This window comes from Oncorhynchus masou, chromosome 17 (assembly GCF_036934945.1).
Source record: "Oncorhynchus masou masou isolate Uvic2021 chromosome 17, UVic_Omas_1.1, whole genome shotgun sequence".
NCBI classification, from domain to species: Eukaryota; Metazoa; Chordata; class Actinopteri; order Salmoniformes; family Salmonidae; genus Oncorhynchus; species Oncorhynchus masou.
The window spans coordinates 15,172,740-15,244,828 of record NC_088228.1 but is presented as its reverse complement, the minus strand read 5'-3'; the positions used below and the strand labels follow the sequence as shown (position 1 = coordinate 15,244,828).

At 44.1% G+C, this 72,089-nt stretch overlaps 1 pseudogene; it reads right to left on the bottom strand.

Moving 5' to 3' along the window:
• Nucleotides 1–19,958: 19,958 nt before the first annotated feature.
• LOC135558233 (dihydropyrimidine dehydrogenase [NADP(+)]-like) lies at nt 19,959–59,214 on the bottom strand (annotated as a pseudogene).
• Between the last annotated feature and the right edge of the window lie 12,875 nt (nt 59,215–72,089).

Sequence of the window (72,089 nt, the reverse complement as noted above, 5' to 3'; positions counted from 1 at the left end):
GAGAAATCGACCGGAAAATGCAGTCACTACAACGCTGAACTTTTTTCCAAATTAGCTCCATAATATCGACAGAAACATGGCAAATGTTGTTTAGAATCAATCCTCAAGGTGTTTTTCACATATCTATTCAATAAAATATCCACCGGGACAATTGGTTTCTCATAAGAAGCGATTGGAAAAATGGCTACTTGTGTACTTTACGCAAGATTTTCTGCGGGAGCCATCATGTGACCACTTGCTCAATGTGGTCCCTTACGGCTATTCTTCAACATAAATGTGTAAAAAGACATCACAATGCTGTAGACACCTTGGGGACTACGTAGAAAGTGTGAGCTCATTCGTAGCCCATTCACAACCATATAAGGAGTCATTGGCATGCAATGGGGCACTTCCTGGATTTTTATCTGAGTTTCGCCTGTAACATCAGTTCTGTTGCACTCACAGACAATATCTTTGCAGTTTTGGAAACGTCAGAGTGTTTTCTATCCAAAGCTGTCAATTATATTGTCTGTGAGTGCAACAGAACTGATGTTATCCAAAAATGAAAATACTGCCCCCTAGTTACAAAAGGTTCATTTCTTCTTCATTTTTTTCTCTTGGTGTATTTGTGTATTTCACTGCACCTTCTTATCTATGTACGCAACAAATAACCTTTGATTTGATTTTCTACTATGTTTTACAGCATAGTTTTACATCAAACACAATATTTGTTTAAAAAAATGCAGCCCTTTCCAAACCTGATTGAAACCCGTTCAGTGGAACTTTTTTACACCAAAGGCTCTTTTTCTTCATTTGATGTCCTAAATGCACCTCTTTCATACAATTCCAGCCACAGCACATCAGTGTACTTCCTTTCAACCTCACTATTGGGAAAAGCTGCCATCAAAAGCTTGTTGAATATGACGCTCGTTCCCACAAAGTAATATTGTGTGAATTGCAGAATTTGTAGTCTGTACAATCTACCCGACTTCATGCCTTTGATGGAAAGAAGCCATTCTTGAAAAGTCACCATCAGAAAAATAAGCTTGGGCTTTGAACAATTGGAACAAGAGAGTGACACAAAGATCCCACTGCTATAACCACAATCAGTAAGGACAGTCAGCAACACAACGACAGCGATAGGTACAAACCCTGCATGTGTTAGCTAGTGCACTTAACTGCCGGAGAAATAACCCTGCTTATCTATGCTCTTCAACCTGCTCTGAACAGTGGGAAACGAATGCATGTCAATCTCAGCAGAGGGTTTGACATTTAGAAAAAAAAATACAGAACTGGTTAAAAAAAACGAGACTCTTAATTTTCTTTCTGAAATCCAATTCCTTTGTGTTCTGCTGTGAGACAGAAAAAAAATGAAAATAAATCCCTGAATAGTTTGAAAGGAGCTCCATGCTCTAATTACCAAACCAGGCACCAACAGGTTCCAAACATAATAAATGCTACCCAGCTTCTTTTCATTACAATAAAGTAAAGTCACATATACACCACGCAGCTAGGCCTCCCACCAGGGGTATTTGAATTTCCTTAAATCAAATCAGTATAGGCATGGCAGGGTTTATTCACTTACATATCTAAATATAGACTTTCATTTGAAACCAAATTGCTTCAGTGCACCATCTCCCTTTACTTGTGTGAGTAAGAACAAGGTATTACATGAGCTAACGAGCGATACTGTTAACTATGGTCACCATAGGAAGAGAAGGAATGTGACAGCTGCGATAGGAGACCATAGTATATATAGACGTGAAAAATAAACCCCTTGTTATACTCTACCGTAATGAGAATGAGAGAGAGAAAATGAGACGAAGGAAAAAGAAAGAAGAGCAGAGGACTGGTGAGGCAGATAAATATATGAAGTAGACAAAGGAAGAAAGACTGATAGTACAACAGTGGGTTTCACTACAGCCTCCGTTACTACAGTAAGCACTGTGCGGTAGGTAGCTCTGTCTCACTTTGGTCCCATGAAAACCAAATGGAGCAGGCAGAAGAAGTCTGAAATGAGAGAGGTAGTGGTTGGAGGACACCTCCCATTCTCCCAGACAGACCGCCTCATCATGATTGCAGGGTGGGACTGTGGCACTGGTGCCCTCAGTGTAAGGACTGTAGTCTTATAGTCATGCATCCTATTGTACATACAAGAGGTCTTGTTCCGAAATTGATACGAGGCTTTTCTCCCAAGAGCCCAATATATATTTTGTATATGGAAACCTGTACAAATGGACCTGAGGACAACTAGACCCGTCCCCGTATAGACCCGGTCCATTCAGAGTATTAAGTAGCAGCCTACCATTTGACTATTGGTCACTGTAACCTATCGTTCTCATTTAACTTTTAATGGCATCATTTTAATTCCATCTTCCAATGATCTCCTAACTTGCTTGCTGTGGCACACACAGAGCCAGAGGCTAGTGCCTCTTTGATGACTTGTGATTGGCCGACAACAACAAGCTACACACGCCACTCTCGTGAAAATCCTGTGCAGCAGTATAAAAGAGAAAAGTTTCTCTCTCTCTATTGCAGAAGTCGCGTACGTGTCTGTACGGGTTGTTACCGGCAAATCAGTTATAATTACACATACCCGAGACCCATGACAATCAAATCAGATCCGATCCGGATCCGAGGGTCAACTACAGCATTTCATACCTGTCTGGCACCTGTTATTGGGTTCGGGTGGACCAATAAGACCAATAATATATACATCTGAGGGATAGGCATTTGACATTTTTTGGCTCTTTGAGAACTCACATGATTTTTATTTGAATAATCGAGTACTGTAATGGATTTTTTTCCTTCTATTTTTAGAACATATGTGCTCATTTATCTATATGCCAACAGATTGCAACAATGCCTAATTTATCATAACCATTATAGATAACAAATCATAGTTGCTAAATTGCCCCATATAAACTGAGTGTACAAAACATTAGGAACGCCTCCTCTTTCCATGACATAGACTGACCAGCAGGGACGTCACTAAACATTCAGAACATCCAGGGCAGGGCCACCCGAGTGGCGCAGTGGTCTAAGGCTATGCCACTAGAGATCCTGGTTCGAGTCCGGGCTCTGTCGCAGTCGGCCAAGACCGGGAGACCCCGGGTTTAAAACATTTATTTTTTTATTTCACCTTTATTTAACCAGGTAGGCTAGTTGAGAACAAGTTCTCATTTACAACTGCGACCTGGCCAAGATAAAGCATAGCAGTGTGAACAGACAACAACACAGAGTTACACATGGAGTAAACAATAAACAAGTCAATAACACAGTAGAAAAATGGAAAAAAGAGTCTATATACATTGTGTGCAAAAGGCATGAGGAGGTAGGCGAATAATTACAATTTGTGATAAATGATCAGATGGTCATGTGCAGGTATATATACTGGTGTGCAAAAGAGCAGAAAAGTAAATAAACAAAATCAGTATGGGGATGAGGTAGGTAAAATTGGGTGGGCTATTTACCGATGGACTATGTACAGCTGCAGCGATCGGTTCGCTGCTCAGATAGCAGATGTTTAAAGTTGGTGAGGAAGTTAAAAGTCTCCAACTTCAGCGATTTTTGCAATTCGTTCCAGTCACAGGCAGCAGAGAACTGGAAGGAAAGGCGGCCAAATGAGGTGTTGGCTTTAGGGATGATCAGTGAGATACACCTGCTGGAGCGCGTGCTATGGGTGGGTGTTGCCATCGTGACCAGTGAACTGAGATAAGGCAGAGCTTTACCTAGAATGGACTTGTAGATGATCTGGAGCCAGTGGGTCTGGCGACGAATATGTAGTGAGGGCCAGCCGTCTAGGGCATACAGGTTGCAGTGGTGGGTGGTATAAGGTGCTTTAGTAACAAAACGGATGGCACTGTGATAAACTGCATCCAGTTTGCTGAGTAGTGTGTTGGAAGCTATTTTGTAGATGACATCGCCAAAGTCGAGGATCGGTAGGATAGTCAGTTTTACTAGGGTAAGTTTGGCGGCATGAGTGAAGGAGGCTTTGTTGCGGAATAGAAAGCCGACTCTAGATTTGATTTTCGATTGGAGATGTTTGATATGAGTCTGGAAGGAGAGTTTACAGTCTAGCCAGACACCTAGGTACTTATAGATGTTCACATATTCTAGGTCGGAACGATCCAGGGTGGTGATGCTAGTCGGGCGTGCGGGTGCAGGCAGTGAATGATTGAAAAGCATGCATTTGGTTTTTACTAGCGTTTAAGAGCAGTTTGAGGCCACGGAAGGAGTGTTGTATGGTATTGAAGCTCGTTTGGAGGTTAGATAGCACAGTGTCCAAGGAAGGGCCAGAAGTATACAGAATGGTGTCGTCTACGTAGAGGTGGATCAGGGAATCGCCCGCAGCAAGAGTAACATCATTGATATATACAGAGAAAAGAGTCGACCCGAGAATTGAACCCTGTGGCACCCCCATAGAGACTGCCAGAGGACCGGACAACATGCCCTCCGATTTGACACACTGAACTCTGTCTGCAAAGTAGGTGGTGAACCATGCAAGGCAGTCATTAGAAAAATCGAGGCTACTGAGTCTGCCGATAAGAATATGGTGATTGACAGAGACGAAAGCCTTGGCCAGGTCGATGAAGACGGCTGCACAGTACTGTCTTTTATCGATGGCGGTTATGACATCGTTTAGTATCTTGAGCGTGGCTAAGGTGCACCCGTGACCGGCTCGGAAACCAGATTGCACAGCGGAGAAGGTACGGTGGGATTCGAGATGGTCAATGATCTGTTTGTTGACTTGGCTTTCGAAGACCTTAGATAGGCAGGGCAGGATGGATATAGGTCTGTAACAGTTTGGGTCCAGGGTGTCTCCCCCTTTGAAGAGGGGGATGACTGCGGCAGCTTTCCAATCCTTGGGGATCTCAGACGATATGAAAGAGAGGTTGAACAGGCTGGTAATAGGGGTTGCGACAATGGCGGCGAATAGTTTCAGAAATAGAGGGTCCAGATTGTCAAGCCCTGCTGATTTGTACGGGTCTAGGTTTTGCAGCTCTTTCAGAACATCTGCTATCTGGGCGGGTAGCTGCAGGGGGGGCGGAGCTGTTGGCCGAGGTTGGAGTAGCCAGGAGGAAGGCATGGCCAGCCGTTGAGAAATGCTTGTTGAAGTTTTCGATTAACAAGCCTCAGTGCAGTGGGCAGCTGGGAGGAGGTGCTCTTGTTCTCCATGGACTTTACAGCGTCCCAGAACTTTTTGGAGTTAGAGCTACAGGATGCAAATTTCTGCTTGAAAAAGCTGGCCTTTGCTTTCCTGACTGACTGCGTGTATTGGTTCCTGACTTCCCTGAACAGTTGCATATCGCGGAGACTATTCGATGCTATTGCAGTCCGCCACAGGATGTTTTTGTGCTGGTCGAGGGCAGTCAGGTCTGGAGTGAACCAAGGCCTATATCTGTTCTTAGTTCTGCATTTTTTGAACGGAGCATGCTTATCTAAGATGGTGAGGAAGTTACTTTTAAAGAAGGACTAGGCATCCTCAACTGACGGGATGAGGTCAATATCCTTCCAGGATACCCGGGCCAGGTCGATTAGAAAGGCCTGCTCACAGAAGTGTTTTAGGGAGCGTTTGACAGTGATGAGGGGTGGTTGTTTGACTGTGGAACCGTAGCGGATACAGGCAATGAGGCAGTGATCACTGAGATCCTGGTTGAAGACAGCGGAGGTGTATTTGGAGGGCCAGTTGGTCAGGATAACGTCTATGAGGGTGCCCTTGTTTACAGATTGAGGTTTGTACCTGGTGGGTTCCTTGATGATTTGTGTGAGATTGAGGGAATCTAGCTAGATGGGGGGCAATCAATTCACAAATGGTGTCCAGGGAACAGCTGGGAGCTGAGGGGGGTCGGTAGCAGGCGGCAACAGTGAAAGACTTATTTCTGGAGAGAGTAATTTTTTAAAAGTATGGACCTGGAAAGTATGACATTACTTTGCAGGCTATCTCTGCAGTAGACTGCAACTCCTATGTTATAGTTGGGTATGGAAATCTCAGAATTTTTGGTGGCCTTCCTAAGCCAGGATTCAGACACGGCAAGGACATCAGGGTTGGCAGAGTGTGCTAAAGCAGTGAGTAAAACAAACTTAGGGAGGAGGCTTCTGATGTTGACATGCATGAAACCAAGGCTTTTTCGATCACAGAAGTCAACAAATGAGGGTGCCTGGGGCCATGCAGGGCCTGGATTTACCTCCACATCACCCGCGGAACAGAGGAGCAGTAGTATGAGGGTGCGGCTAAAGGCTATCAAAACTGGTCGCCTAGAGCATTGGGGACAAAGAATAAAAGGAGCAGAATTTTGGGCATGGTAGAATATATTCAGGGCATAATGCGCAGACAGGGGTATGGTGGGGTGCGGGTACAGCGGAGTAAAGCCCAGGCACTGGGTGATGATAAAAGAGGTTGAATCTCTGGACATGCTGGTTGTAATGGGTGAGGTCACCGCATGTGTGGGAGGTGGGACAAAGGAGGTATCAGAGGTATGAAGAGTGGAACTAGGGGCTCCATTGTAAACTAAAACAATGATAACTAACCTGAACAACAGTATACAAGGCATATTGACATTTGAGAGAGACATACAGCGAGGCATAAAGTAATTGCAGGTGTTGATTGGGAGAGCTAGCTAAAACAACAGGTGAGACAACAACAGCTAATCAGCTAACACAACAACAGCAGGTAAAATGGCGATGACTAGGCAGAGAGGGTCGGATTAACTACACACAGAGCCTGAGTTTGCGGCTGGGGCCGACAGATTTAAAAAAAATAAACAGAATGGAGTACTCGATGGAGTATTCGTCGGCAGACCATTCGTGGTGGTGCGGCGGGGCGCCGTGTCGACAGAGAATCCAAGCCATATGGCGAAAGAGGTATTGTAGAATTTAGTTTACTGGCCTGGAGATGCGCCTGGCTCACGGCTAACTGGTGCTAGCTTCGTGGCAGTGGCGTTAGCCACTATAGCCAATCGGTAGCAGCGGTGATCCGGTGACAAGGTCCAGATTTTACAGCAAGGAAGGATCCAGTGGAGTATCGGGCTCTAGCCGTGTATGAGTGGGGTTCGGGTGAACAACTGAGTAGGCCAGGAGGTGGGCCTCAGGGATAGCTTCGGTACTGGGTGCCACGGTGAGCTAGCTCGCTGCAAGTTAGCAGTGAAGATCAGAAGTAGTGGTCCAGGGATTACGGCAGGAATCCGGCGTTGTTGTGGAGAGACAGTCCGATACTAGTAGACTGGCGAGTATTATCCGGGCTAAGAACAGGGCTGGTATCTGTGCAGAAGGTAAAAGCCGCTAGCAGTGGCTAACAATGACTGAATAGCTAATTAGCTGGTTAGCTTCTGGAGGTTCTTGAATGTGTTCTAAAATTAAAAATAATAGTGATACCGTATCTCATTGGGTGAGGCAGGTTACCGGAAGGTATAATCAAATTAAAAATCGAAAAGAGATTGAAAATAAAATTGAAATATATATACAAAAAATACAGAAATACACGAGAAACTAACAAAACACGTCTTCACTGCTACGCCATCTTGGTTCCAAGAGGGAGGGTTAGGCCGGCAGGGATATCTTTGTTCCATTGCATTGTGTCAAGAAGCAGTGCGGCTTGGACACAGCTCTCAACCTTTGCCTCTTGCAGCGATGAGACAAGACTGTAACTACCAATTGGATACCACGAAATTGGGGGTAAAATAAAATACACAAAAGAACATCCGGGGCAGAGCCCTGAAGACCTGGGGCTGACTCCGAATGTTCCTAATGTTTTGTACACTCAATGTCTATTCAGTCAATAAAAAAGCAGATGCCATTTAAGATACATTTATTGAAACCATAATTTCAGCTGATTATATTATGTTGTGGAACACAATCAGTAACCTCAGCAGTGACTTTTGCTTGTAGAAGCTTATGGATGTGCAATGGCATAGCCTTGTTTTGTTTATTTAGCAGACAATATGCTCTTATTTCCAGAGCCCTTATCAGAGTCAAGACACATCTATTTTATAGTTTGAAAATATGACGTAGTATAACAAAACAAAATATAACACAATATTTTCCCAAATGAAAAAAGTTACCAGTGCGAAGTGATCCCTATCTCATGCCTGGAACAGTTATTCTCAAAGAGTGATCATTTCAGTGGTGTGTATTCATGGATGCTAAGGGAAGACAGCCTTCCCCCAAAAATGTACCCCAAAAAATGAAATATATATATATATATATATACAGTATATTAAAAAAATGTGTGTTTCATACATTTCCTTCAATTCGCAAGAGGATGAATGCATTTGGACAAACGAAACAGTGTCCCCTCCTCAAGAAGCCAACACTCGACTCATTTGACGTCAAAAACTATAGACCTGTATCCCTTTTTCATTTTCATTCCAGAACACTTGATCATGCTGTCTCTGATCATATTTCTCGTTATCTCTCTCAGAACGATCTTGATCCTAACCAGTCAGGCTTCAAGACCGGTCACTCAACCGAGCCTGCTCTTCTCTGTGTCACGGAGGCTTTCCGCACTTCCAAACCCGACTCTCTCTCTGTTTTCATCCTCTATCCGTTGCCTTCGACACTGTGAATCCTCCTCTCCACTCTGTCAGGGCTGGGGGTCTCAGGCTATGCACACATTTGGATTGTAAGTGACGTGGAGAGGATCTGTGTATGCACCACATACTCTCACTACTGGTGTCCCCCTGGGCTCGGTTCTAGGCCCTATCCTCTTCTAAACTATGCACTCGGCTCCGTCATATCCTCACATGGTCTCTCCTATCATTGCTATGCAGATGACACTCAACTACTTTTCTCCTTCCCCCCTTCTGACACCCAGGTGGTGACATGCATCTCTGTGTGCCTGGCAGATATCTCAATTTGGATGTAGGCCCATCACCTCAAACTCAATCTCGACAAGACGAAAAAGCTCTTCCTCCTGGGGAAGGTCTGCCCGCTCAAAGACACCTCCATCACAGTTGACCCCTCCACAGTTTCGCCCTCAGAGTGCGCCAAGAACTTTGGCGTGACCCTGGACAACACCCTGTCGTTCTCTGCAAGCATCAAAGCGGTGACCCGCTCCTGCAGGTTCATGCTCTACAACATCCGTAGAGTACAACCTTACCTCACATAGGAAGCGGCGAGGGTCCTAATCCAGGCACTTGTCCTCTCCCGTCTGGACTACTACAACTGTTGGGTGTGCTGTTGGGTGGGTTCTCAGTGTGTTCCAACAAACCCCTGCAAGTTATCCAGAATGCAGCAGCCCACCTTTTACTCAACCTTCCCAAGTTCTTTCATGCCACCCCCACCACCGGCTTCCAGTCAAAGCTTGCATTCACTAAAAGACCATGGTGCTTACCTACGGAACAGCAAGAGGAACTTTCCTTCCCTACCTTCAGGTTATGCTCAAATCCTACAACCCAACCCGATCCCTCCATTCTGCCACCCCAGGTCTCTAGGCCCTCCTACAGATCCTGCTCAGGCCAGTCCAAGCTCTTCTCTGTCCTGGCACCCCAATGGTGGAAGCACCTTCCCCCTGAAGCTAGGACAGCAGAGTCTCTGGCCATCTTTTGAAAAACATGTTAAACCCTACCTCTTCAAAAAGTATCTTAAATAATCCCCCTCCTCAACTCTACCAAAATAAAAACAACACTTAACCAGCACTTGCACTTGACCCCCCACTAGCTCTGACTCTACTGATAGCTATGTTATTGACGAACAAGTTACATTCTATGCGTGTGATGTGGTTGTCCCACCCAGCTATCTTAAGATGACTGTACTAACTGTAAGTTGCTCTCGATAAGTGTCTGCTAAATGACTAAAATGTGAACAAAAATGTAGCCCATCTATCTGATGCTGTCTGATCAAAAATAGTATGACATTGTTGATGCCCATAGCATTGAATACAAGGGAAGCCAGCAAGCATTTGGCCTCCCTTGATTAGAAAAAATATGTTATAATAGCCAATCAGCATTAAGCTAAACTGAGTGAGCTCAGCTGTAAATGGTCCTGGTACACTAAAAAAAAGTGTTTAGGGAAGCCAGTTTTGATTTGTCTTCACACACTGACCACGTCACATCAGAAACCAAAAGTCATTGACAGAAACAACTTGAACTGTTGTATCTCATTGTGTTGTTGTCCTCCGGCGACTAGCTAAAATCGCCCCTTTCCTAAATTAGCCATGGATGTGGATAGGGATTTGGACTTGTGGTTTTACTTAATTCTCCATACTGGCCAACGATTATAACAGTGATTCTGATCCAACCATAAATTGTGCCCCTGGCCTGAGAGGACGGAAGTTAAATATGTAGCTAGATGTAGTAGGCTAATGTTAACTAGCTGGCCTGGAAAATCATTGCCCATAAAAGGAAGTTCGGTTAACGAGCGAGCATTTTAGCCAGGTAGCATAGGACAACTAAAACTAAAAGTGTGTACTGTATGACAGAGTCATAGACCATTTAGGCAATATAAAGAAGAGGATGGCATTGGCTTTTCCCTACAAGTAGTGTGAGTCAACATGTTATTTTTTCTTCTACTTGCAAGCCCCCCCACACACACATACTGTTGGTGTATTTTAGTTGGTGTATTTTAGTTGAAATTGTATTAGACTAATAATGTTGAAATGTTGAAGTTGAAATGGTGCCTGATTAATGGAGCCAGCTCCTGTTTTCTTAGCAAGTTGCGGTAGCTCTCTAATTCTAAATAAATTCTTGTTTAGTAGTCGGAAAAAACATGTGTTTTGTGAACTTCACCGGACAGATGTTGCTCTTTGGTTTTGTGATGAAACAAAGGTGTGGTTGAATTGATTCTGCCACTGTCTTCTTATTGTCTCAGCCTTAGGCCTATATATCACAGTGTCAAGGCACATGAAGTAAGAAGTTATAGACCAAACAACGCAATTAACACAACACAACACTGGCTTCCCCAGTGATTTTACCCACGCATCACTACTGGATTATCTGAAACGGAGCTCAATTTGGCGAGTCTGGGTTACAAACCAAATTCTGCCTTCTTTTCAATATTCAGATGTTCCATTTAGTGTACTCTGCTTGTTATTTGGATTTTTTTTAAATGGATGAACAATTCCACATGGTGATAAATTACAGCCACGGCATCTATTTGGTGAGCGTATGCGTAACGATTCTGATGAAAATATGGTCTTTGTCTTTATCAAACTAATGTTTATGCATATTTTAAGTTTGGAACCTGTCTATGTTTAGGGCCGTTATAGCCTAGGCTAACCAATTCTAAATGGCCCTAGCAGTTCGCAAGTACACTACATAGCCAAAAGTATGTGGATACACCTTCAAATTAGTGGATCAGCTATTTCAGCCACACCAGTTGCTGACAGGTGTATAAAATCAAGCACACAGCCATGCAATCTCCATAGACCAACATTGGCAGTAGAATGGCCTTACTGAAGAGCTCAGTGACTTTCAATGTGGCACCGTCATAGGATGCCACCTTTCCAACAAGTCAGTTCATCAAATTTCTGCCTTTCAAGAGCAGCCCCGGGTAACTGTCAGTGCTGTTATTGTGAAGTGGAAAGGTCTAGGAGCAACAATGACTCAGCCGTGACATGGTAGGCCACACAAGCTCACAGAACAGGACTGCCGAGTGCTGAAGCATGTAGAGCGCACAAATGGTCTGTCCTTGGTTGCAACACTCACTACTGAGTTCCAAACTGCCTCTGGAAGTAACGTGAGCACAATAGCTATTCGTCGGGAGCAACATGAAATGGGTTTCTATCGCTGAGCAGCAGCACACAAGCCTAGGATTTCCATGCCCAATGCCAAGTGTTGGCATTCTCAGGAGTAATGAATCACGCTTCTGTCACACGGAATGACGCTGTTGAGACGAAGCAGGTACGGGGAGTAAAACATTATAACAGACATAGACGAAACAGGAACAGCATCAGAAACAAATTCATAAGACAAAAACAATACAATGCAGCAGCGGGGAACAGAGCTGGGGAACTGACAAATATAGGGGAGGAAAATAACATGTGATAAGTGAGTCCAGGTGAGTCCAATAACGCTGATTCGAGTGACGAGGGCTGGTGTGAGTGATGGATTGCAGGAGCATGTGATGCAGGGTAATCTGGTGCCCTCAAGCGCCAGGTGAAGGAAACAGCGGGAGCAGAAGTGACAGCTTCACCATCTGGCAGTCCGACGGACAAATCTGGGTTTGATAGAGGCCAGGAAAACGCTACCTGCTCCAATGCATATTGCCAACTGTAAAGTTTGGTGGATAAGGAATAATGGTCTGGGGCTGTTTTTCATGGTTTGCGCTAGGCCACTTAGTTCTAAAAAAGGGAAATCTTAATGCCACAGCATACAATGACATTCAAGAGGATTCTGTGCTTCCAACTTTGTGGCAACAGTTTGGAGAAGGCCCTTTCCTGTTTCAGCATGACAATGCCCCTGTGCACAAAGCGAGGTCCATACATAAATGATTTGTCGAGAATGGTGTTGAAGAACTTGACTGGCCTGCACAGTGCCCTGACCTCAACCCCATCGAACACCTTTGGGATGAATTGGAACGCTGACTGCGAGCCAGGCCTAATCGGCCAACATCAGTGCTCGACCTCACTAATGCTCTTGTGGCTAAATGGAAGCAAGTCCCCGCACTCCAACATCTAGTGGAAAGCCTTCCCAGATGCGTGATGGTTGTGATAGCAGCAAAGGGCAGGCCAACTTCATATTATTGCCCATAATTTTGTACTGAGATGTTTGACGAGCATTATTATTCCTGAACTGCAGCTCGTTGTTGGAACACATATTATCCTGCTTCAATTAACCAGTCCATTTTGAATATGTGATGAAGTGGTCGTCATTTGGCAGTTAATGTAGCTTAGATATGTTTTTATAGGCATTTCTTTCTGTAGGCCTAACGGGAGCTCGTGTGCTCACTCAGCACGCCGTTTGGTGTGTGGAGGGAGTGGTCGGAACGCAATTTGTCACACCCTGATCTGTTTCACCTGTCTTTGTGATTGTCTCCACCCACCTCCAGGTGTCTCCTGTTTTCCCCATTAGTCCCCGGTGTATTTAACCCTGTGTTTCCTGATTCTCTGTGCCAGTTTGTCTTGTTTTGCCAAGTCAACCAGCATTTCTCCTAGCTCCTATTTTTTCCAGTCTCTGTTTTTCCTTAGCCCTCCTGGTTTTGACCCTTGCCTGTCCTGACACCATATCTGCCTGCCTGACCACTGCCTGTCCTGACCTCGAGCCTGCCTATCACCTGGTACTGTTTGGACTTGGACCTGTTCTCTGAACCCCTGCCTGTCCTGACCTCGAGCCTGCCTATCACCTGGTACTGTTTGGACTCGGACATGGTTTATGAACTCTCACCTGTCCCCAACCGGCCTTTCGCCTAACCCTTTTGATGTAAAAAATATCGGCATTCAACCATCTGCCTCTTGTGTCTGCATTTGGGTCTCGCCTTGTGTCCTAAAGGGAATTTAGGCAGAATAATGGTGTGATGCTTAGCTTGGTTTATTTTTTTGTACAAACGGAACACCAGAGTCAAAACAAATTAACGTTGTCTTCAGGACATTTTACTTGCCCGGGCAGCAACACAGCACGTTCCACCAAATAGTTTTACACTATAAAGATTAAAAACATATCTGGTTAAGGATCAAGTTTTGCACAACAAGCTACACCATATATTTTATTTACCCCATTTTCTCCCCAATTTCATGGTATCCAATTATTTAGGAGCTACTATCTTTTTTCATTGCTAAAACTCCCATACAGGCTCGGGAGAGACAATGGTTGAAAGTCATGCATCCGCCAATACACAACCCAACCAAGTCACACAGCTTCTTACCACAGCACGCTTCCAACCCAGAACCACCAATGTGTCAGAGGAAACACCATGCACCTGGCAACCTTGGTTAGTGCGCACTGCACCCGGCCCGCCACAGGAGTCGATATCCCTACCGGCCTACCCCTCCCTAACCCAGACGATGCTAGGCCAATTGCGCATCGCCCCACAGACCTCCCGGTCGCGGTCGTTTACAACAGAGCCTGGGTGCGAACCCAGAGTCTCTGGTGGCACAACTGGCGCTGCAGTACAGCGCCCTTAACCACTGTGCCACCCGGGAGTCTATATCTTATATTTTATGTAAGGTAAGACATGAAAGATGCAAGTGACTGACCAATTCCAATGAAGCCTGGAATTCCTTGTCTTTCAGAGAGTTCAGGCTCATCACATTCATTACCCAGTCCCTTCTCTCTGACAACCTGAAAGTGGGCAAGTTATGGATATTTAGGGTTGAGTTAAATGTGTGTCTGATGTAAGTGAATAATCAGTGACATTCATCACATAAAATACACACAGTGAGGTTCAGAGACAGAGACAATAGGACCATGGTCGGGTTACATTCCTCTGGGGTTCGATAACTACATGGAAAAGACAAATGACACGGCCATGACAGCGGCCTATTTGTTTGTGTTTGTCACTGGTGCAATAGAGTGAAGTTGGGACAACGTCTTCCTTCTCATTTCCCTCACACTCTTTCTCTTAATTAAATTAATTGAGAGGCCATCTTAACGGAATTAATTTCTGGAGATGAATAAAGCCTTGAAGAAAAGGTCAGACGGCAAGAAGCAATAGCTACCTCCCCTCCCTTCATCCCCTCACTCCTGTCGAGCCAACCTCAAGGAATGTTGTCTCTCTCTCTCTCTCTCTTATCTCTTTCTTTTCCCCATGCTTCCCTTTATTCTCTCTCTCCATCTTTCTTTCTCACCCCTCTCCCTCTCCACCTCCATCTATTTCTCTCTCTTACTTTTTCTCTCTCTCTTCCCTTCTTTTCTCTCTCTCTCTCCATCAAATAAATAAATAATTAGGAATAAATCAAATTAATCACGGTTAGGTGAGCTGGATGACTAGTATTGATTGGCCTTTTTCCTGGCTATGGCATTCAGACAATGACCAGATGGATGCCCCACGCCGGAGGAAGTGTCTTTGTCACTTAGCTTTCCCCACTGTAGCTTCTAATTGTTTTCTCTGCCCTGTACCTGTTTGTTTAGGGCTTTAGGTTGCTTTTGTCGTTATTAATGTCACTGACATTTTCCTGGTGATGGGTGCATAGCTCTTGACAGTGAGAGTGTTGTGTGTGAGCATAGTGTGTCTATGGTTTGGTGAGTGTGTGTGTGTGTGTGTGTGTGTAAGTGGTGAGTGGTGAACCTAAAGAGGACTAGGCTCTGAGGGGTGGCCAGTCCACTTCTGGCTGTGGCGGGTGGAGATTATAAGAGTACATGGACATTAAGGCCAGATCGTTCTTCAAGATGTTCAAACATTGATAGATGACCAGCAGGGTCAAATTATAATAACTGTGGTTATAGAGGGTGCCACAGGTCAGCACCTCAGGAGTAAATGTCAGTTGGCTTTTCATAGCCAAGCACTCAGAGGTCGAGACAGCAGGGGCGGGAGAGAGGGAGCGAGAGAGAGAGAGGGTCGAGAACAACAGGTCTGGGACAAGGTAGCGTGTCCAGTGAACAGGTCAGAGTTCCATAGCCACATACAAAACAGCAGAAACATGATCAGCAGCACAACCAGGTGGAGTGGGGATGGGGGCAACCAGGACTCCTCAGGCCAGGTAGATCTGAGGCATGGTCCTAGGGCTCAGGTCCTCTAGGAGTGGTGAGAGAGAGAGAGAGAGAGAGATATGGGAGAATTAGATAGAGCATACTTGCACACAGGACACCAGATAACACAGGAGAATTGTACGTGATCCTAACCCCCCGGCACATAGACTATTGCAGCATAGATACTGGAAGCTGAGTTGGGGGGGAACTATGTCCCTGTCCGACGATACCCCGAGACAGGGCCAACCAGGCAGGATATAACCTCACCCACTTTGCTAAAGCACAGCCCCCACACCACGAGAGGGATATCAACAGACCACCAATTTACTACTCTGAGTCAAGGCTGAGTATAGCCCATGAAAGATCTTCTCCACCGCACGAGCGTGACAGGAAGATCACATCAGTGACTCAACCCACTCAAGTCGGTGTATAGCAAAATAATCCTGGAACGAAGTGACGCACCCCTCCTAGCGACGGCATTGAAGAACACTACTAAGCCAGTGACTCAGCCCCCATAGTACGGTCAGGGGCACAGAATCCCAGTGGAGAGAGGGGAGCTGGCCATGCAGAGACAACAAGGGCGGTTCACCACTACCTGGACCAGACTACACTCAATCATAGAAACTACTGAAGAGATTCATCTTCAGTAAAGATTTATAGATTGAGACCGAATCTGCGTCTCTCAAATGGATAGGCAGACCAGTCCACAAAAATTGAGCTCTATAGGAGAAAGCCCTGCCTACAGCTGTTTGTTTAAAAATTCTCAGGACAATAAGGAGGCCTGGGTCTTGTGACCATAGTGTACGTGAAGGTATGTACGGCAGGACCAAATCGGAGAGAAAGGTAGGAGCAAGTCCATGTAGTGCTTTGTAGGTTAGCAGTAAAACCATGAAATCACCGAGCATTAACAGGAAACCAGTGTAGAGAGGCTAGCACTGGAGTAAAATGATCGAATTTTGGGGTTCTAGTCAAGATTCTAGCAGCCGTATTTAGCACTAACTGAAATTAATTTAATGCTTTATCTGGGTAGCCGGAGAGTAGGGCATTGCAGTAGTCTAATCTAGAAGTGACAAAAGCATGGATTAGTTTTTCTGCATTTGTGGACAAAAATGTTATGAAGATGAATCAATGCTGCCCTTGAAATATTATTGATATGTTCATTGAGAGTGATTTGGGTCCAGTGTAAAGCCGAAGTCTTTCACAGTTTTATTTGAGACGACTGTACAACCATCAAAATAAATTGTCAGCTCAAATAGCAGAGCTCTTTGATTCTTAGGACCTAGAACTTGCATCTCTGTTAAAAACTAGTTTAAAAGTAAAACGTTTCCCGCCATCCACTTCATTATGTCTGAAACATTAGCTTCCAGGGTAAGCAATTTTGGTACTTAATCATTATGTTTCATCAAAATGTACAGCTATGTGACGTCCGCAAGTGGAAGTTGACATTCTGTTTCCAAATGACATCACCAGAGATAGAATATATAGTAAAAGTAATAGTGGTCCTAAAACAGAACCTTGAAGAACACCGAAACGTACGATTGTTTCAGGATCTGAGTTGAAGTCAAGTAGGTCAAGTCCGGACTGGAAGGTTTAGAGGCCATGACTATTTTTGTGAATGTGTCGAGAGATACAGGATTAAAACACTTGATTGTCTCAATTGATCCTAGGTCCTGGCAGTTCTGGCCAGACTCAGTCTTGGAGAAATACCCAGATTCAAATAGGAGTCCGTAATTTGTATTCTAATGATCATGATGTTTTCTTCAAATAAGTTAATTAATTAATCACGCTGAAGTGAAGGCCATCCTCACTTGGGAAATGCTGCCTTTTAGTTAGCTTTGCGACAGTATCAAAAATATATACATATATTTTTTTATCTCCTCAATTAGGTTGGAAAAGTAGGGTAATCAAGCCGATGATGGCTCCGAAAGCCTTTCAACAAAAATGTGAATATTATCTGCCATGACTATGAGGTCAGATAGGAATTCAGGGAACTCAGTGAGGAACACTGTATACAGCCCAGGAGGCCTGAAACAGTATCTTTAAAAAGTGATTTAGAAGGCTGCGTAGATTTCATGGATGGAGTCTGTCTTGGATGGAGTCCATCACCCATCAGCAGGCCAGGCTTGTCCCAGAAAGAGGACCAGTTATACACACGTTTTATCTTTTAGGAGGGGCAGAAAACTATTTTCAACCAGCGATTGATGTGCGAGTCTGCTGTAGAGCTCATCACTCAGAGATAATTACTCGATGCCAACACATCCTTCTAGCTAAGTTACACGCTGAAGTTATGTTGCTCTTGGTGACCTCTGACTGTTTCATCCTAACATTGTTGGTGCTGATGTGGATAACAATATCCCGTGACAATATGTCGTGACTTTACTTTCATTTATCTGATTACTGTTATTTATTTCACTTCTTATGGCTGGGGGGCAGTATTGAGTAGCTTGGATGAATAAGTTGCCCAAACTAAACGGCCTGCTCCTCAGTCTCAGTTGCTAGTATATGCATATTATTATTAGTATTGGATAGAAAACACAAGTTTCCAAAACTGTAAAAATATTGTCTGTGAGTATAACAGAACTGACATTGCAGGCAAAACCCTGAGGAAAATCAAACCAGGAAGTGGCTTCTATTTTGAAAACTCCATGTTCCATAGCCTGCCTTTGCTCCATTTAAAGGGATATCAACCAGATTCCTTTTCCTATCGCTTCCTCAAGTGTCAACAGTCTTTAGACATAGTTTCAGGCTTTTATTTAGAAAAATGAGCGAGAAAGATAACATTGCGTCGTTGTATGGCCGGGTGCCAGCAGTGTTTTGTATGTGTAAAAGAGTTTGGGCAGCCATTGCCTTTCCCTCTCCTACTGAAAAAGATAGTTGCGGTTGATATATTATTGATTATATATTTTAAAAACAACCTGAGGATTGATTATAAAAAACGTTTGACATGTTTCTGTGGACATTACGGATACTATTTGGAATTTGTCTGCGTTGTCGTGACCGCTCTTTCCTGTGGATTTCTGAACATAATGCGCCAAACAAACAGAGGTATTTTGGATATAAAAATAATCTTTATGGAACAAAAGGAACATTTATTGTGTAACTGGGAGTCTCGTGAGTGAAAACATCCGAAGATCATCAAAGGTAAACAATTAATGTAATTGCTTTTCTGATTTTCGTGACCAAGCTACTTGATGCTAGGTGTACAAACATAAAAATAGTGCCCCCTAGCTTCAAGAGGTTAACGGGATGGTAGACATAAGAAGTTAATCCATGTCTGTAGCCATGAACTGCTTCGAACGGCTGATTATGGCTCACACCATTATCCCAGAAACCCTAGACCCACTCAAATTTGTATACCGCCCAAAAGATCCACAGATGATGCAATCTCTATTGCACTCCACACTGTTCTTTCCCACCTGGACAAAAGGAACACCTATGTGAGAATGCTGTTCATTGACTACAACTCAGCGTTCAACACCATAGTGCCCTCAAAGCTCATCAATAAGCTAAGGATCTTGGGAGTAAACACCTCCCTGGATCCTGGACTTCCCGGCGGGCTGGCCCCAGGTGGTAAGGGAAGGTAACAACACATCTGCCATGCTGATCCTCAACACAGGGGCCCCTCAGGTGTGCGTGCTCAGTCCCCTCCTGTACTCCCTGTTCACTCATGACTGCACGGCCAGGCATGATTCCAACACCATCATTACATTTGTCGATGACACAATAGTGGTAGGCCTGATCACCGCCCACGACGAGACAGCCTATAGGGAGGAGGTCAGAGACCTGGCCATGTGGTGCCAGGACAACAACCTCTGTACTGGTACCCCCTAGTATATAGTCTCACTATTGTTATTTTACTGCTGCACTTTAAACTTTAATTTCTTGTTACTTTTATTTCACAGCATACAATGACAACTTTGTGGCAACAGTTTGGAGAAGGCCCTTCCTGTTTCAGCATGACAATGCCCTCGTGCACAAAGCGAGGTCCATACAGAAATGGTTTTTCAAGATCAGTGTGGAAGAACTTGACTTGTCTGCACAGAACCCTGACCTCAATCCAATCGAACACCATTGGGATGAATTGGAACGCTGACTGTGAGCCAGGCCTAAACGCCCAACATCAGTGCCTGACATCACTAATGCTATTGTGGCATTGGAAGCATGTTCGAATATGTAGTGGAAAGCCTTCCCCAGAAGTGCGGAGGCGGTTATAGCAGCAAATGGTGGACCAACTCCATATTAATGCCAATGAATTTGGAATGAGATGTTCGACAAGCAGGTGTCCACATACTTTTAGTCATGTAATGTATCTACTTCAATTACGTCCTTACCCCTGCACATCGACTTGGTACTGGTATCCTGTGTATACAGCCAAATGATCGTTACTCACTGGAAATTAGTAATACTAATTGAGCCCATCTACCTCAAACCTCCAATATATGCCTGTTAATTGAACACAGTGATGTCATACCCCAGTCTGGCCAGGTAGGAGGCACGGTTGACGGTCACCGGGCCACAGCCAATCATAGTGATCTTGACATGAAAGCTGTCCGACATCTGATCAGGAGGCAGCAGGTCAGGATTACGAACCTCAGGAATTACCATCTTGCTGTAAACCTGGAATGAAAAACAACAGAATGTCTAAATGTTAAAGCAAAAAGCAAAAACAAAATTGTACAGTATCCTTTTCAGGGCAGGGAGAAGTTAATATGGACTTGACATTTATGGTTGTCTCATTGGACAAAGGTCAAAGCCCTGTGTGGGCTGGGGTTTTAATGTGAGGGGCATTCCAAAAGAGGAATAGCACATTATTATGTGACATTTGACAAGAGAGGAATTGACCAGCTGAAATTTAACAAAATTATTACAGTCAATCTTTAAACCCACGGGTACTTATTGAGATGGAGGACTGATGCTTTTGGTGGTGGGTCTGTGTTGAGCCATGCTACCACACCTGCAGTTATTGCAGTTATGATAGTTTACAGTATCATAATTGTATTTACAAGGGAACCTCTGACACAATATGGTAATTGTTTTTATGTGGATGCTATGATAATGGAACCTTAATTAATTGTGCACAGCTACAGAATGTGAGCTGAATAGCCTGGATATCGGACAAGTAAGGTCGGCTAAATGAAATACACTACATGACTAAAAGTATGTGGACACCTGCTCGTCGAACATCTAATTCGAAAATCATGGATATTAATATGGAGTTGGTCTGCCCTTTGCTGCTATAACAGCATCCACTCTTCTGTGAAGAGTCACGAGCATTAGTGAGGTCGGGCACTGGTGTTGGGCGAAATAGTCCCGGCTTGCAGTTGGCGTTCTAATTCAACCCAAAAGGTGTTCGATGTGGTTGAGGTCAGGGCTCTGTTGTTGCTCCTAGACGTTTCCACTTCACAATAACAGCACTTACAATTGACCGGGGTAGCTCTAGCAGGGCAGAAATTTGACGAACTAACTTGTTGGAAAGGTGGTATCCTATGACAGTTCGACGTTGAAAGTCACTGAGCTCTTCAGTAAGGCCATTCTACCGCCAATGTTTGTTTACGGAGATTGTTTGTCTATGGCTTTGTGCTTGATTTTATACACCTGTCAGCAACGGATGTGGATGAAATGTCTGAGTTCACTAATTTGAAGGGGTGTCCAAATACTTTTGTATATATAGTGTATTTTCAGAATGTTGGGTATTAAATTGACTCTTTCTCATGTACCTACTGTATCCCTGTGTACTGTAGGCATCCCACTCTCTCCCTCACTGTTTACACTGTTTACTGTTTATGTGTGCGTGCCTGTATTATGTGTGTCTGTTTATGATTGTGTGTGTTAGAGAAAGAGAGAGAGTGAGAGTGTGTTTGTGTGTAGGTCTGTGTGTACGTGCGTGCACGTGCTCGCGCGTGTGTGTGATTATATGGGTGCATGTGCGTGTGTTTGTGGAGGCAGGATTGTGATGGCCCTCTCAGAAGGGGTTATCTAATCATGAGTTTGATAAACATCTGTGACCTTTAGCATTTAGGAAGAGAGGAGCTGTCACTCTGATGGAGACACCCGCTTTACAACCCAGAGAAGGAAGGAGTGGGACTGGGGAGAGGAGGAAGGAGGACTGGGGAGAGGAGGAAGGGAGACTGGGGAGAGGAGGAAGGGGGACAGGGAAGAGAGGGAGGACATGGAAGAGGAGGAAGGGGGACTGGGGAGAGGAGGAAGGGGGACAGGGAAGAGAGGGAGGACATGGAAGAGGAGGAAGGGGGACTGGGGAGAGGAGGAAGGGGGACTGGGGAGAGGAGGAAGGGGGACAGGGAAGAGAGGGAGGACATGGAAGAGGAGGAAGGGGGACTGGGGAGAGGAGGAAGGGGGACTGGGGAGAGGAGGAAGGGGGACTGGGGAGAGGAGGAAGGGGGACTGGGGAGAGGAGGAAGGGGGACTGGGGAGAGGAGGAAGGGGGACTGGGGAGAGGAGGAAGGGGGACTGGGGGAGAGAGGGAGGACAGGGAAGAGGAGGAAGGGGGACAGAGGGGAAGAGAGGGAGGACAGGGAAGAGGAGGAAGGGAGACTGGGGAGAGGAGGAAGGGGGACTGGGGAGAGGAGGAAGGGGGACTGGGGAGAGGAGGAAGGGGGACAGGGGAGAGAGGGAGGACAGGGAAGAGGAGGAAGGGGGACAGGGGAGAGAGGGAGGACAGGGAAGAGGAGGAAGGGGGACAGGGAAGAGAGGGAGGACAGGGAAGAGGAGGAAGGGAGACTGGGGAGAGGAGGAAGGGGGACTGGGGGAGGACTGGGGGAAGGGGGACTGGGGAGAGGAGGAAGGGGGACTGGGGAGAGGAGGAAGGGGGACTGGGGAGAGGAGGAAGGGGGACAGGGAAGAGAGGGGGGACAGGGAAGAGGAGGAAGGGGGACAGGGGAGAGAGGGAGGACAGGGAAGAGGAGGAAGGGGGACAGGGAAGAGAGGGAGGACAGGGAAGAGGAGGAAGGGAGACTGGGGAGAGGAGGAAGGGGGACAGGGAAGAGAGGGAGGACAGGGAAGAGGAGGAAGGGGGACAGGGAAGAGAGGGAGGACAGGGAAGAGGAGGAAGGGGGCTTGGGGAGAGGAGGAAGGGGGACAGGGAAGAGAGGGGGGACAGGGAAGAGAGAAAGGAAGCAGATGGGGGGAGAGTGTTTTTTCCCCAACAAAAACAATAATGACAGGGAGCAGTAGTTGTTATATCAGGACCATCGGTACAATTTGACTTGATTCATTCCTTTATTTTACCAGGTGAGTTGACTGAGAATACATTGTCATTTACATCAACAACCTGGCAATGTTTCACAGATTGTAGTGTAATAGTGTAGCTGAAAGTTCTTAGCCTGGGTACCATATGTTTGTGCCAACAGTCCACTCCTTTTCATGCCAAACAGCTCTGGATTTCAGCCTACATAGTTCTGGGCTAGAACAAAAAATGTGCAAATGTGTTCTCTTTCTATTTTTTTTTGCAGTTCAATACTGAGGTCAAAAGTATGCATCTCTCTTGCCAAAATGCAATACATTACCTAAACAGCAAACTGCTGCAGGCCCTCAATGTTGATGGGTCCTTCCTCGGAGGCAAATAGGTTGCAGCCCCCCACACAGAGCTCCTACGTGGGCCCACCATCCCACACAGCCCATCAGCCTCACGAAGTCGTCCGATAGGATGGCCTTGGCCGCCCCATAGTAGTTTGATGCATATAAACACAGACACATATTGATATTGAAGCAACATAGTGAGCTGAAGAAAGGGTCAAGGTTCAATTGTTCAACTTATGTAGTATAATAAGTAGTTCAGAATGAATGTTCAAATCAGCATTCATGCATTGCCTTTGAGTTTGACAGTATACAATGGCTATATATATATATATTTGTCGGTGTTTTGACACAGTGGGAACGGTTAGGAGTCGCATATGTGACTATGCTGGGGAATGTTCCCACTACACAACGGCTCTGCACGCAGGTATACAATGTCAATGTATACCTATTACTGCATGTACATTATCACCAAGACCCAGTGAGAAATAGGTTTCTTGGCTTGTTTGAGATGCTGGGGATGAAGGCCTTGATGTCCAGGTTGGTGAGGCAGCTCTTCTAGCATGGTGGTTCAGCACATTTCAGACACCTGTGGGGATGAATACATGATTACATTCACAATATACCGATCAACTGATATTGATTCATTTCTCTGTTATGATATGCCACAATTATAAGGAACATGCATCCATTTTTACATCAAAAGTTAAGGCACATATGATACCACCCACCTCCCTGTATCACTACAATGGAAAGGCCTAACTACATTAAGGCTGTAAAGAGTTACCAATCCATCCGGCAGTCCTGATTGGACGAAAGAGGCATGGCGTGTCACTGTCTATGCTAACTTAATGATTTGTCCCTTTGTCTCCGTGGAGACAGCGGGGTCGGAAAACAAACGGCTGACTGATGATCGGTACGTCCTCGCCACCATGTATCTCTGCACCAACCGAGAGAGAGGGAAGACTAATACTTGTTATAAATACTGATGACTCCATAATGGCGGCGGAGACGCCATATTGGTAGACAACAACATGCCGCCACTAAATTATACATGGGCTAATTTGGCAGGGCCTAATTAAATATTCATGAAGTAACAAAATGGATGCAGTGCTGCGAGACCTGTCTACAAATGTCAAGACCTCAGAGAGATTGAAAGAGAGAGAAAGAATGCAGGGGGTGGGATTTAGCATCCTCTGTGAAGCTTGTTTTATGTTTTCCTTGTTGAACTAGTCAACGTAAACAGACTTAACAAATGGACAGATGTTGGTGAGGTAAATTAGTTGTTTTTTGTTAGTTTAATTAATTGACGTTTCTCTTTTTCCTCATATTTTCTTTTTCCTCATCAAATGAAGATGCATCACTTTCAAAGTTAACACGAGAAAACTGACAGATGAGAGATCCTCTCTATCCCTTTATTTCTCTTTACCTTTCCCTCTCTCAGCCTCTCTCTCTCCCTCTCTCTTTCACCCTCTCTCTTTCACCCTCTCTCTCCCTCTCTCTTTCACCCTCTCTCCCTATCTTTTTCACCTCTCTCCCTCTCTCTTTCACCCTCTCTCTCCCTCTCTTTCACCAACTCTCAGTCTCTCTCTTTCACCCTCTCTCAGTCTCTCTTTCACCCTCTCTCAGCCTCTCTCCCTCTCTCTTTCACCCTCTCTCAGTCTCTCTTTCACCCTCTCTCAGCCTCTCTCTTTCACACTCTCTCTCCCTCTCTCATTCACCCTCTCTCAGCCTCTCTCTCCCTCTCTCTTTCACCCTCTCTCAGTCTCTCTCTCCCTCTCTCTTTCACCCTCTCTCAGTCTCTCTCTTTCACACTCTCTCAGTCCCTCTCTTTCACCCTCTCTCAGCCTCTCTCTTTCACCCTCTCTCAGCCTCTCTCTTTCACCCTCTCTCAGCCTCTCTCTTTCACCCTCTCTCAGCGTCTCTCTTTCACCCTATCTCTCCCTCTCTCTTTCACCCTCTCTCTCCCTCTCTCTTTCACCCTCTCTCAGTCTCTCTCTTTCACCCTCTCTCCCTCTCTCTTTCACCCTCTCTCTCCCTCTCTCTTTCACCCTCCCTCAGCCTCTCTCTCCCTCTCTCTTTCACCCTCTCTCAGCATCTCTCTCCCTCTCTATTTCACCCTCTATCAGTCTCTCTCTCCCTCTCTCTTTCACCCTCTCTCAGCCTCTCTCTTTCACCCTCTCTCAGCCTCTCTCTTTCACCCTCTCTCTCCCTCTCTCTTTCACCCTCTCTCTTTCACCCTCTCTCAGCCTCTCTCTTTCACCCTCTCTCTCCCTCTCTCTTTCACCCTCTCTCTCCCTCTCTCTTTCACCCTCTCTCAGTCTCTCTCTTTCACCATCTCTCTCCCTCTCTCTTTCACCCTCTCTCAGCCTCTCTCTCCATCTCTCTTTCACCCTCTCTCAGCCTCTCTCTCCCTCTCTCTTTCACCCTCTCTCAGTCTCTCTCTCCCTCTCTCTTTCACCCTCACTCAGTCTCTCTTTCACCCTCTGTCAGCCTCTCTCTTTCACCCTCTCTCTCCCTCTCTCTTTCACCCTCTCTCTTTCACCCTCTCTCAGTCTCTCTCTTTCACCATCTCTCTCCCTCTCTCTTTCACCCTCTCTCAGCCTCTCTCTCCATCTCTCTTTCACCCTCTCTCAGCCTCTCTCTCCCTCTCTCTTTCACCCTCTCTCAGTCTCTCTCTCCCTCTCTCTTTCACCCTCACTCAGTCTCTCTTTCACCCTCTCTCAGCCTCTCTCTTTCACCCTCTCTCAGCCTCTCTCTTTCACCCTCTCTCAGCCTCTCTCTTTCACCCTCTCTCAGCGTCTCTCTTTCACCCTATCTCTCCCTCTCTCTTTCCCCCTCTCTCTCCCTCTCTCTTTCAGCCTCTCTCAGTCTCTCTCTTTCACCCTCTCTCCCTCTCTCTTTCACCCTCTCTCTCCCTCTCTCTTTCACCCTCCCTCAGCCTCTCTCTCCCTCTCTCTTTCACCCTCTCTCAGCATCTCTCTCCCTCTCTATTTCACCCTCTATCAGTCTCTCTCTCCCTCTCTCTTTCACCCTCTCTCAGTCTCTCTCTTTCACCCTCTCTCCCTCTCTCTTTCACCCTCTCTCTCCCTCTCTCTTTCACCCTCCCTCAGCCTCTCTCTCCCTCTCTCTTTCACCCTCTCTCAGTCTCTCTCTCCCTCTCTCTTTCACCCTCTCTCAGCCTCTCTCTTTCACCCTCTCTCTCCCTCTCTCTTTCACCCTCTCTCACCCTCTCTCTCCCTCTCTCTTTCACCCTCTCTCTTTCACCCTCTCTCAGCCTCTCTCTCCCTCTCTCTTTCACCCTCTCTCACCCTCTCTCTCCCTCTCTCTTTCACCCTCTCTCAGCCTCTCTCTCCCTCTCTCTTTCACCCTCTCTCAGCCTCTCTCTCCCTCTCTCTTTCACCCTCTCTCTCCCTCTCTCTTTCACCCTCTCTCAGCATCTCTCTCCCTCTCTCTTTCACCCTCTCTCTTTCACCCTCTCTCAGCCTCTCTCTCCCTCTCTCTTTCACCCTCTCTCAGCCTCTCTCTCCCTCTCTCTTTCACCCTCTCTCAGCCTCTCTCTCCCTCTCTCTTTCACCCTCTCTCAGTCTCTCTTTCACCCTCTGTCAGCCTCTCTCTCCCTCTCTCTTTCACCCTCTCTCAGTCTCTCTTTCACCCTCTCTCAGCCTCTCTCCCTCTCTCTTTCACCCTCTCTCAGTCTCTCTTTCACCCTCTCTCAGCCTCTCTCTTTCACACTCTCTCTCCCTCTCTCATTCACCCTCTCTCAGCCTCTCTCTCCCTCTCTCTTTCACCCTCTCTCAGTCTCTCTCTCCCTCTCTCTTTCACCCTCTCTCAGTCTCTCTCTTTCACACTCTCTCAGTCCCTCTCTTTCACCCTCTCTCAGCCTCTCTCTTTCACCCTCTCTCAGCCTCTCTCTTTCACCCTCTCTCAGCCTCTCTCTTTCACCCTCTCTCAGCGTCTCTCTTTCACCCTATCTCTCCCTCTCTCTTTAACCCTCTCTCTCCCTCTCTCTTTCACCCTCTCTCAGTCTCTCTCTTTCACCCTCTCTCCCTCTCTCTTTCACCCTCTCTCTCCCTCTCTCTTTCACCCTCCCTCAGCCTCTCTCTCCCCTCTCTTTCACCCTCTCTCAGCATCTCTCTCCCTCTCTATTTCACCCTCTATCAGTCTCTCTCTCCCTCTCTCTTTCACCCTCTCTCAGCCTCTCTCTTTCACCCTCTCTCAGCCACTCTCTTTCACCCTCTCTCTCCCTCTCTCTTTCACCCTCTCTCTTTCACCCTCTCTCAGCCTCTCTCTTTCACCCTCTCTCTCCCTCTCTCTTTCACCCTCTCTCTCCCTCTCTCTTTCACCCTCTCTCAGTCTCTCTCTTTCACCATCTCTCAGCCTCTCTCTCCATCTCTCTTTCACCCTCTCTCAGCCTCTCTCTCCTTCTCTCTTTCACCCTCTCTCAGTCTCTCTCTCCCTCTCTCTTTCACCCTCACTCAGTCTCTCTTTCACCCTCTTGCAGCCTCTCTCTTTCACCCTCTCTCAGCCTCTCTCAGCCTCTCTCTTTCACCCTCTCTCAGCCTCTCTCTTTCACCCTCTCTCAGCCTCTCTCTTTCACCCTCTCTCAGCCTCTCTCTTTCACCCTCTCTCAGCGTCTCTCTTTCACCCTATCTCTCCCTCTCTCTTTCCCCCTCTCTCTCCCTCTCTCTTTCAGCCTCTCTCAGTCTCTCTCTTTCACCCTCTCTCCCTCTCTCTTTCACCCTCTCTCTCCCTCTCTCTTTCACCCTCCCTCAGCCTCTCTCTCCCTCTCTCTTTCACCCTCTCTCAGCATCTCTCTCCCTCTCTATTTCACCCTCTATCAGTCTCTCTCTCTCCCTCTCTCTTTCACCCTCTCTCAGTCTCTCTCTTTCACCCTCTCTCCCTCTCTTTCACCTCTCTCTCCCTCTCTCTTTCACCCTCCCTCAGCCTCTCTCTCCCTCTCTCTTTCACCCTCTCTCAGTCTCTCTCTCCCTCTCTCTTTCACCCTCTCTCAGCCTCTCTCTTTCACCCTCTCTCTCCCTCTCTCTTTCACCCTCTCTCTTTCACCCTCTCTCAGCCTCTCTCTCCCTCTCTCTTTCACCCTCTCTCACCCTCTCTCTCCCTCTCTCTTTCACCCTCTCTCTTTCACCCTCTCTCAGCCTCTCTCTCCCTCTCTCTTTCACCCTCTCTCAGCCTCTCTCTCCCTCTCTCTTTCACCCTCTCTCTCCCCTCTCTTTCACCCTCTCTCAGCCTCTCTCTCCCTCTCTCTTTCACCCTCTCTCTTTCACCCTCTCTCAGCCTCTCTCTCCCTCTCTCTTTCACCCTCTCTCAGCCTCTCTCTCCCTCTCTCTTTCACCCTCTCTCACCCTCTCTCTCCCTCTCTCTTTCACCCTCTCTCTTTCACCCTCTCTCAGCCTCTCTCTCCCTCTCTCTTTTTCACCCTCTCTCACCCTCTCTCTCCCCTCTCTTTCACCCTCTCTCAGCCTCTCTCTCCCTCTCTCTTTCACCCTCTCTCAGCCTCTCTCTCCCTCTCTCTTTCACCCTCTCTCTCCCTCTCTCTTTCACCCTCTCTCAGCCTCTCTCTCCCTCTCTCTTTCACCCTCTCTCTTTCACCCTCTCTCAGCCTCTCTCTCCCTCTCTCTTTCACCCTCTCTCAGCCTCTCTCTCCCTCTCTCTTTCACCCTCTCTCAGCCTCTCTCTCCCTCTCTCTTTCACCCTCTCTCAGTCTCTCTTTCACCCTCTGTCAGCCTCTCTCTCCCTCTCTCTTTCACCCTCTCTCAGTCTCTCTTTCACCCTCTCTCAGCCTCTCTCCCTCTCTCTTTCACCCTCTCTCAGTCTCTCTTTCACCCTCTCTCAGCCTCTCTCTTTCACACTCTCTCTCCCTCTCTCATTCACCCTCTCTCAGCCTCTCTCTCCCTCTCTCTTTCACCCTCTCTCAGTCTCTCTCTCCCTCTCTCTTTCACCCTCTCTCAGTCTCTCTCTTTCACACTCTCTCAGTCCCTCTCTTTCACCCTCTCTCAGCCTCTCTCTTTCACCCTCTCTCAGCCTCTCTCTTTCACCCTCTCTCAGCCTCTCTCTTTCACCCTCTCTCAGCGTCTCTCTTTCACCCTATCTCTCCCTCTCTCTTTAACCCTCTCTCTCCCTCTCTCTTTCACCCTCTCTCAGTCTCTCTCTTTCACCCTCTCTCCCTCTCTCTTTCACCCTCTCTCTCCCTCTCTCTTTCACCCTCCCTCAGCCTCTCTCTCCCTCTCTCTTTCACCCTCTCTCAGCATCTCTCTCCCTCTCTATTTCACCCTCTATCAGTCTCTCTCTCCCTCTCTCTTTCACCCTCTCTCAGCCTCTCTCTTTCACCCTCTCTCAGCCACTCTCTTTCACCCTCTCTCTCCCTCTCTCTTTCACCCTCTCTCTTTCACCCTCTCTCAGCCTCTCTCTTTCACCCATTAAAAAGGAGATTGAAAATCTCTCTCCCTCTCTCTTTCACCCTCTCTCTCCCTCTCTCTTTCACCCTCTCTCAGTCTCTCTCTTTCACCATCTCTCAGCCTCTCTCTCCATCTCTCTTTCACCCTCTCTCAGCCTCTCTCTCCTTCTCTCTTTCACCCTCTCTCAGTCTCTCTCTCCCTCTCTCTTTCACCCTCACTCAGTCTCTCTTTCACCCTCTCGCAGCCTCTCTCTTTCACCCTCTCTCAGCCTCTCTCTTTCACCCTCTCTCAGCCTCTCTCTTTCACCCTCTCTCAGCCTCTCTCTTTCACCCTCTCTCAGCGTCTCTCTTTCACCCTATCTCTCCCTCTCTCTTTCCCCCTCTCTCTCCCTCTCTCTTTCAGCCTCTCTCAGTCTCTCTCTTTCACCCTCTCTCCCTCTCTCTTTCACCCTCTCTCTCCCTCTCTCTTTCACCCTCCCTCAGCCTCTCTCTCCTCTCTCTTTCACCCTCTCTCAGCATCTCTCTCCCTCTCTATTTCACCCTCTATCAGTCTCTCTCTCCCTCTCTCTTTCACCCTCTCTCAGTCTCTCTCTTTCACCCTCTCTCCCTCTCTCTTTCACCCTCTCTCTCCCTCTCTCTTTCACCCTCCCTCAGCCTCTCTCTCCCTCTCTCTTTCACCCTCTCTCAGTCTCTCTCTCCCTCTCTCTTTCACCCTCTCTCAGCCTCTCTCTTTCACCCTCTCTCTCCCTCTCTCTTTCACCCTCTCTCTTTCACCCTCTCTCAGCCTCTCTCTCCCTCTCTCTTTCACCCTCTCTCACCCTCTCTCTCCCTCTCTCTTTCACCCTCTCTCTTTCACCCTCTCTCTCCCTCTCTCTTTCACCCTCTCTCTTTCACCCTCTCTCAGCCTCTCTCTCCCTCTCTCTTTCACCCTCTCTCAGCCTCTCTCTCCCTCTCTCTTTCACCCTCTCTCAGTCTCTCTTTCACCCTCTGTCAGCCTCTCTCTTTCACCCTCTCTCTCTCTCTTTTTCTTTCACCCTCTCTCTCCCTCTCTCTTTCACCCTCTCTCTCCCTCTCTCGTTCTATCACTTACGCTTTTCTGACCAGCAGCCTGTACGCTCTCCAAGTGTCAAGTGAAAATAACGCACAGGGAATCCAATTTGATCATGATTGGTAAATGTCCCGCGGCAGTGTGTGCCCTAACAAAGGGTCTCTTCCTGAACAGCTCTGAGCTCACCTGTGTTTTTTCAGGCCTGGCGACCATGATAAAAGGCCCAAGCACAGACTTCCAAATGCATCCTTAATCACATTAAAAAGGAGATTAAAAATGTGTACCCACAAAATATGTAGTTTGATGTCTTGTCAAGAATCAGACTTTTGTAGTGAACCTGTCATGAGTGCTCAAAGCATGTAGAAGTGGGACTGGAATTCACAATGATGACTTTTTGATCGCAGCTTGGTTCAATGTCTGTACATTTACACAGACTTTTCAACTCCCTCAACGTAAACTCCTTATGTTGAACGTCAAATGAAATCATCCCAGCTCAGACAAACACCAAGTTGTTCCCTTTCTGAACTATAATTGGTTAGTCTCATTGGGATATGAACAACATACGACTATCACCAACACAAACAGCCCTGAGCAGAAACATAAACAAATGCTATCCCAAACTAGCCAGGGAGAAAACCAACACTAAGACAGCGTCTTAAAAACGTCAGAAAAGTGTCCACCCTTAAGGCGGCACTAAATATCAGCACACCACGGTAATATCACTAAATCTCAGCACACCACGGTAATATCACTAAATCTCAGCACACCACGGTAATATCACTAAATCTCAGCACACCACGGCAATATCACTAAATCTCAGCACACCACGGTAATATCACTAAATCTCAGCACACCACGGTAATATCACTAAATCTCAGCACACCACGGCAATATCACTAAATCTCAGCACACCACGGTAATATCACTAAATCTCAGCACACCACGGTAATATCACTAAATCTCAGCACACCACGGTAATATCACTAAATCTCAGCACACCACGGTAATATCACTAAATCTCAGCACACCACGGCAATATCACTAAATCTCAGCACACCACGGTAATATCACTAAATCTCAGCACACCACGGTAATATCACTAAATCTCAGCACACCACGGTAATATCACTAAATCTCAGCACACCATGGTAATATCACTAAATCTCAGCACACCATGGTAATATCACTCATCTCAGCACACCACGGTAATATCACTCCACTACAGCCTCCATCACAGAGTGGTAGCTATAGGTAAGCCCCCCGAGCTACACACACACACACACACACACACACACACACACACACACACACACACACACACACACACACACACACACACACACACACACACACACACACACACACACACACACACACACACACACACACACACACACACACTACAGGTAAACCCCCTAGCTTCCCCCTGTGTCTGTCTCAGGACGTCTGATTGATGTCTTCTAACCGTCGCCTCCAGTCTTCTGCATTATTAACCAAACAACCAGGGAATCTCCTCAAACATCACCACTCCAGGGTACCAGACTTTATCTAACCAATCAGAGACACAACAGCCTCAGTCAGAGTCATAAGCGTTGTCCTGGATCTGGGTGACACAGCATATTCACCTGATATCCTACAGCATATTCACTTGTGATATTGATCTAATCTTCTAGAAGTTGTCAATAACTGAGGGAAACTACCAGAGGACATTGGTCTAAAAATAATCCTAAATTACACACTGAACAAAAACATATCCGCAACATGCAACAATTTCAAAGATTATGATGAGTTATAGTTCAAATAAGGAATTCAGTCAATTGAAATAAATTCATCAGGCCCTAATCTATGGATTTCACATGACTGGGAATACAGATATGTACCTGTTGGTCACAGATACCTAAAAAAGAAAGAAAAGGTAGATGCGTGGATCAGAAAATCAGTCAGTAGCTGGTGTGACGACCATTTGCCTCATGCAGGGGGGCACATCTCCTTCGCTTACAGTTGATCAGGCTGTTGATTGTAGTCTGTAGAACGTTGTCCCTCTCCTCTTCAATGGCTGTGTGAAGTTTCTGGATATCGGCGGGAACTGGAACAAGCTGTCGTACACCTCGATCCAGAGCATCCCAAATGTGCTCGATGGGTGACATGTCTGGTGACCATGCAGGCCTTGGAAGAACTGGGACATTTTCAGCTTCCAGGAATTGTTTTACATTTACATTTAAGTCATTTAGCAGACGCTCTTATCCAGAGCGACTTACAAATTGGTGAATTCACCTTCTGACATCCAGTGGAACAGCCACTTTACAATAGTGCATCTAAATCATTTAAGGGGGGGGTGAGAAGGATTACTTATCCTATCCTAGGTATTCCTTGAAGAGGTGGGGTTTCAGGTGTCTCCGGAAGGTGGTGATTGACTCCGCTGTCCTGGCGTCGTGAGGGAGTTTGTTCCACCATTGGGGGGCCAGATCCTTGTGTACAGATCCTTGCGACATGGGGCCATGTGTTATCATGCTGAAACATGAGGTGATGTCGGCGGATGAAGGGCACGACAATGGGCCTCAGGATCTCATCATGATATTTCTGTGCATTCAAATTGCCAATCAATAAAACGCAATTGTGTGCAATGTCCGTAGCTTATGACTGCCCATACCATAACCCCACCACCACTATGGGTCACTCTGTTCACAGCGTTCACATAGACAAACCGCTCGCCCACACAGCGCCATACACAGTGTCTGCCATCTGCCAGGTACAGTTGAAACCAGGATTCATCCGTGAAGAGTACACTTCTCCAGCGTGCCAGTGGCAATCGAAGTTGAGCACTTGCCTACTGAAGTCGGTTATGATGCTGAACTGCAGTCGGGCAAAGACCCTGGGGAGGATGACAAGCATGCAGATGAACTTCCCTGAGACGGTTTCTGACAGTTTGTGCAGAAATGATTTGGTTGTGTAAATCCACAGTTTCATCAGCTATCCGGGTGGCTGGTCTCATACAATCCCGCAGGTGAAGAAGCCGGATGTAGAGGTCCTGGGCTGGCATAGTTACACATGGTCTACGGTTCTGAGGCTGGTTGGATGTACTGCTAAATTCTCTAAAACGACATTGGCTCAAGGTAGAGAAATTAACATTCAGTTCTCTGGCAACAGCTATGACGGACATCCTGCAGTCAGCATGACAATTGCATACTACCTTAAAACTTGAGACATCTGTGGCATTGTGTTGCGTGACAAAGCTGCACATTTTAGGGTGGCCTTTTATTTTCCCCGGCACAAGGTGCACCTGTGTAATGATCATGCTGTTAAATCATCTTCTTGATATGCCACACCCGTCACGTGGATGGATTATCTTGGCAAAGGAGAAATGCTCACTAACAGACACCTACTGTAACTTTACAACTTACAGCGCCATCACCACATATTACCCTCTACCTACCCTATGCATCTAAAAAAAAACGCTTCTCTTTCCTCTTTCCTGTGAACACAACAATAAAACAATTCTAGACGTGTCTTCTCCTTGTTCTCTTTAATTCTGCAACCTGTTCTATTATTTATGGTGACTTTGTTTTCAGGTCTTAAATGTGTGCTAAATGAGCCACAGAGGGAGGTCAACTGGCTCCTGGCCACACCATTACACCATTACACATTCATCTCAGGCTCCCGCATTAGACTCAGACACCTTGTTAGCTTCCCATTGTGGCTCCATCTCCATCTGTCAGTTTAAGCTAGAGAGATCAGTTTTCTCAATCCACAGCATTCGGCTACAGTATGTCGCTCTTCCTCACCTGCGTTGGAAAGTTGCAGAGCCACAGCGCTGTTTGTCAGACCAGGAGACATCCCGGAAATCGACGGTTTGGCCTAAAAACTAATATGACCGCTCTATAGAGAGGGGAGACTCTCACGAACACAACTTCTATTTGTGAGAGGTATTGACATGTTGAATGCACAAGTCCAGAACAGACTATGGGAGGTGCACAGTACTACATAGAGCCATGACTACATGGAACTCTATTCCACATAAAGTAACTAATGCAATCAGTACAATTTGATTAAAGAAACAGAGAAAAATACACATTATGGACCAGTGGGGACTGTGAAGCAACACAAACATAGGCACTGACACATGCATACAAACACACGATAACATGCGCACTATACACAGACATACACATTGTATCGTGGATATGTGGTAGCAGAGTAGGGGCCTGAGGGTACACACTTAATATGTTGTGAAATCTGTTGCTCTTCCTAGAGCTGGCATCCCGGCCAAACTGCCCAGTCAGGGGAGAAGGGCCTTGGTCAGGGAGGTGACCAATACATTGTAATATTTAAAGAAATGTAGAACTGCCTTAATTTTGCTGGACCCGAGGAAGAGCACCTGTTGCCTTGGAAGCAGCTAATGGGCATCCATAATAAATGCAATAAAAACACGATGGTGTTCTCCTTTTTGCTCTCATCTGGACTCATCTAAGGGTAACCCAAACAAATGAATGGAAGTACGGAGGTAGTTTTGTGCCAACAAAAATAAAGGGTTAAATATGTGTAAAAAATATAATAAAATATATATACAGTACATTCAAGAAAGTATTCAGACCCCTTGACTTTTTCCAAATTGTATTATATTATAGCCCTATTCTAAAATGGATTAAATACAAATTGTACTTCATCAGTCAACACACAATAACCCATTATCACAAAGCAAAAACAGGTTTTTATAAATTTGTGCAAAGTTATTTAAAAAACTACACAGAAATAGATTATTTCAGACCCTTTGCTATGAGACTCGAAATTGAGATCAGGTGCATCTTATTTCCATTGATCATCCTTCAGATGTTTCTACAACTTGATTGGAGTCCGCCTGTGGTCAATTCAATTGATTGGACATGATTTGGAAAGGCACACAACTCTCTATATAAGGTCCCACAGTTGACAGTCATGTCAGAGCAAAAACCAAGACATGAGGTCGAATGAATTGTCTGTAGATCACCGAGACAGGAATGAGTGGAGGCACAGATCTGGAAAAGGGTACCAACAAATTTCTGCAGCATTGAAGGTCCCCAAGAACACAGTGGCCTCCATAGTTTGAAACCACAAGACTCTTCCTAGAGCTGGCCTCCCGGCCAAACTGAGCAATCAGGGGTGAAGGGCCTTGGTCAGGGAGGTGACCAAGAACTCGATGGTCACCCTGATAGAGCTTCAGAGTTCCTCTGTGGAGATGGGAGAACCTTTGAGAAGGACAACCCTCTCTGCATCACTCCACCAATCAGGCGTTTATGGTAGAGTGGCCAGACGGAAGCCACTCCTCAGTAAAAGGCACATGACAGGTCGCTTGGAGTTTGCAAAAAAACAACACCTAAAGACTCTCAGACCATGAGAAACAAGATTCTCTGGTTTGATGAAACCAAGATTGAACTCTGGCCTGAATTCCAAGAATCACGTCTGGAGAAAATGTGACACCATCCCTACGGTGAAGCATGGTGGTGGAAGTATCATGCTGTGGGGATGTTTTTCAGCAGCAGGGACTGGGAGACTAGTCAGGATCGAGGGAAAGAAGAACGGAGCAAAGTACAGAGAGATCCTTGACAAAAACCTGCTCTAGAGCGCTCAGGACCACCGACTTGGGCGAAGGTTCACCTTCCAACAGGACAACGACCCTAAGCACACAGCCAAGACAACGCGGGAGTTGCTTTGGGACAAGTCTCCAAATATCCTTGGGTGGCCCAGCCAGAGCCCGGACTTAAACCATATCAAACATTTCTGGAGACCTGAAAATAGCTGTGCAGTGACACTCTCCATCCAATATGACAGAGCTCAAGAGGATCTGCAGAGATTAATGGGAGAAACTCCCCAAAAACAGGTGTGCCAAGCTTGTAGCATCATACCCAAGAAGACTCTAGGCTGTAATCGCTGCTAAAGATGTTTCAACAAAGTACTGAGTAAAGGGTTTGAATACTTATGTAAATGAATATTTCAACAATATTTCAACAAAAAATTATACATTTGAAAAATTTCTCAAAACTTCTTATTGCTTTGTAATTATGGGGTATTGAGTGTAGATGGTAACAAAATGTGGAAAAAGTGAAGGGATCTGAGTACTTTCGGAATGTACTGTACAGTGCCTTGCGAAAGTATTCGGCGCCCTTGAACTTTGCGACCTTTTGCCACATTTCAGGCTTCAAACATAAAGATATAAACTGTATTTTTTTGTGAAGAATCAACAACAAGTGGGACACAATCATGATGTGGAAGGACATTTATTGGATATTTCAAACTTTTTTAACAAATCAAAAACTGAAAAATTGGGCGTGCAAAATTATTCAGCCCCTTTACTTTCAGTGCAGCAAACTCTCTCAAGAAGTTCAGTGAGGATCTCTGAATGATCCAATGTTGACCTAAATGACTAATGATGATAAATACAATCCACCTGTGTGTAATCAAGTCTCCGTATAAATGCACCTGAACTGTGATGGTCTCAGAGGTCCGTTAAAAGCGCAGAGAGCATCATGAAGAACAAGGAACACACCAGGCAGGTCCGAGAAACTGTTGTGAAGAAGTTTAAAGCCGGATTTGGATACAAAAATATTTCCCAAGCTTTAAACATCCCAAGGAGCACTGTGCAAGCGATAATATTGAAATGGAAAGAGTATCAGACCACTGCAAATCTACCAAGACCCGGCCGTCACTCTAAACTTTCAGCTCATACAAGGAGAAGACTGATCAGAGATGCAGCCAAGAGGCCCATGATCACTCTGGATGAACTGCAGAGATCTACAGCTGAGGAGGGAGACTCTGTCCATAGGACAACAATCAGTCGTATATTGCACAAATCTGGCCTTTATGGAAGAGTGGCAAGAAGAAAGCCATTTCTTAAAGGTATCCATAAAAAGTGTAATTTAAAGTTTGCCACAAGCCACCTGGGAGACACACCAAACATGTGGAAGAAGGTGCTCTGGTCAGATGAAAACAAAATTGAACTTTTTGGCAACAATGCAAAATGTTATGTTTGGCGTAAAAGCAACACAGCTCATCACCCTGAACACACCATACCCACTGTCAAACATGGTGGTGGCAGCATCATGGTTTGGGCCTGCTTTTCTTCAGCAGGGACAGGGAAGATGGTTAAAATTGATGGGAAGATGGATGGAGCCAAATACAGGACCATTATGGAGGAAAACCTGATGGAGTCTGCAAAAGACCTGAGACTGGGACGGAGATTTGTCTTCCAACAAAACAATGATCCAAAACATAAAGCAAAATCTACAATGGAATGGTTCAAAAATAAACATATCCAGGTGTTAGAATGGCCAAGTCAAAGTCCAGACCTGAATCCAATTGAGAATCTGTGGAAAGAACTGAAAACTGCTGTTCACAAATGCTCTCCATCCAACCTCACTGAGCTCGAGCTGTTTTGCAAGGAGGAATGGGGAAAAATTTCAGTCTCTCGATGTTCAAAACTGATAGAGACATACCCCAAGCGACTTACAGCTGTAATCGCAGGAAAAGGTGGCGCTACAAAGTATTAACTTAAGGGGGCTGAATAATTTTGCACGCCCAATTTTTCAGTTTTTGATTTGTTAAAAAAGTTTGAAATATCCAATAAATGTCGTTCCACTTCATGATTGTGTCCCACTTGTTGTTGATTCTTCACAAAAAAATACAGTTTTATATCTTTATGTTTGAAGCCTGAAATGTGGCAAAAGGTCGCAAAGTTCAAGGGGGCCGAATACTTTCGCAAGGCACTGTATGTACGTACTAGTCAAACATTTGGACACACCTACTCATTTAAGGGTTTTTCTTTATTTTTACTATTTTCTACATTGTAGAATAATAGTGAAGACATCAAACTATGAAATAACACATATGGAATCATGTCGTAAACAATAAAGTGTTAAACAAATCTCCAACTGCTCTTAAACACAGTAAAACTAAATGCATGCTCTTTAACCAATCGCTGCCCACACCTGCCCGCCCGCCCAGCATCACTACTCTGGACGGTTTTGATTTAGAATATGTGGACAACTACAAATACCTAGGAGTCTGGTTAGACTCTAAACTCTCCTTCCAGATTCATATCAAGCATCTCCAATCCAAAATTAAATCTAGAATCAGCTTGCTATTTTGCAACAAAGCATCCTTCACTCATGCTGCCAAACATACCCTCGTAAAACGGACTATCCTACCGATCCTTGACTTCGGCGATGTCATTTACAAAATAGCCTCCAACACTCTACTCAGCAAATTGGATGCAGTCCATCACAGTGCCATCCGTTTTGTCACCAAAAAATAAAAAGCCCCATATACTACCCACCATTGCGACCTGCATGCTCTCGTTGGATGGCCCTCGCTTCATATTTGTCGCCAAACCCACTGGCTCCAGGTCATCTATAAGTCTTTGCTAGGTAAAGCCCCGCTGTTATCCTACCTCATTTGCACGCACTGTATATAGACTTTTTCTATTGTATTATTGACTGTATGTTTGTTTATTCCATATTCAACTCTGTGTTGTTGTTTGTGTTGCACTGCTTTGGTTTATCTTGGCCAGGTCGCAGTTGTAAATGAGAACTTGTTCTCAACTAGCCTACCTGGTTAAATAAAGGTGAATTAAATAATAATAATAATAATAATATTTGGGATTCTTCAAAGTAGCCACACTTTGCCTTGACAACAGCTTTGCACACTCTTGGCATTCTCTCAACCAGCTTCATGAGGTTGTCACCTGTAAGGCATTTCAATTAACAGGTGTGATTTGTTAAGGTAATTTGTGGAATTTCTTTCCTTCTTAATGCGTTTGAGCCAATCAGTTGTGTTGTGACAAGGTAGGATTGGCATACAGAGGTTAGCTAGTCCTATTGGGTAAAGACCAAGTCCATATTATGGCAAGAACAGCTCAAATAAGCAAAGAAAAATGACAGTCCATCATTACTTAGAGACATGCAGGTCAAGAACTTGTAAAGTTTCTTCAAGTGCTGATGCAAAAACCATCAACCTCTATGATGAAACTGGCTCTCATGAGGATGGCCACAGGAAAGGAAGACCCAGAGTTATCTCTGCTGCCGAGGAGAAGTTCATTAGAGTTACCAACCTCAGAAATTGGCAGTTAACTGCACTTCAGATTGCAGACCAAATAAATGATTCACAGAGTTCAAGTAACAGACACATCTCAACATCAACTGTTCAGAGTAGACTCCGTGAATCAGGCCTTCATGGTCGAATCCCTACAACGACACCACTACTAAAGGACACCAAAACTAAGAAGAGACTTGCTTGGGCCAAGAAATACGAGCAATGGATACTAGACCGGTGGAAATCTGTCCTTTGTTCTGATGAGTCAAAATGTGACATTTTTGGTTCCAACCGCTGTGTCTTTGTGAGATGCAGTGAAGGAAAATGAATTATCTCTGCATGTGTGGTTCCCACTGTGAAGCATGGAGGAGGAGCTGTGATGGTGTTGGGGGTACTTTGCTGGTGACACTGTCAGTGATTTATTTAGAATTCAGGCACACTTAACCAGCATGGCTGCCATAGCATCTGCAGCGATACGCCATCCCATCTGGTTTGAGCTTAGTGGGTCTATCATTTGTTTTCAACAGGACAATGACCCAAAACACCTCCAGGCTGTGTAAGGGCTATTTAACCAAGAAGGAGAGTGATGTAGTGCTGTATCAGATGACCTGGCCTATACAATCACCCGACCTCAACCCTATTGAGATGGTTTGGGATGAATCGGACTGCATAGTGAAGGAAGAGCAAACAACAAGTGCTCAACATATATGGGAACTCCTTCAAGACTGTTGGAAAAGCATCCCAGGTGACTACCTCATGGAGCTGGTTCAGAGAATACCAAGAGTGTGTAAAGTTGTCATCAAGGCAAAGGGTGGCTACTTTGAAGAATCTCAAATATAAAATGATTTCATCAAAATGCCCACTCAAGACAAATCTTCAAACTGTCAGTCAGCTTACCAAGGTATTTACAAGCAGCACAGAAATGTAATCATCCACATGTATTGATTACATCTTTACTAATGCTGCAGATATCTGCTCAAAAACAGTATCCAAATACATTGGATGTAGTGATCATAATGTAATAGCCATATCTAGGAAAACCAAAGTTCCTAAGGCTATGCCTAATATAATGTATAAGACGTCATACATTAAGTTTCATAGTGATTCCTTTGTTTAAGATGTAAATAATATTTTCTGGTCTGTGGTGTTTAATGTGGAGCAACCAGACACTGCAAGCAATAAGACAATGAATATAAAAACTCTTAAATCCCCATGGATTGATGAGGAATTAAAAAATGTTATGGTTGAGAGGGATGAGGCAAATTGAATTGCAAATAAGTCTGGCTACTTGGCCGATTGGCAAACATACTGTAAATTGAGAAATCATGTAACTAAATTGAACAAAAAGAAGAAGAAACTGTACTAATATGAAATGATATGAAGAATGATAGTTAAACCAAATCAAATCAAATGTATTTATATGGCCTTCGTACATCAGCTGATATCTCAAAGTGCTGTACAGAAACCCAGCCTAAAACCCCAAACAGCAAGCAATGCAGGTGTAGAAGCACGGTGGTTAGGAAAAACTCCCTAGAAAGGTCAAAACCTAGGAAGAAACCTAGAGAGGAACCAGGCTATGTGGGGTGGCCAGTCCTCTTCTGGCTGTGCCGGGTAGAGATTATAACAGAACATGGCCAAGATGTTCAAATGTTCATAAATGACCAGCATGGTTGAATAATAATAAGGCAGAACAGTTGAAACTGGAGCAGCAGCACGGCCAGGTGGACTGGGGACAGCAAGGAGTCATCATGTCAGGTAGTCCTGGGGCATGGTCCAGGTTCAGGCTCAGGTCCTCCGAGAGAGAGAAAGAGAGAGAGAAGGAGAGAATTAGAGAACGCACACTTAGATTCACACAGGACACCGAATTGGACAGGAGAAGTACTCCAGATATAACAAACTGACCCCAGCCCCCCGACACATAAACTACTGCAGCATAAATACTGGAGGCTGAGACAGGAGGGGTCAGGAGACACTGTGGCCCCATCCGAGGACACCCCCGGACAGGGCCAAACAGGAAGGATATAACCCCGCCCACTTTGCCAAAGCACAGCCCCCACACCACTAGAGGGATATCTTCAACCACCAACTTACCATCCTGAGACAAAGCTGAGTATAGCCCACAAAGATCTCTGCCATGGCACAACCCAAGGGGGGGCGCCAACCCAGACAGGATGACCACATCAGTGAATCAACCCACTCAGGTGACGCACCCCTTCCAGGGACGGCATGAGAGAGCCCCAGTAAGCCAGTGACTCAGCCCCTGTAATAGGGCTAGAGGCAGAGAATCCCAGTGGAAAGAGGGGAACCGGCCAGGCAGAGACAGCAAGGGCGGTTCGTTGCTCCAGAGCTCCAGAGCCTTTCCGTTCACCTTCCCACTCCTGGGCCAGACTACACTAAACGCTTTGGACCAGCCTTTACTGATTCCAATAGCCGACCAATCAGCCTGTTACTAACCCTTAGTAAACCTTTGAGAAAAATTGCGTTGACTAAATAGAAGGCTATTTCACAGTAAACAAATGAACAGCAGATTTTAAGCATGCTTATAGAGAAGGGAATTCAACATACAGTGTATATGGCACAAATGACTGGCTAAGAAAAGATAACGAAACGTTTGTGGCAGCTGTTTTGTTAGACTTCAGTGCAGCTTTTGACATTATCGTCATAATCTGCTGCTGGAAGAAACCTGTGTGTGATGGCTTTCATCCCCTACTAACATTAATCATATGCATGTCACGCTCTCTTGGCTCAAGGTAGAGTAGCGATTCACTTCATCACTACTTGTATTTGTGAGAAGTACTGACATGTTGAATGCACCTAGCTGTCTGTTTCAACTATTAGCACACAGGTCAGACACCCATGCATACCTCACAAGACATGCCATCAGAGGTCTCTTCACAGTCCCCAAGTCCAGAACACTATGGGACTGTGGGAGGCGCACAGTACTACATAAAGCCATAACTGTATGGAACTCTATTCCACATGAAGTAACTCCTGAAATTGATAAAATCTGATTTTAAAAAACTGATAAAAATAAATATTTGACTCTTGTTCATGTAGTGTATATATACTGAACAATAATATAAAGGCAACATGAGATGGCAAAGGGGGTAATGTGGGCCTTGTTCAATAATTAGGTTGAGGTTCAGCTGTGTAAATCCTTTTGGCATAGCTTCAATGCCTCAGTAAGCCTAGACAGAAATGTACAGGTATGTGTCCAAATGATATATATACTCCCACACACATAAACAGGTACACACACACACACAAACAAACATACCCCCCCCCCCCCACACACACACACAGACGCACAAACACCCCATATTATCAAGGGATGGAGAGAGATTATGGCATGCTTAAGGGATGTCGTTGTAGCTGTCAGAGCTGTCAGTGCAGTAGACTGGAAGTCCTTAGAGGAACACTGGAGAATGTCTACCAGCTGCACACAACGCCCACTGAGTCTGGCCCTGTCATAGGAGACACACACACACACCGTCTATTCTAATACTAGGACCAACCCCACACCTGCAACCCACAAGGGAGATCTGGGGTAGCAGGTGGGGGAATCTGGTGTGTGTGTGTGTGTGTGTGTGTGTGTGTGTGTGTGTGTGTGTGTGTGTGTGTGTGTGTGTGTGTGTGTGTGTGTGTGTGTGTGTGTGTGTGTGTGTGTGTGTGTGTGTGTGTGTGTGTGTGTGTGTGTGTGTGTGTGTGTGTGTGTGTGTGCGTGCGTATGTTAGCCTACAGCTGTGCCTTAAGGCTGTTTTAAAGGCTGTTATCCTTTACTGTTCAGCTTTAGATATACTGTAGGTTGTATTAGGGTCATCACAAACCATACTGCCAGTTTTTACGCCACATATTGAGACAATATAAGAATACTGATTGAAAAACAGATGTATATTACTACATTTATGTTCCTTGAAAGCCATTGACATTGACTTACAGCTCTCTCTCTCTCTCTCTGACACGATCTTGAGTACGATCTTTCCACAAAACTATCATTCGACAATAAACAAATAGCACACAACATTACAGACTAGTACGTGGACATGAATGTCTTTAAATTGCTTCAACAGACTAAAGCCTCTGGGGATCCGCTCACTCCTTCAAATGGGACAGGGGCCCTGTTATAAAAGCCATCGTCGGGCATCGTTGTAATGAGAGCTCTGGGGAGCGTGTCACAAATGTCTGGAGGGACGAGACGAGACCTTCGAGACCGTCCACTCCACATCCAGGCACTGTCATCTTAATTATACAAGCTGCCTTAGGACGTGACCAATTAAGATTGGCTTCAGTATTAAAGTACCCCTCCTCTCTCTCTCCTCTCTCCTCTCTACGTCCTGCTGTCTCTAGCTACTTGTGCTGGTAAGTTATGCAGTGGAAAGGGACACTTTCTTATCTTCTTCTCATAATGAATCTATGTTTCTTTGTCCTGGTGTGATGCCAACGAGAGGAAGGAGTGGAGGGGAGCAGAGGGGAGAAGAGAGGTACGGGACTTCAATCGGTAGCCTAATGGAGTCTTTGAGGAAGACGATGTGTTGCTCTTCCTAATTAGCAACAACGTAATGTCTCGGGGACTAATGATCGCATTTTTACTTCAATTGCCAGGGTTTCAGTGTCTCTGTGTTGAAAGCCTTTTTGTCTGGTCACAGGGTCCTTAGCGGCTTCAAATACTCAACGTTGATTTTTATAAAGGGGAAAAAAGAGATGACAGAAAAATGAGCCAAATGGCGAGCCCTCTACAGACAATACACTACACACCACATAACATTGTCTTGTACTGTATATATACAATACATGTGAAGAGTTTAATTCCAAAATGCTATATATCAATTTTCAGACATTATTTTTTACGTCTAATCGTGGCACAGGGTTGTTAAATGACAGACATGTATTTGTTTGAAACCTATCACTAGATTGTTTGTCTCACTGAAATGAAACAATAACATTTTGTTACAAAATAAGATAAATCTTCCTCACTCTCAGAGAAAAAAGTAGCTAGCACTGCAAGGTTTTTACACAGTCAAATGTGACGAAAAGAACTGTAGAAACTATACATTTGTGACATCAATATTAAATGTTTTATTTATCCGTTATTTTACCAGGTAAGTTGACTGAGAACACGTTCTCATTTGCAGCAACAACCTGGGGAATAGTTACAGGGGAGAGGAGGGGGTTGAATGAGCCAATTGTAAATAATATATATATATTGTAAATAATATATATATATATATATAATAAATGTATCAGTAGTGTAATATGAGATTTGGGCTCTAGTCAAAAGGTGTGCACTGTATAGGGAATAGGGTGCCATTTGGGACAAGATCCTAACTCTAACCAAAACACTAACACAAAACATCTGTTGAATTTATATGTTAAATATGCGAACATTCCATTCCATCCAAACAATGGATTGTTAGTAATACCCATCTGACATCTATGAATAAAAAACCTGAGGACAGTAATATTGTACACATACATAAAGGTAGCCATAAGCACTCATGTGAAATGTGAAAATTGGTGGATATACGCTCTTACAAAAAAGTTTCCAGTAGGGTTCTTTAGCTGTCACCATAGGAGAACCCCTTTTGGTTCAAGTTAGACCCCTTTTTGGTTCCAGTTAGAACCCGTTTTGGTTTCCATGTAGAACTCTCTGTGGAAAGAGTTCTACCTGGAACCAAATAAGTCCTACCTGGAATCAAAATTGTTTCTTCAGTTATCCTATGGGAACAGCTGAAGAACCCTTTTTGATTCAAGATAGCACCTTTTTTCTAAGAGTGTAGCGTTTTGGAAATAAACTCAGCATGTACACTATTTTATCCTGTTTCTAACTAGTTTACATAGAGTTCTTCATTAAACAACCCATATCCAACCCACCTCACCCTAAGCCGTGTCTGTATGCTGTGTTGGTAATTGCACAAACCTGTTGCTGAGAACTAATGGTGCCCAGGCCTTAACAAGGGATCCACTTCCTGGATCCTGGATGACTCAACATAAGTAATGAGAACATGGTGTCAGCAAGCCGCAGGAGTCCGTGGCCCCTGACAACACTCCCCACCAGCCCCACAACCCCCGTCCCTCACCCTCAACTCCTCAATCTCCCTACCCTAGGATGAACACACACGCACCCACACACCACTCAATCACCCTAGTCCCTACCCTAGGAAGATCACCTCCCCCCACTCCCTATGACTCTCCATCCCTTCCTTAGCCACGGAGAGGTGAAGGCACGCCAGCTGGACTTTGATGTCAGACATTATTAGCTGCCAGGGAACCTGCATTTTTCATAAGCATTGCAGGTCCCTCACAGTGGGGAAGATCCTAGCCCGCTCACACAGATACTATGACATTTAGCTAGGTTAACACAGTATAGACCTCGGTACAGACCATGGAGTGTACTGCCACCAGTGTGTCTGTCTCTCTTGTCTCTCTCTATCCCCCCCCCCCCCCTCGTCCCCTACTGTGAAAGGAAAACAAATGTTAGTCACATTAACACCACACACAAGTTAGATGTCACAACGCCATGCCTTACGTTTTACCTTACAGCCCAACTGACCTTACCACTACTCTGGTTGTGTTGACTCAGCAAACAGAGAGAAGCATCGTCCAAAAGAATAAAGTTCCCTTTCTGTTACAAAACAGTTCCGATGGGTATTGATTAAAAGCACTGTGTGAAAAGAATGGAAAGATGTTCGGGCCTTTATGTGTAAAAGAATATACACATAAATATCCCTATGTGATGCATCGAATACGTTTTTAATATTACGCGTCAAATAACAAAATGCTATTATAGAATGTTGTGTGTGCGGAATTTACATGCACAAGCCGGTGCCACCACTACAGTCAGTCTGCAAACGAGCACGCACTATGGCCGCAATGTGTTTACTATGTGTTTACAATACTGCAATGGTAATATATATATATATATATTATTTATTAATTTAACCTTTATTTACCTAGGCAAGTCAGTTAAGAACAAGTTCTTATTTACAAATATGGCCTACCAAAAGCCAAAAGGCCTACTACAGGGGGGTTTAAAAATATAAAATAAAATAAAAAATATTGGACAAAACACACATCACGACAAGAAAGACACAATAACATTACAAAAAGCGAGACCTAAGACAACAACATAGTATGGCAGCAACACATGACAACACAGCATGGTAGAAACACAACATAACAACAACATGGTAGCCACACAACATGGCAGCAGCACAACATGGTAGCAGCACAAAACATGCTACAAACATTATTGGGCAAAGACAACAGCACACAGGCCAAGAAGGTAGAGACAACAATACATCACGCAAAGCAGCCACAACTCTCAGTAAGAGTGTCATTGATTGAGTCCTTGAATGAAGAGATGGAGATAAAACTGTCCAGTTTGAATGTTTTTTGCAGCTTATTCCAGTCGCTAGCTGCAGCGAACTGAAAAGACGAGCGACACAGGGAAGTGTGTGCTTTGGGGACCTTTAACAGAACGTGACTGGCAGAACAGGTGTTGTATGTGGAGGATGAGGGCTGCAGTAGATATCTCAGATAGGTGGGAGTGAGACCTAAGAGGGTTTTATAAATAAGCATCAACCAGTGGGTCTTGCAAACGTGTATACAGAGATGACCAATTTACAGAGGAGTAAAGAGTACTAGAGATGTGTCCTATAAGGAGCATTGGTGGCAAATCTGATGGCCGAATGGTAAAGACCATCTAGTGACTCGAGAGCACCTTTACCTGCAGATCTATAAATTACGTCTCCGTAATCTGCTAAATGGGATATTATTATTTATTATTATTATCTATAAACGTAATCTAGGTAAGATGTTTATCTGAATCAGGGTTAGTTTGGCAGCTGGGGTAAAAGAACAATTACGATTGATGAAACCAAGTCTAGATTTCACCTTAGCCTGCAGCTTTGATATGTGCAGAGAGAAGGACAGTGTATCGTCTAGCCATACTCCCAACTACTTGTATGAGGTGACTACCTCAAGCTCTAAACTCTCAGAGGTAGTAATCACACTGGTGGGGAGAGGGGCATTCTTCTTCCCAAACCATATGACCTTTGTTTTGGAGGTGTTCAGAACACGGTTAAGGGCAGAGAAAGCCCTTAACACAAAATAAGCTAGTATTTGTTCGACCGAATGCGTGAGCATTTGACATGAGATCAGGGTCAAACGAGCCAAATTTTTTTTTAAATACTCAGTTGTCCAACACATAGATAACAAACTAAACAAGCTAGCCATCTACCTAGCCCTGCTAGCCCAAGCTAACGTTATGACAACAGTGTTCTCCACAAGTAGATAGATTAGCCAGTCAAATACAAAAAGTAGCAGGCCAGGCATCCCAAAATAACTATATTTTTAGTGGCCTCTAGTACATTCTAATACATGGCTCATCAACTACACAGAACAACAATATAAACACAACATGTAAAGTGTCGGCCCCATGTTTCATGAGCTGAAATAAAATTTCCCAGAAATGTTCCTTATGCACACAAATATTATTTCTCTCAAATTTTGTGCACCAATTTGTTTACATCCCTGTGAGTGACAATTTCTCCTTTGCCAAGATAATCCATCCACTTGACAGGTGTTGCATATCAAGAAGCTGACTAAACGGCATGATCATTGTGCTGGGGACAATAAAAGGCCACTCTAAAATGTGCAGTTTTGCCCCACTCAACACAATGCCACAGCTGTCTCAAGTTTTGAGGGAGCGTGCAATTGGCATGCTGACTGCAAGAATATCCACCATAGCTGTGGCCAGAGAATTGAATGTTCATTTCTCTACCATAAGTCACGTCCAATGTTGTTTCAGATCATTTGTCAGTGCGTCCAACCGGCCTCGTAACCGCAGACCAGATGTAACCACAAAAGCCCAGGATGACAGCGTGTTTCAGTTCCCGCCAATATCCAACAACTTCGCACAGCCATTGAGGAGGAGTGGGGAAACATTCCACAGGCCACAATCAACAGCCTGATTAACTCTATGAGAAGGAGATGTGTCGCGCTGCATGAGGCAAATGGTGGTTACACCAGATGCTGAATGGTTATATGATCCACGCCCCTACCTTTTTTTGTTACAGTATCTGTGACCAACAGATTCATATCTGTATTCCCAGTCATGTGAAATCCATAGATTAGGTCCTAATTAATTCATTTCAATTGACTGATTTCCTTATGTGTACTGTAACTCAGGGCTATTTTTGTGCATGGTCGTGGGTCCGGAACATAATGACAAATAATTTGGAGACTGCAAATTGACACACTGCTCGCTTAACCCGGAAGCCAGCCGCACAAATCTGGCGGAGAAAAAATTGTCCATCTGGCTACCGAAGTCAGCTTGCAGGCACCTGTCCTGCCACAAGGATTCGCTTGAGTGCGATGGGACAAGGAAATCCCGTCCGGCACAACCCTCTCCTAACCCGGATGACCCTGGGCCAATTGTGCACCGCCTCATGGGTCTCCCGGTCACAGCCGGTTGTAACACAGCCTTGGGTGCTTACATTTTCCTCTCTATTATGGTGGGAATACTTGGCAAAATATTTCCAAAAATAAAATCACTTCCTGGTGGTTTTGCAGTGTTTTATGTCCAACAATGAATATGTAAATATGTAGTACCATGTAGTACCAGTCAAACGTTTGGATACACCTACTCATTCAAGGAATTTTCTTATTTTTTTCTACATTGTAGAAAAGAAGTGAAGACATCAAAACTGTAAAATAACACATGCAATCATGTAGTAACCAAAACTGTGTTAAACAAATCAAAATATATGTTAAATTTGAGATTCTTCAAAGTAGCCAAAGATCCTTCATTAACTTGTCTCCTCACCTTCATCTACAACGATTGAAATGGATTTAACAAGTTGCATCAATAAGGGATCATAGCTTTCACCTGGATTCACCTGGTCAGTCTGTCACGGAATGAGCAGGTGTTCTTAATGTTTTGTATACTCAGTGTATAACCCCGTTTCATGATGTATGAATGACAAAGGGATATTCAGTCAGTTCGACACCTTTTATAAACTAGTCAACACTTGCTGTTCAGTTGTCAATCAACGCACAGTAAATATCTTAGGCCTACTTGGCGCCACGACTCTGCGTAGCTGCCTATGTGATAAACGATTGTGTCAGAAAACAAAAACTAGGCTATTGGATTTAGACTCATCGTTAGTACTTACATACATAGGACGTGCAAATTCATGAGCATCATGCTCTTTCTCCCTCTGCCGTGTAAGAAATTAGACTGCAACCAGAGATCCTTATATAGTGACAATATGTTTATGTCTCCACCCAAACAATGGGAGTCATTGTCCCAAAGGTGGGAAGGCAGTTTAGGTACAACATAAACCCATAGAAACGCATTAGGCTTATTTTGGACAGATTTTTGGCGAGAGTGAAACCTCTCACTTTGCCTCCTCCTCTCTGCTGCATTTCCCTGTCATCGCTCGCTTTGTAAAAGATCACTAGAAGATGCATATCGTTCAATCTAGCGGGAGAGGGCTCAACGAACTAGCGAATTGAAACTTTAAACAGAAAAGTAGCCTAGTTAATATGAAGTGGAAAATGTAGCTGCCTGAAAATGAGTGTGTAACCGGCTGATTAGCCAACAACTGAAGCTAAACGAAAACACTGTGAACAACTAGCTAGCTTCATCTGGCTAGTGTGGCTTGACTGGACCGGGTCAGACTATCATCAACCAAATACAAAAACAGTTTTATAAATTAGGGGTATTTTAGATGATGACACCTCGTTACATAATTAGCTAGCTAACTATAGCTACTGAAACAGATTATATCAGTTTGCCATCGTTTGGGGGAGAACATTGTTTGCATCCATCAGCTAGCTCGCTTTATTTCTGACCAGCACTGTCCCAAAGCTTGGGGAAGTGTGTTTCTGACCAACACTGTCCCAAAGCTTGGGGAAGTGTGTTTCTGACCAACACTGTCCCAGAGCTTGGGGAAGTGTGTTTCTGACCAACACTGTCCCAGAGTTTGGGGAAGTGTGTGTCTGATCAACACTGTCCCAGAGCTTGGGGAAGTGTGTTTCTGACCAACACTGTCCCAGAGCTTGGGGAAGTGTGTTTCTGACCAACACTGTCCCAGAGCTTGGGGAAGTGTGTGTCTGATCAACACTGTCCCAGAGCTTGGGGAAGTGTGTGTCTGACCAACACTGTCCCAGAGCTTGGGGAAGTGTGTTTCTGACCAGCACTGTCCCAGAGATTGCAGCGGCAAGTGCGCAAGGCAAAACATTAACAGCATCACAGCATAGGTATCGATGAATCGTTGTGACATATGAAATAGGAGTGATAGTGTAATCAATGTGTAATGACTACGTGCAAAATTGTTGAAACATGTTAAATTATCATGTGCAATCATATGCAGGTCCTGATTGGTCAACAAGCTTATTTGACGCGTCAAATAGTGTTATTTGACATTTATCTTTTTTGACACACAAAGACCCAAATTATGTTCCATAGAAAAGTACTACTGCTATCTTGTTTCTAAACTATGAACCTTGGAAAGTATTATTGGCTGCTCCAACTGTATTCACAAGTATAAAAACCTCACCATATGCAGTACTGTATGCTACTGAAAATTGCTTGTAATGAGTTGGTACGAACAGTCTATTTATATGTATTGGTAATGTAATTAAATGTACTTCTACTTACGACAGACTTTGAGATGTGTTCATGTCATTTGTCCCCGTGGAATGAAATCAGTCCGCGATGTACCTAGCCATGTGTTAAAAAAGCAACCGTCTTCACACGAGAGAACAGATTGGCAATCTTGTCACAGTGTCAAAGGTCTCCCTCCTGTGATTTCCAATGACTGCTAAATAAATCTCAAGCTCTAATTGCAAACACCCTTATGATTCACTGCTTAAAGTACTCCGATACTGCCTGGGGACTCCACATAAGCATTATTTTCAACAAATTAAACATTTACATTTTTTCCAGCGTGAAGCCAATCTTGGCGTTCCCCTACAGACAAATGAATCCCTCCGAGAGGGAGAGGCTGAATGGTGACTATAAAACTAATTTGTTCCCCCAATAATTAGGAATGACTAAGAACACCTCCCCCCAAACCCCTCCATCACCACTCCTGTTATTGCGATGGTGACGTTTCCATGGCGACCATTCCCCTCTTCTCATTTCCACCTCCTCCTTTCACCTGAACGCCTCACAGAGTGCCCCGTGTTCGCCTTAGAGTCATGTGCTTGATATCGTCAAAGTTGTTCTCCAACTTCACACAGCTCTGGAGAAAGAGAGGGGTGAGTGCGAGAGAGAGAGAGAGAGAGCAAGAGAGAGAGAAAGAGAGGGAGAGAGAGAGAGAGAGAAAGAGAGAGAGGAAAAGAGAGAGAGATAGAGAGATATATCAGATACTGTAGATGACGAGTCCATTCCAAGAAACAGAAGCAGAAGAAATACTATAAAATCTGAACGCATTGCGTACTTATTCATTATAAAGTACCGTAGCAATGGAATGCGGTTTTATATATGACCTTTTAGGATGAGTACATCACTGAGTAATGCACTATAGCCAAAGATACAGGCCTCTTATAAATTCCTGTTTCAAATAAGGATGATTAATTTGAGCTATTTAACACAGTAACGAGACACGGGTTACATTATCTGAAGGGAATCTATAGGGATCCGTTTTATAACGTCGACAAAGTTCACCATAAGCTGTTTCCTTTATTTAATAACCTAACACAGTTCAGGCCTATACACTCTTCACTGACTTAATCCTCTTAATGATGCGCAATGGGAGAGTAAATACAGCCAGCACAGTAGGCGCATTTTAGATTAAAGAGAAGGGAAGTATTTGGGAAGGGAGTGGAGAGTGAAGGGGAGTTGGATAGGGAGTGTGGTGGGAGACTTTATAAAGCTAATGCATATATCATTTTATTTCACTTGCCTCCACCATCAAACACACCTTGGGGCACTCTGATCATTGATATGTACTTTTAAATGCCGATATAAAAAAAATCCCTACCTCACATTTGGTATGTAATAAATTGAGCTTCAAATCTAAACCTGCCTCACCTAAAGCCCATTCTTGTGGGAAGCTGCTATAGACCACCAAGTGCTAACAATTAGTATCTGGATAATGTGTGATTTGCTTGATAATGTGCATTCAGGAAGTACTTTTTCCACATTTTATTATGTTACAGTCTTTTTCTAAAATGTATTAAAAAATTGTTTCCCCCTCATCAATCAACACACAATACCCCATAATGAGATATTAAAAACAGGTTTGTAGACATTTTTGCAAATGTATTACAAAAACAACTGTCACGCCCTGACCGTAGATTGTTTTGTATGTTTCTATTTTTAGTTTGGTCAGGGTGTGATGTGGGTGGGTATTCTATGTTGTATGTCTTGGTGTTGTGTTTCTATGTTTAGGCCTGGTATGGTTCCCAATCAGAGGCAGCTGGTTATCGTTGTCTCTGATTGAGAACCATACTTAGGCAGCCTGTTTCCCCACTCTGGGTGTGGGTAGTTGTTTTCTGTCTTTGTGTGTCTGCACAAGACAGAACTGTTTCATTTTTGTTTCACTCTCTTTGTTATTTTGTTTAGTGTTTCTGTTCCAATAAATAACATGAACACTTACCACGCTGCACATTGGTCCGATCCTTCATACTCCTCATCAGAAGAGGAAGAAAAACACTAAAACGACAAAAAATATCACATTTACATACAGTGAGGGAAAAAAGTATTTGATCCCCTGCATATTTTGTATGTTTGCACACTGACAAAGAAATTATCAGTCTATACTTTTAATGGTAGGTTTATTTGAACAGTGAGAGACAGAATAACAACAAAAAAATCCAGAAAAACGCATGTCAAAAATGTTATTAATTGATTTGCATTTTAATGAGGGAAATAAGTATTTGAACCCTCTGCAAAACATGATTTAGTACTTGGTGGCAAAATCCTTGGTTGGCAATAACAGAGGTCAGGCGTTTTTTTGTAGTTGTCACCAGGTTTGCACACGTCTCAGGAGGGATTTTGTCCCACTCCTCTTTGCAGATCTTCTCCAAGTCATTAAGGTTTCGAGGCTGATGTGGGGCAACTCGAACCTTCAGCTCCCTCCACAGAGTTTCTATGGGATTAAGGTCTGGAGACTGGCTAGGCCACTCCAGGACCTTAATGTGCTTCTTCTTGAGCCACTCCTTTGTTGCCTTGGCCGTGTGTTTTGGGTCATTGTCATGCTGGGATACCCATCCACGACCTATTTTCAATGCCCTGGCTGAGGGAAGGAGGTTCTCACCCAAGATTTGACGGTACATGGCCCCGTCCATTGTCCCTTTGATGCAGTGAAGTTGTCCTGTCCCCTTAGCAGAAACACACCCCCAAAGTATAATGTTTCCACCTCCATGTTTGACGGTGGGGATGGTGTTCTTGGGGTCATAGGCAGCATTCCTCCTCCACCAAACACGGCGAGTTGAGTTGATGCCAAAGAGCTCAATTTTGGTCTCATCTGACCACAACACTTTCACCCAGTTGTCCTATGAATCATTCAGATGTTCATTGGCAAACTTCAGACGGGCATGTATTTGTGCAGGATTTCAATCCTTCACGGCATAATGTGTTACCAATTGTTTTTTTGGTGACTATGGTCCCAGCTGCCTTGAGATCATTGACAAGATCCTCCTGTGTAGTTCTGGGCTGATTCCTCACCGTTCTCATGATCATTGCACCTCCACAAGGTGAGATCTTGCATGGAGCCCCAGGCCGAGGGAGATTGACAGTTATTTTGTGTTTCTTCCATTTGCGAATAATTGCACCAACTGTTGTCACCTTCTCACCAAGCTGCTTGGCGATGGTCTTGTAGGCCATTCCAGCCTTGTGTAGGTCTACAATCTTGTCCCTGACATCCTTGGAGAGCTCTTTGGTCTTGGCCATGGTGGAGAGTTTGTAATCTGATTGATTGATTGCTTCTGTGGACAGGTGTCTTTTATACAGGTAACAAACTGAGATTAGGAGTATTCCCTTTAAGAGTGTGCTCCTAATCTCAGCTCGTTACCTGTATAAAAGACACCTGGGAGCCAGAAATCTTTCTGATTGAGAGGGGGTCAAATACTTATTTCCCTCATTAAAATGCAAATCAATTTATAACATTTTTTACATATTTTTCTGGATTTTTTTTTGTTATTCTGTCTCTCACTGTTCAAATAAACCTACCATTAAAATTATAGACTGATCATTGCTTGGTCAGTGGGCAAACGTACAAAATCAGCAGGGGATCAAATACTTTTTTCCCTCACTGTAAGTATTCAGACCATTTACTCTGAATACGTATGCTGCCAAAGGTGTTGAAGCACCTCAAGTCTTTTTGCATATGAGGCTCCAAGTGAGGGCACACCTGTATTTGGGGAGTTTCTCCAATTGTTCTCTGTAGATCCTCTCAAGCTCTGTCAGGTTGGATGGGGACCGTCGCTGCACAGTTATTTTCAGGTCTCTCCAGAAATGTTTGATCGGGTTCTCGGCTCTGGCTGGGCCACTCAAGGACATTCAGAGACTTGTTCCAAAGCCACTCCTGCAATGTCTTGGCTGTGTGCTTAGGGTCTTGTCTTATTGGAAGGTGAACCTTCGCCCCAGTCTCAGGTCCTGAGCACTCTGGAGCAGGTTTTCATCAAAGATCTCTCTGTACTTTGCTCCGTTCATCTTTCCCTCGACTAGTCTCCCAGTCCCTGCCACTGAAAAACATCCCCACAGCATGATGCTGCCACCACCATGCTTCACCGTAGGGATGGTGCCAGGTTTCCTCCAGACAGGACACCTGGCATTCAGGCCAAAGAGTTCAATCTCGGTTTCATCAGACCAGATAATCTTGTTACTCATGGTCGGAGTGTACTTTACATGCCTTTTGGCAAACTCCAAGCGCGCTATCATGTGCCTTTTACATAGGGGTTTCTTCCGTCTGGCCACTCTACCATAAAGGCCTGATTGGTGGAGTACTGCAGAGATGGTTGTCCTTCTGGAAAAAGGAAGAAGAAGAACACTGGAGGTCTGTCAGAGTGGTCATGGAAAAAGTACCCAATTGTCATACTTGAGTAAAAGATTGAAAATGACTCAAGTAAAAGTGAAATTCACCCAGCACACTTCAACACTCAGACATAATTTACAAACTAAGCATTTATGTTTAGTGAGTCTGCCAAATCGGAGGCATTAGGGATGACCAGGAATGTTCTCTTGATAAGTGTGTGAATTAGACAATTTTCATGTCCTGCTAAGCATTCAAAATGTAACTAGTACTTTTGGGTGTCAAGGAAAATGTAAGGAGTAAAAGGTACATTATTTTCATTAGGAATGTAGTGAAGTAAAAGTAAAAGTTGTCAACAATATAAGTAGTAAAGTAAAGTACAGATACTCCAAAAAACTACCTAAGTAGTACTTTAAAGTATTTTTAATTAAGTACTTTCCACCACTGCCATCGGGTTCCTGGTCACCTCCCTGACCAATGGCTTTCTCCACCGATTGCTTAGTTTGGCCAGCGGCCAAATTAATACAAAATGAAAAGCTGATATGTCTTGAGTCCATAAGTATTCAACCCCTTTGATATGGCAAGCCTAAATACATTCAGGAGTAAAAAGTATTTTAGCAAGTCTCATAATAAGTTGCATGTGCTCAATCTGTGTGCAATAATAGTGTGGGACATGATTTTTGATTAACTACATCATCTTTGCACTCCACACATACAATTATCTGTAAGGTCCCTCAGTCTATCAGTGAATTTCAAACACAGATTTAACCACAAAGACCTGGGAGGTTTTTCAATGCCTCGCAAAGAGGGGCACCTATTGGAAGATGGGTAATAAAAAACAGACACTGAATATCCTTTTGAGCCTGGTGAAGTTATCAATTACAATTTGGATGGTGTATCAATACACCCAGTCACTACAAAGATACAGGTGTCCTTCCTAACTCAGTTGCCGGAGAGAAAGGAAACCCCTCAGGGATTTCACCATGAGGCCAATGGTGACTTAAAAACAGTTACAGCGTTTAATGGCTGTGATAGGAGAAAACTGAGGATGGCTACATAACATTGTAGTTACTCCACAATACTAACCTAATTGAGAGTTAAAAGAAGGAAGCCTGTACAGAAAAAAAATATTCTAAAACATGCATCCTGTTTACAACAAGGCACTAAAGTAATACTGCAAAATAAATTTGGCAGTGTTAATATCATCAGTGATATGCACAGTGAGAAACATTAAGCTTTTGACCTTCTCCACTGCTGCCCCGTCAATGTGGGTGGGGGCGTGCTCTCACTGCTGTCTCCTGTAGTCCACGATCAGCTCCTTTGATTTGTTGACGTTAAGGGAGAGGTTATTTTCCTGGAACCACTCCACCAAGGCACTCACCTCCTCCCTGTAGGCTGTCTCGTCATTGGTGGTTATCAGGCCTACCCCTGTTGTGTCGTCTGAAAGCTTAATGATTGTGTTGGAGACATGTGTGGCCATGCAGTCATCGGTGAACAGGGAGTACAAAATGGGCTGAGCATGCACCCCTGTGGGGCTCCCGTGTTGAGGATCAGCGTGGCGGAGATGTTGCTGCCTACCTTCACCACTTGGGTTTGGCCCGTTAGGAAGTCCAGGATCCAGCTGAACAAGGAGGGGTTCAGACCCAGGACCTTGAGCTTAGTAATGAGCTTGGAGCTATGGTGTTGAAGATGGAGGTGATATGGTCCTTAACTAGCCTCTCAAAGCATGATGACAGAAGTGAGTGCTATGGAGTGATAGTCATTTAGTTCAGTTACCTTCGCTTTCTTGGGTACAAGAATGATGGTGGACACCTTGAAGCAAGTGGGGACAACAAACTGGGACAGTTAGAGATTGAATCTGTCCGTAAACACTCCAGCCAGCTGGTCTGCGCATGCACTGGGTACTCAGCTTGTGATGCTGTCTGGGCTGGCAGCCTTGCGAGGGTTACCATTAAAGGCTGCATTATCAGTACTTAAATTGTGCTGATTATATTAAAAGCAGGCATGTTTGTGCTTTCGGATGAACTAATAATAATGTGTATGGAAAAATCAACACAAAAACCCTCCATGTGTTCCCGTTCTGGCAGATTGCTGCTCTCGCTCCCTCATTCCCTTCCCTCAGGGTACTCAGATTAGTCTACATATTGTAATCAGCTGTATTTGTCTCCTTCTAACATGAATTGTTGAGTGGAAAGGATGTCTATCATCCAGCCTCCATCTCCCTAGGTACAATGAGGGGGCAGGGGTGATAATACTTATCCTGGGGGGTCCTGCTATTGCTAACTATCCTACTGCATGTGGAGATCTTCTTCCTCTTCCCATGTGCATTACACTTCCTCCCCCCATCAACCTTTCCCTCTGACCTCTTAGACAGCACAATGAGTACACTGCGAGTCAGCCTTATTAGACGAAGCCCTTACAAAACCAACACCTCAGTGACATTTCAGCCGGGGTTACGAAGAGGCACAAGCTTTCATTAAGAAACATTGCCAATGCCAATTTAGGGTGTTGAGAGGGAAGCAAGGTGGACAGTTGAAAAGTCCTTTATGATTTAGGACCTGCATCTAGAAAGTCTTCTGACATGTTAGCCAAGCTCATTTGCGCTATACAATGCAACATAATTACAATTCCAATTACAACCGCCCGCCACGGTCGCCACAGGGATAACCATTGACATTTTCACTCGAAATTACCAGTTGCATTTATATTCTGCAAAGGATTTGTCTAATCCAACATCTAGGGACTCTATTATTATTAATTAGACAAAATGCTTAGTGTTGGGAATTGCCGACATATTTAAGCAGCTTATTAATATGCAGTCTCTGGTAACAAGATTTTTTTGTATGGTAGAACACTCGCCACATGGTGCGGTGGGACGGGGGGGGGGGCATTAAAAATGTGCATTTGAATATGGTTAGAAGCCTCTGAAGCTGGATCTATGAGTCGATAACCAGAGGAAATGTGCAATATTAAACACATTTAGGGAAGCATCTGCTGGGCCTGGTCTTTCTGATTCATGTCCCATTGAAGCTGATACTGTTGATCGGCACTCCAAAAGGTTTCAATGAGGAAGGAAAAGGGAATTGTGACATTTTGAATGATTGTGATATTAACGTAACTACAGCATCAGATCAGGTTTTTTTTCTCACTAAGTGACCTCTCCAGGGAAAACGCAGGCCCCTAGTTATTTTTGCCTGGGTCTAGATTTTTCCTGGTGTTGTCATTGGGTCAGGAAAAAATTCTGGCCATAGAGATGAACATAATGATGAGTATAATGAAAACGGGGGAAGAGGGTACACATGACGGACTTCCATCACACCTCTTCTCTGGGTTTCTATTCCAGCGCTTCTTCTCGTTCTTCTTCACTGCCGTTGAGTAGATGGCAGCGTGGGTCTGCCCCCTCCCTCGGGTTCAGGGACAGGATACTATATGGCACTGTCACGCCTGCTCCCACTCTTCAGGCGCCAGGCTACCCTGCATTACGCACTCCTGCCACCATCATTTATGCACACCTGCCTTCCCTTGTCATGCGCTTTAACGATATTGGACTCACCTGGACTCACTCAATCACCAGTTCCCCAGCTCTGTCCCTCGCTGCTGCATTGTTTGTCATATGTCCATATTACCCATGCTCTGACCCTGTTCCTGTCTTGTTCTATGCCTGTTCCCCAATAAATGTCTGACTCCCCGTACCTGCTTCTCCTGTCCGGCATCAGCTCTTATAGGCACATTGAACATAGCTCATTAACGTAGTGCGGTCTTATTGAACTAATACACTATCACAGCTTATTGTGAACTAGACAATGTCGATGCAACACCACAGAGGTCTCAGTATTGAGTGGGTTTGAGAGTGGTACAGAGAAGCAAATAAGAGAGGGCATTGAGGCACATACAGTAGGAATTGTTTTATAAAGAATCATCAATGGTAGGACGGAATTCTGATGTGTTTTAATATAGCATATGTTTTTTTTAGGCTACATGTTTATGGAGAGAAAAATATATTTCTACACTCTGTACATAACCATAAAGTCAATAATGTTCACAGTGAAATGAAATGTGTAACTCTAATGAGAGAAATGTCAAATTCTGGCAAAACACCATCGGATTGTGACAACAACCTATGTTATCAAACAACACATTCATGTAATTCCTTTTTTATGACTAACGTCAAGCAATAAAGTACCACCTAAGCCTAGTTCAGATAAGGAGGCAAATGCACTGTGAAAACAGAGACACATTGAGGCTGAATAGATTCTGATACTGCATTGTCTCCAGCTCTGACACACAGCGCCCATTGATTCAAGTTGCCAGTCAAATTATCATGGTACGTTCAAGTCTTTCAAGACTGGCACAAATGTAAAGTAGAGTCCTCTGTTCTGAAGGCAAACACAATTAGCAACCAGTGCTAAACGAGAGAAAGGAGGGAAGGGGGGGTGGACCCGAAGAGAAAAGGAAACAGCCATTACCGGCACACTAATACTAATTTAATGCTCTTCGCAGTGTAAAGGGAAACCATGTCTGTATTCATTTCAGTGCACACGGAGAGCACGATCAGACAAAGGGCAGAACAGAAGGACAAGCACAAATTGAAATGAGCCTCCCTTTGGTCCTGGTCCCAAACTGGGACTTGAAGGCAGCGTGTGAGGTTGGTGCCAGACAGATAATAGTAATTGAAACGCATGATAACACACAAACCAGATCCAAGATGTGAGTGCAGGCTGCTGTCATTCAACTGGCAAAGTGGAGGTATTTATAATAAATAAATAAAAATTGTATTAGATGAGGTATATAGTATTATTGAAGGCACTCGTTAAATCCACTTCAGTCAGTGACGAGTTAAAGACGGATTGTGACGATTGAGACATGGATTGTGTATTTGTGCCATTCAGAGGGTGAATGCGCAAGACAAAATATTTCAGTGCCTTTGAACGGATTATATTAGTAGGTGCAAGGCACACACGTTTTTGTCAAGAACTGCAACGCTAGTGGGTTTTTCACCCTCAACCGTTTCCAGTGTGAATCATGAATGGTCCACTACCCAAAGGACATCCAGCTAACTTGACACAACTGTGGGAAGCACCGGAGTCAACATGGGCCAACATCCCTGTGGAACGCTTTCGACACCTTGTAGAGTCCATGCCCCGATGAATTGAGGCTGTTCTAAGGGCAAAATGGGGTATGCAATTCAATATTAGGAAGGTGTTCCTAATGTTTTGGTACACTCAGTGTATGTTATATGTGACTCGTTTCAGGAAACTAGGCGTATGTCGCGTGTGACTACCTCCCAGAAGAGCCATTTGAACAGAAATGCCTTCTGGAACATGTGAACTTTCATGTGCCTTAATTACAAACTTGTATGCCATCTGTAAATATGAATACAATTGCTAAATTACGAGCCTAGTTGATTTAGCCACAGAAAAAGACAGCAACCGTCCCACTAGCCATGATTGGCTGAGATAATGGATGGGCTGGATATGCCGAGATATGAGTTCGGATTGGTCTGCCATGTAGCACGCTTGTATCTATAACATGAGCTGGTCAGTATGTGTAGGTAATACTTTCTAACGCAGCTTTTTTTTAAAAGATATCACATAGTAGAAGTGCATAAGTGTTGCTCTCCACTTTCTGAAGGACCAATATTGGAGTATGGTAGCTAAGGAGATGAAGAAAATTCTGGCGTTTGATTGCAAATATGCAGACGGAGTCATAAAGAGAACAAACAGTAAACTGTTGTATAAAACACCTGTCTCCGGATTACATCTTCAAACGAAGGGCAACCATGGCTTCCGTGACAGAGAGGGAGAAGCGTCCATCCATGTATATGGGTAAGATAGTCTAGCTAGCTACATTTTCAGATATTACGTTTCTAAATTTGTCAAAGTTGTTTTCATTTCAAGTTAAAGTGTACTGTTAGCTAGCTAACATTAGCTGGCTGGCTCGCTAGCTAACATTACGTGTGTGATCTGTGTAGTTATATCATTCGTATCTCAGAGCCATTTGTATTGCTAGTTATAGCCTAATGTTAGCCAGCTAACAATGAACCTGGTTGATGAGCTGCATGCAGATTCATGCAGGCTAGGAGCATCATGAGTAGGGATTATGGTTAATTGTTTAACTATGTAGATAGCTACATATCTAAACAAAAGACTCCACTATGCAAATATCCATTTCAATAGAATGTTCATGATGTCACTGCGACAACTGTCAATAGACGTAGCTGGTAAATTCGCTCTGGCTATCTACTCTGATTTCAGAGCACTCTCGTCTGAATTTGCCAGAGAGCAGAACAACTGAAGAATTTACAAATGCACATTACCAGTTGATTTTGGCCTGTGTCAGTAAACATTGGCAAAGAAAGTGTAATAAAATTGTTACCAGCAGCACAGTTACGCTCTGGATAACATAAAACAGCTGTGCTCTCATTTGTGTCTGGAAGTAGCTAGCAAGCTAGCCAACAGTAGTTCGCTTGGGTACTTGACTGCTAATGTTAGGTTAGAACGCCCAGATCAACCCTACACCTCGGCCAGAGCGTCTAGTGTGCGCTCTGTGTGCTCTGTGAGCAAAACGGTCTGAATTTACAAACGGACAATCTGACAACTCTCAGAGCGCACTCTGAGCCTACTCTGGCACTCCAGGTTACATTTACGAACACACCAGTAGTATAAACTAGGCTTTAGTCTTGAAATCTTTGGCTGTTTAGTACATGGCCTCACATGTGAAGCCTTAAAGAGATGGGCGGGACTAAAGCTTTAGAGGGTGTGAACGATTCTGAATGAGTGTAGACAAAGAAGAGCTCTCCACTAGGTACCAAAACATGTATGTGCCATTTTCTTAAAAGTTACAAGTTTCTCATCTTTCAAAGCAAAATTACTTTCCCATTGTTCCTCAACTGTAGTGTATGATATACAATTTTCAACTGTAGTGTATGACATACCATTTTCTAGCTCTGAGTCTCTACTTTTATCCAATGTAAAATACACAATTTTAAATGTTGTTACATAAGACCGAATCGAGCCGGTGGGTCACATATTATATATGGAGAGAGACCTGCATTCCAATGAACATGGTTGAAAGCCCTATAGTTCTTAGCACGTTTTTAAGAATATAAATTGTGGTATGCTAATATCAAGTGAATTAGTAATAACTAATGGCACGAACAACAACAAGATGCTTTCTACAATTGTGTTCTTCTAGATTTCTGTCACACCCTGACCATAGTTTGCTTTGTATGTTTATATGTTTTGTTTGGTCAGGGTGCAATCTGAGTGGGCATTCTATGTTGTATGTCTAGTTTGTCTGTTTCTGTGTTTGGCCTGATATGGTTCTCAATCAGAGGCAGATGTTAGTCATTGTCTCTGATTGGGAACCATATTTAGGTAGCCTGTTTGGTGTTGTGTTTTGTGGGTGATTGTCCTTTTGTACTTATGTCTGTTGTGTATTAGTTTGCACCAGTATTAGGCTGTTTCGGTTTTCATGTATTGTTTATTGTTTTTTCATATTGATTTGTGTTTACTTCAGTTTTATTAAACATGGATCACAATAGACACTCCGCATTTTGGTCCGACTCTCTTTCACCTACAGAAAACCGTGACAATTTCAGAGGGAGAATGAACAGGTCAGCCAAACCTGAAGCAACAATTTATACTTCAATGAGAAACATATCATGCAAGGTCAATCTATTATTAAAACCACTATCAAGATACTGTATGTAAGGGAAGTGGAGAGAGTACGCTCTGTATTGAGCCTAGGGGACAGTGCTTGTTGTGTGGGAACAGTGGTATTATTTTGAGATGAGGAGGATATTTGTGTTATTCTTCATCAGACTTTGCCTCAATTACTATTCACGTCTATACTTAGACCACAACCTAAAAACACCAGGATCCTCATTTGTCAATAATGCGTAGAAACTATTCTAAAATACTACTTTGAACAGAATTTAGAATGGTCGTACACATAGAAAAACTGTGATTTATCAAGCAATCCTACTAGCATCATACATACACCGGTAGGCGATAACCATTGATACCCTCATGCTCGACTTTGGCTGTTTGCATTTCGATACACCCCTAGTTAACCAAACATGGTCAAAATCACCCCTGTAAAGACTGTGAGGAATACACAACGTTGTACGATGAAATACAATGGCCTGTTTCTGAGACTGAAATAGAGGTGCTGGTGTCAGAGATTGAGTACAACCAAAACGTTTTATTTAGCTTCTCAGTTGTGGCTGGACCAGTAAAATTAAAATCATAGCTACAAAAAATAAAATCAAATCAAATGTTATTTGTCACATACACATGGTTAGCAGATGTTAATGCGAGTGTAGCGAAATGCTTGTGCTTCTAGTTCCGACCATGCAGTAATATCTAACAAGTAATCTAACAACTTCACAACAACTACCTTATACACACAAGTGTAAAGGAATGAATAAGAATATGTACATAAAAATATATATGGATGAGCGATGGCCGAACGGCATAGGCAAGATGCAGTAGATGGTATAGAGTACAGTATATACATATGAGATGAGTAATGTAGGGTATGTAAACATTATATAAAGTGGCATAGTTTAAAGTGACTAGTGATACATTTATTACATCCAATTTGTAATTATTAAAGTGGCTAGAGATTGAGTCAGTATGTTGGCAGCAGCCACTCAATGTTAGTGATGGCTGTTTAACAGTCTGATGGCCTTGAGATAGAAGCTGTTTTTCAGTCTCTCAGTCCCAGCTTTGATGCACCTGTACTGACCTCACCTTCTGGATGATAGCTGGGTGAACAGGCATTGGCTCGGGTGAATGTTGTCCTTGATGATCTTTTTGGCCTACCTGTGACATCGGGTGGTGTAGGTGTCCTGGAGAGCAGGTAGTTTTTGGTGACAAGTGTTTTTGGTGTCAAGCAACATTTCTTTCGTCTCCTGAGGTTGAAGAGGCGCTGTTGCGCCTTCTTCACTACACTGTCTGTGTGGGCGGACCATTTCAGTTTGCCCGTGATGTTTACGCCGCTTAAAATGTTCCACCTTCTCCACTACTGTCCCATCGATGTGGATAGGGGGGTGCTCCCTCTGCTGTTTCCTGAAGTCCACAACTATTAGGACAATTCAAGTTTCTTTAGCAATGGCAAATATACTTCAAATGACTAGGCAACACTCAACAACAACTCAACAACAATCTATCTATCCTCAACAGCTCCCGCCTGTAGGCGTATAGGGCAATAATGTTGTTCTGCAGAATGAACGAGTCATGCGTTCCAAATGGCCACCTTGCCACCATATTCAGCAGCTTCTTTTGTGCATCACCTGCACATGAAGAGGGGAAGCCTTTTCTGTTCACATTGTTATGGGATGGTGCTTTTATGGCGATGTGGGTGCCGTTCCGTTCGCAAAGAAACCCCTCATCAAATCAAATGCATTCATAAAGCCCTTTTCACGTCAGCAGATTTCACAAAGTGCTTATACAGAAACCCAGCCCCCCAAAAAAAACAAAAAGCAAGCAATGCAGGCGTAGTAGCACAGAGGCTAGGAAAAAATCCCTAGAAAGGCAGGAGCCTAGGACGAAACCTAGAGAGGAACCAGGCTCTGAGGGGTGGCCAGTCCTCTTCTGGCTGTACCGGGTAGAGATTATAAGAGTACATGGCCATTAAGGCCAGATTGTTCTTCAAGATGTTCATAGATGACTATCAGGGTGAAATAATAATCACAGTGGTTATAGGGGGTACAACAGGTCAGTACCTCAGGAGTAAATGTCAGTTGGCTTTTCATAGCCAAGCATTCAGAGGTTGAGAGAGGGAGAGAGAGAGAGAGAGAAAGAGGGAGAGTCGAAAACAGCAGGTCTGGTGAACAGGTCAGGGTTCCACAGCCGCAAGCAGAACAGTTCAAATTGGAGCAGCTGCCCTACCAGGTGGACTGTAGACAGCCAGGAGTCATCAGGCGAGGTCGTCCTGAGGCATGGTCCTAGGGCTCAGGTCTCTGGGAGGCGAGGAAGAGAGGGAGAGATAGATAATTAGTGGGAGCATACTTAAATCCACACAGGACACCAGAGAAGACAGGAAAAATACACCAGATATAACAGACTGACCGTAGCCCCACGGCACATAGACTATTGCAGCATAGATACTGGAGGCTGAAACAGGGAGGGGTCATGAGACACTGTGACCCCGTCTGACAATAACCCCGGACAGGGCCAACCAGGCATATTATAACCCCTCCCACTTTGCCACTAGAGGGACATTAACAGACCGCCATTGTATTACCCTGAGACAAGGCTTAGTATAGCCCACGAAGGTCTCCTTCACCGCATAAGCCAGAGGGGGCGCAAAACCGGACAGGAAGATCATGTCAGTGACTCAACCCACGCAAGTGAAGCACCCCTCCTAGGGACAGCATGGAAGAGCACATGTAAGCCAGTGACTCAGCCCCTGTAATAGGGTCAGAGGGAGAGAATCCCAGTGGACAGAGGGGAGCTGGCCAGGCAGAGACAGCAAGGGCAGTTCGTCGCTCCAATGCCTTACCGTTCACCTTCACACCCCTGGGCCACACTAGACTCAATCATAGGACCTACTGAGGAGATGAGTAAAGATTTAAAGGTCGAGATCAAGTTTGCATCGCTCATCTGGATAGGCAGACCATTTTATAAAAATGGAGCTCTATAGGAAAAAGCCCTGCCTCCAGCTGTTTGCTTAGAAATTCTCTGGACAATAATATGGAGGCCTGCATCTTGTAACCGCAGCGTACATGTAGGTATGTACGGCAGGACCAAATCGGAGAGATAGGTAGGAGCAAGTCCATGTAATGCTTTGTATGTTAACAGTAAAACTTTGAAATCAGACCTTGCCTTAACAGGAAGTCAGTGTAAAGAGGCTAGCACTGGAGTAATATTATTACATGTTTTGGTTCTAGTCAAGATCCTAGCAGCCGTGTTTATTACTAACTGAAGTTTATTTAGTGGTTTATCCTGGTAGCCGAGGAGTAGGGTATTGCAGTAGTCTAATCTAGAAGTGACAAATGCATGGTTTAGCTATTCTGCATCATTTTTGGTCAAAAAGTTAGGTTTTTGCAATGTTACGAAGATGGAAAAAAGCTGCCCATTAAATATTCTTGTTCGTCAAAAGAGAGATCAGGGTCCAGAGGAATGCCAAGGTCCTTCACAGCTTTATTTGAGACGACTGTACAACCATCAAGATCAATTGTCCGATCCAACAGCAGATCTCTTTGTTTCTTGGGATCTAGAACTAGCATCTCTGTTTTGTCTGAGTTTAAAAGTAAAATCTTTTCCACAGTCCAATTTTGGGGCTTCACCATGTTTTATCGAGATGTACAGTTATGTGTTGTCCGCATAGCAGTGAAAGTTGACATTGTGTTTCAGAATGACATCACCAAGAGGTAGAATATATAGTGGAAACATTAGTGGTCATAAAAAAAGGTACAATTGATTTGCCAGAGGACAAACAATCCACGGAGACGAATTGATATATTTTCGACAGATAAGATCTAAACCAGGCAAGAACTTGTCCATGTAGACCAATTAGGGTGTCCAGTCTCTCCAAAATAATTTGGTGTCTAAAGCGGCACTAAGGTCGAGAAGCACAAAGACAGATGCAGAGCCTTGGTCTGACGCCATTAAAAGGTCATTTACCACCTTCACACGTGTTGTCTAAGTACTATGATGGGGTCTAAAACAAGACTGACGCGTTTTCGGATGCATTATTTGTCTTCAGGAAGGCAGTGAGTTGCTACGCAACTTGACTTAATCCTATTGTGTAACGAGGTATGGAAATTGTATATGATACTGTTCTTTTTGTTGATCATATGCCTCTAATTTAACAAATGACTGTACTTTATATGGATTATTATTGTAAAAAATGCACTGATGTGGTTAAATTATATAATATAGCCTGTCAAGATTTGTTAAATGGCTTCACAATGGAAATACAACGAAATCTAAAAAAAATATTTAATCATTACTCTCACAATTTCACACATTTTTAACATTTACTATGTTTTCCCCATTCTAGGATCGACCAGCAGTTCTCTTATTCCACCACTTGGTACTGTGCATACGTATGGTCATGGCTGTAAGTACATTTACGCACACTCTCAAGCAAACATTCGTATATACACATTTCACACTGCATGGAAATGATCCCAACATTGGAGGCGCCACAGAGGAAAAAGGGGAGGACCATCCTTCTCATCGAATTTCATAAAAATAAAAATAGTGAAACATTAAAAAAGTTATCCTTTTCAGATAAAACTGTACTAAATATAGTCACGTCACCAAATAATGTATTAAAACACACTATTTTGCAATGAAGGTCTATAGTAGCCTCAACAGCACTCTGTAGCAGAGCACCATGGTGTAGCCGGAGGACAGCTAGCTTCCGTCCTCGTCTGAGTACACTGACTTCAATACAAAACCTAGGATCGGGAGTCCCATAGGGTGGCGCACAGTTGTCTCAGGGTCGTCCAGGTTAGGGGAGGGTTTGGCTGTCATTGTAAAATAAGAAATTGTTCTTAACTGAGCTGCCTAGTTAAATAAAGGTTAAATAAAATATATTTTTATATACAGAATGAAAATTAAGGGACATGACCTCCCATAGTTTCAATTGGCATGATGATTCTGGTCGCATTAACATCATCCAACAAAGAGAACTCTTATTTCCCAGGATGTGTTTTTACTTTTCAAAATAAGCCATTTTGAATAACATCTTCCACACAAACTTGACTAAGGTCTCAAGAAGCCCAGAGTACAGTAGGAGAGACTCCAGCCTCTCCCTTAGAGATTCTAGTCTTTCATAACGGTAACATATTCCCCTCCGGGGCTCCATAGTTAAACATGAGCTGGCAATTCACTGTCTTATTGCCCTTTGTCTTCACCTGGAAATCAATAGAGGAATTTCCACATATTGATCCGCCGTGGGTGAGATAAAGCAACAGTAGCCTACTGAACTGCACTAGGGGCATTCAGCAATATTAATTTACTTTTGAAGAAACATCATTAGATGCAGTAATGCAGGTTACAGAGATTGCAGACTGTTCTGCTTGGGTTAATCCCTGAATATTGCTGTATTTAACTAGCATGGGGAAATTAAATTAATCTTAAATGAAATTTAACAAATTTGCACAACTGAAGGATACGGTCCAAGGCCAAAAACCCTATTCAATTGAAACCAGTTTACAGGCTAAAGCAACATAGCATTCCACGCCTGTAGACAGAAAGCATGCATGAATCAATATTCAGTTTGTTCTATTCAGGTTCATACGGTAAAATACAGTACCTCTATCATCATAAACAGAAATCCAAACATGCTTTTTCAATGTGATTGTTTAACTGTACCAGACAAGGGGACCTTATCTGGCAAGAGGAGGAGGACTGAGGGGATGGTGATGGTTCAGAGCACCACACGTTCCTGGTCTCACAAGCTGGGCAAGAGGGTACTTAAACACAGTTTACTGGGAGGAGGAGGAGGGCTGTCACCTGTGTTCACATGAATCATTAAACTTGGGGAAAAGGGGCTGCAGAAGATGGACGATGTGGGATTTAGCTTACTGTTGAGTGGAGAGAGAGAGAGAGAGAGAGAGAGAGAGAGAGAGAGAGAGAGAGAGAGAGAGAGAGAGAGAGAGAGAGAGATGGGCCGGAGGTCCAGTCTCATGTTGGCAAGGCCTGGAATGATCTGCAACTTGCTGATTAATTAACAGAGCAGTCAAAGTGAACTTGCCCAGGAGCTAAATTTGCTGGGCCATCTATTTACATGTCACTGGTTCTTTGGCACTGCTCACTAATGATATAGGGCCAGCGATCCCAACGGGCCAAGTTGTGTTAAAAGTTCTGCAATAGATTTAACAAGATATAGTGAAAGAAATACAGCAGGTGCGTGCGTGTATGTCGGGCCATAATCAACATAGTGAATCACATTTAAGAGGGAGAAGACAAGAATAATTGACAGGATCACTGTAGAACTTCCTAGCAAACAGTGAACATTCCTACAATGTTAAATGTCCAATGTCGCTGTTTATGTCAAAATCAAATCATTTCTGGGTAACAATGAAGTACTTTATTGTGATTGATTTAAATTAAAAGTGTCAAAAAGAAACAAAAATAGCTTCTAAGCCAAGAGCAATTTCTCAAGCAAGGATTTTGCTAGGACTGTCTGTGAGTTGTCTGAGTGGCGAGGTGAAAGCTGAACACAAGCTTTTATTGGAAGAGAAGTCTAAAGCTCTCTTTCTTATTGGTCTATAAACTAATTTGTCACTGGCAGGCAGAAACTCCATCCCACCAAAACAGGCTGAAATTTTAGCCAGATTAATTATGTGTTTTAACGGGAAAAATCAAGTTTTTGAATATACTGGGACTTCAAAGGAAAACTCCACCCAAAAGCTATCTTTTGGTATTTGTTACATTAGTCCATTGTTGACACAGCCCCAACATGTTTTGATTGTCAGCATTTTCCTTTAAGTAATGGACATGACATATTTCTATCATCTCTGTCAATCTAAAGACTTTTAGAAAGCCACTTTGACCACCTCAAAACATTCCTACTAATGGTCTAGGAATGCAAAGTTAACCAGAAATTGTTTACTTGGTCTATACAGTGTTGAAACATGTTCAGACTGCTACAAACACGTGAGCAGACACAATAACAACAGCACAGTACACCTGATATAGAGCATCCCGTTAGATTTACAGCCTCGATAAGAGAGCCACACGTTAAAATCACAGACGTTGACACTGACACAGATGTCTGCGAGACACAGGTCTTCTTGTCATCATTCAAATGGCAATTTTTGTTGCACATTCTGGCAATATCATCTCCCTTCACTTGACTTGATAGTCCTGTTCTGGAGGCTGGCCTGGAAGGGTTCAGGACCAGCCATAAAGTGTATAGCCCTTTGTGTAAGCAGACACATTAATCTCATTTCTAACGAACACTGATGGCCATCCTAGACGTTTTTTTTATGAATCCGTGAGCACACACAAAGGCGCACGTTTAGCGCTCTCACAAAGGCAGGATATTAAAATGAGACATCTTCAGCACAGCGCCAGATGAATGGTCGGTTTAATTGCCCCGTGGACGGCCGTTATTATGACATTTAGTGAGGTATTTTCGTTAGCAGACAGGAGTAATTTAGACCATGTCTTAAGCGCAACCTGACACGCGCCAAGGTCACATAACTGTCGTCATAACAACCATTAATAGAAATGCTAATGGAGTTCGTCACTTACCCCGGCCTACATTCTCCATTCCAACGTCTCCAATAAAAAAGGTTGACATGTCACCTAGGCAGAGGTGTAGGTATTGTCAATTTATATGATGCATGCCCACACCCACCAGCAAGCAGTGGGTTGGTTTAATACAATGATGTATTCATTAACATTAGATCAAATTGTAACGCCATTGTATAAACTCATATTTTTTAGGGGTTATGTAGGTCTCTGTTACATAATTTCCTATTGCAAGGGGAGTTGTACTCATTTACAGTCATTGGTCATACTAGGCCTTCTTGTCAAATGACACAGATACAGTGTCTTCTCGTTTTCTGTTGGTTCAGTTGGCCTGTGCGTGGTGTTGATGGTGTTAATTTGGAGCATTTTAGTAGGCTATTGATCGGAAGGTCTTTACTCAGCACATTTCACTTTTGGTAATTCAGCTGTCAGGTAAAACAAAAATAAACCCTTCGGTTTGCGTGTCCAAAACTTCTCTCGTGCTCTGTATAGACTATTCTATTCTCACTTCAGATAAGCATGGCCTTATTTCTATTACAGCATATTGGATGAGTGTCATTCATATTCCATTCACACAGCTAAAACATTGATAGGTTTAGGCTACTACATGATACTCAAATTTCTCCTGTACCCATCACGATGTTGCTACAACCTACCGTAGCCTATGAATGAAAGTTTACAACATACAGTACCAGTCAAAAGTTTGGACACACCTACTCATTCAAGAGTTTTTCTTTATTTTGACTATGTTATACATTGTAGAATAATAGTGAAGATGCCAAAACTATGAAATAACATATATGGAATCATGTAGTAATCAAAAAAGTGTTAAACAAATCAAAATATATTTCTATTTGAGATTCTTTAAAGTATCCACCCTTTGCCTTGATGACAGCTTTGCACACTCTTGGCATTCTCTCAACCAGCGTCACCTGGAATGCTTTTCCAACAGTCTTAAAAGAGTTCCCACATATGCTGCCTGCTTTTCCTTCACTCTGCAGTCCAACTCATCCCAAACCATCTCAATTGAATTCATGTACTTTTTTTGACAAAATTATTATTAGAAACCAAATTACGGACACCTCATTGAATCTGCGTATTTCTCCAAAACTCAGTTGTCCATGAGTCTGCACAGAACTGCCAGGACCTAAGACCAATGGAGCATCTCAAGTTTTTTTTATCCTGTGTTTCTTGAAACAGTCACAAAAATAGTAATGCCACCTAAAGAGTCCAGCTGCCTATTAAATTCTATTCCAGCTAAACTACCGAAAGAGCTACTTCCTG